This window comes from Quercus lobata, chromosome 10 (genome assembly GCF_001633185.2).
Source record: "Quercus lobata isolate SW786 chromosome 10, ValleyOak3.0 Primary Assembly, whole genome shotgun sequence".
Taxonomy (NCBI): Eukaryota; Viridiplantae; Streptophyta; class Magnoliopsida; order Fagales; family Fagaceae; genus Quercus; species Quercus lobata.
In genome coordinates this window covers 40,596,024-40,668,112 of record NC_044913.1, presented here as the reverse complement: position 1 = coordinate 40,668,112, position 72,089 = coordinate 40,596,024, and the positions used below count along the sequence as shown (strand labels likewise).

The window sequence follows — 72,089 nt, the reverse complement described above, 5'->3', positions numbered from 1 at the left end:
TCTATGAGATTCATAGTTGCATTACTTATAGCTTCCTTGTTTGTAAACAAAGCGGATTCAGAATTGTCTTTCATTCCAAGGCATAACTTGTATCCATGCACTTTAGATTCGCTTGGAGTTCGCTCCCAAAAATATAGCCATCCCTACCCCCTCACGTCAATCCCACGAGCCTCTTATCCATTCTCATTTGATTACAATAGGAGAGCAAGTCAAAATAGAAAAACTTACATTGGGTTTAGGGATAATCAGGCTCGAATTGATGACTTCCACCACATAAAGGTGACACTTTACCGCTGACTAAGCCTAAGTCAAAGAGTCGAGAAACTCAAAGCTACTATTCCACTATTCTTGAACAACTTGGCGTCAGGCCTTCCTTCTTTTCACACTATTACGGATACAAAAATAATGAGAAAAATTGGATTCAATTGTTAACTGTTCCTATTGGAAATAGGATTGACTATGGATTCGAGCCATAGCACATGGTTTCATAAAACCATATGATGTTCCTGATCTAAATAAAGCAGGTTTTACATGAAGAAGATTTGGCTCAGCATGTTCTATTCGATATGGGTAGGAGAAGAACCCAACTCGGTATTCTTAAAAAATAGAGAAATCAGAACCAAGTCAAGATGATACGGATTAACCCCTTCTTCTTGTGCCAAAGATCTTACCATTTTCGAAGGAACTGTAGTTACATCCCTTTTCAATTTCCATTCAAGAGTTCTTATGTGTTTCCATGCCCCTTCGAGACCCCAAAAAATGGACAAATTCCATTTCTTTTCTTATAGGAACATATACAAGATTCGTCACTACAAAAAGGATAATGGTAATCCCATCATTAACTACTTCATTTATGAATTTCATAGTAATAGAAATACATGTCCTATGAAGACAGAATTTGTAACTTGCTATCCTCTTGTCGAGCAGGCAAAGATTTACCTCCGCAGAAAAGATGATTCATTCAAATTGACATGAAAGTCCAACTACATTGCATTGCATTACCGAAATCCATGTTGTATATTTGAAAGAGGTTGACCTCCTTGCTTTTCACATGTTACAATCCCCTTCCTGCGGAGCCCCCTTTCTTTTCGGTCCACAAAGAAAAAATGAAGGACTGGTGCCAACAGTTCATCACAGAAGAAAGGACTCACTGAGCCAAGATCGCTAACTAATACTAAAGAACCACATATTAAAAAATATATATTATACCAAAACACAAATATCAAAACAAAATTCAATTAGTTTTCCAAGTTACTAAATTCTTCATTTTTGAAGTTTATGTAGACATTTTCCCATTAACATAAAGGAACTTAGTATTTTAACTAGATAAAGGAGAAAAGAAAAAGGAAGAAGAAGAAGAAGAGAAATGAATCGATACAAGAACCATGCATGATCAGAATCCTATTCTTAATATTATTCTATTTCAATGCAAAACAACCTGATGTACTAATGTTTAAAGGGTTTCATATAAAGGATTCTGCCTTTTCTTGATACTTCTCAAAGACTGGTGCACAGTCACCAACTTTCCCTTGCATTAGGAACTGTTAAATGGTTGAGGTGTTTGATTGAAAAATAGTCATACAATGAAGTCCATATTGACATGTGATTTTCAAAATTTAACATATTTTTGAAAAACCAAATTAAGTAGCATAGTTCAGTTCATGAATTATTACCTTGACCACAAGTGTCTAAACCCCAACATACTTGATATCCCAACTGATCAAAGTAGAACTCAATAACTTAGTCATGTTTATTGTAGTGTTATATAATACAATAGAACATTAAGGACTACTTCAAATATTGACTCTTAGTATCACAAAAGGAATTATGCAATTCAAATCTATCCAAACACAAACTTAAGTTCAAAAATACTGATGAACTACTGAAAGTAAAAGTAAATCACCCTTCTATTTGGTTCCAGTTCACAACATTTAAGCTTACTCCCATGAAAAATTAGCAAGATTTGCCAAAACACAACCAAGACATCCAACATAAACAAACTTCAAGCAATTAAACCAAATAATTGCGATAAAAAAAAAAAAAATTCAATTAGAAAACAAATGATGCATATAAATCACTGTACCAATTTAAACTATAAACATGAATAGGTCATTAACACACAAGTAAATAAATGAAAGAGAATTAGTATGCCAACTGGCATTTCCTCCTCTTCAATTGAAGCCTGTCCATTTTCAGGAGGGTTGTATACTTCTCCATCAACAAGCTCTGACAATTCAGTTGTTGTTTCAAAAACATGATTCTCCTCGACAGGAGTAGGCTCTAAAACAAATTTACCCTAAAAATTAGTTAAAGAAGAATAGAAGGCTTTACTTTGAATTGTAAAATTTGTTTCACATTACTAGGGTCAGGAGTAAGGGGCACTTCAACATCACTCACGAAACTTTGGCTCCCATCATCAACATATCTAAATGCATCATTTAAAACAAAGTAGCCTTTGTCTTGAGGTGCTAGGAAGAAACTCTGAGTAAATTTGCGCCTCAAATTGTCCTTTCCAGTCAATTATCCAGTCACAAGAATAAGGGCTCCTCCACTAAAAGAATGTTGTGCATCAACAATTAAGATTTGTGCACTGAATTCACCATAATGAAAAGAGAGTATCTTCTCGTTGATTGCCTGATCAATGAAAATCAATCAAAATATATAGAGAGATCAATCCAAGTACTTCAGTTCTATAAAAGTCCCAAGAAATTTGGAAGCATTCCAGTAAAAACATTATCATATGCCCATCTGAACAAGAAAAGATCAATCCATAAATGAATTTAAAAATAACATTATCAAACTATTTCCATGTTTCAAAACCACCGTATACTGATCTATAAAAAAGAGATAAAAGTACAAAATTTGAAGGGCTTGTACCCATACCCTTGTCAGTGTCCGTGCTTCCTATCTTACTCAACTGCTATCAATGCACCTGAAACAATATAGGTAAATAATGATACTGCACCGCTAATAAGAAGAAGTTACTTCATGTTTGACAAATATATATGTATATATATATATATATATATATATATTTATATATATAACTTACAACTGTTGTAAGGAGGTCAACATTTCAAGCTGCATAGGTAATGTTCCATTGAAATTATTTGAGCTAAAACTTCTGTAACATTATAGAAAGTTTTACAATTAATATAGGTTCTAATAAATGGATTCATAAAAGGGTTAACAAAAAGAAATCATAGGCAAAGGGAAAAGATTAAATCCACTATCTTTCAACTAAAGTATTTTATGATAAACATTTGAGCAGGGCAATCATATCATAAGAAGTCAACCAATGTAATATGAATAAATACAATATAAACCAAAAGAAACAAGTCTTTGCAGTTTCCTTGGACACTATATCTATTGAATGAATCTCAACCACAAGAGAGCCCAATTAATCACAAATCTAAAATCAAAATCAATCCTAGCTTGGCCAAGCCAATTTTATTACTTCCTTTCACATCAATCTGCTAAATTAATTGAATATAGAATTACAAAAAGACTTATATGCAAGTTCGGATCGAATCTTCCTACGCTTTGATACTTTTGGTTGGCATACTAATTGTTTTGAGTTTTAGCTCAAATTTCAAATTTTGAGCATTTTTCACTCAATTTCTAATTATTTAAGGATAATTACCATGGCTTTTAGATTCAAACATTTCAAAGAACTTGTAAAAAAAGTGATTCAAGGGTTTTAAGGCTAGACCGAAGTTTGATCGAGGCTGAATCTTAATGATATCATAATTGATTTAGTAATTAATTAAAAAATAAATAAATATTGACAAAATTGACTAAAAAAGTATGAATAAATTAAAACAAATTAAAAATGAATTTTAGTATTCTTACAATTTTTAAGGTTAATAGAAAATAATAAATCATAAAAAAGATTTATTTTTTATTTTTTATTTTATTTTATTTTTTTGCAGTCCTTCAAGTAGAAAGCATTTAAATCTAAAATAAGATACCATTTTTAAATAAATTTGTAAATACCACTTTCACCTTCAAAAGTATTGATGATGCTGAAAATCGTCTGTAAGCCACACAGCCTCATGTGCTCTAGACAACCTGCGCAACAAAGATGAAGAAAAAACCCTACAGAAGGCGCCGGTGTAGTAGTGGCCAAATACCCTTCGAAGGTTAAGTTATAAAATTTTCACAATTCTATTGTGCCAGAGCTGGGGTAAATTATGCGTACCTTGTTTCTGAGAGCTTGAGGTTTTTATAGTAGTGTAAAATCGACTCCTATTTCTTGGGCAGAAAGATATTTCCTTATAGGAAAGATCCTAATAAATGTACGTATTTTGCGGGATTCTTTCCATATAGGGACTCCATTGACTATGGGCTATTGTAGGGCGCAAGATATTTACATTTAGAATTCCTTGGAGTTTACTTAAGCCATGCGAGTGCCATGTGGCCTCGGTATCCGTTGGCCTTGGGCCCATGTACCTAGAATCCGTCCATATAGGAGGACCATCCGTCATGTGATTTCTCTGTTCAGTATCTCAATTCGTTGCCTTATTTTTGATAACCCATTAGTTTAGTACCGTCAGGTTTATTTGAACAGACCCATCAACTTTAATTTTTATCCTCTTTAAATACAATTCTTATTTACAAATAAATTTAGTAAATAAAATCTAATGATATGTTTAATGATAGAGATGAGAGATGGGTGATATAATAAAAATGAAAACATTATTGATCATTTAGAAAAAGTGATTATATATATACACACACACAGGCCTCTGAGCATGCGCGTGTTTAGAGGCTCTTATAATTTTTTTTTGGGTAAAAGTTAATAATTTGCATAAATTATAATTTGTGATTAATATATTTTCCATTCATAAAAAAAACTCTAGGGGTGTGATGAGTGTTTAAGCATTTGTGGTGAAATAATTTTATGTGATGTGAGTAGTTGCTTAGAGGCTAGTGTTTTTTTTTTTTTTTTTTTTTAAATTTTATTATTGGAACTGTTGGTAGTTTATTTATTTATTTTATAGGAGCTGTGGGTGGGTAGCCTTTCTTTCTTATTTTTGATTAGAAATGTGGGTTAGTGGTGTTGGGAAGTGGAAAGTGTGAGGATAGTGGGAAAATTTTAGTTGATTTACCATCTTAACCTTATTTCTCTTTTTAAGGAATAAGAATAGATTAATTAAATTAGGGGTATTTTTTATAATAAAAAAAGTAATAACTAACTTTTCGAATCCTCTTAATATATATAGACTAATCTCTGAGTACGCGTTCACGCGCGTGCTCAAAGACGCTTCTATTTTTTTGGGTAAAGGTTAATAATTTGCATAAATTATAATTTGAGATTAATATATTTTTCAATCACAAAAAAAAAAAAAAAAAAAAAAAAATCTAAGAGTGTGATAAGTGTTAAGCATTTGTGGTGAAATAATTTTATGTGATGTGAGTATTTTTTTTTTTTTAAATAAAAAAATTTATGGAAGTTTTTTTATTATTGGAAACGTTGGTAGTTTTTTTTTTTTATAGGAGCCGTGGGTGGGTAGCCTTTCTTTCTTAGTTTTTATTAAAAATGTGGGATAGTGGGGTTGGGAAGTGGGAAGTGTGAGGGTATTGAGAAAATTTTAGTTGGTTTACTATTTTAACCTTATTTCTCTTTTTAAAGAATAAGAATAGATTAATTAAATTATGGTTATTTCAAATAGTAAAAAAAACAATAAGTAATTTTCTAAATTCTCTTAATATATACAGATAAATAGTACAATAGAAAAATGAGTGGTTTGTTGGTTATCAAAATAAAAAGCTCCCCTTCAGTTGTTCAATGGTTCGACCTCCAGTTCAAAGTGTTTATTGAAACAGGCTTGATAGTCGGTTCACTATAACCTGATTAGACCAGGTAGTCTAGTTTGGATCTAAAAACCATAATAATTACAAATTTTAAACCACTTTTTAAAGTTGAATTTATTTCTACGACATTTAGGAGTTTCCAATGCAAAGCGTTAATCAACCTACATCGACATTTCATCAACCTCATTTATGCCATTTTATCCAAAGATAGTTTTCTCTTATAAAAACCCAGTGTGTGGACGCACAAACATAGTTCTCTATCAACTTCACCAATGCCACAATCTTTTAAGTTATGAATGTGGTTCATATTCTTTTTAAAGAATATTTAGTGTTGATGGTGTTCTATAAGTCATAGTTTTTGTGTTGGTCCTCAAAGTACACCGCTCCTTCACACCTTTATCACCTTCTCCACTTTCAGGTGTCAAAGTGAATACTGAATTCAACTCTCATTTTGAATTCGGGTGTAGAGATCTATAGCCTATTTTATTTGACACATGGCTGAGAAACCAAAATGTCCTCCAACAACTTGAATGTCATATCACACTTTTAAGAAATAAGTTATGAACACAATTTTGAACCTTTCCTATTATTCAAATGAATTCAATGTGTTGGGATTTACATCATGAGTTCTACTCAAAGTGTTCTTAGCAAATTTTCTGTTTTCTCTATGAAATTACTGAGGGAAGTGATAGAAAGATACATATTCCTATGCATTGGTGATTGACACCGTATTTAAGGAAATCTGAAGAGGGTTGCCACCAGATTCTTCAAGCAAAACTAAAAGATTTCCAGAAGCTTTAAGGAATGATCTGGGCACATGATACCTAGCAAAACATAAAAAAAGAAAAAAAAAAAAAAGGAAATTACATATGTAGATTTATATAGGTCTAATGAATGTGTGTGTGCATGTATAGTTCTCTGTTCATCTTGTTTAGTTCTATAAATATGCACTAGCTGAAAAAGAATTATCTTTGCTAAACTTGATTTATAAATTTATACTACGTACATTGAAATTATATATGACTAAAATTAACAATAGGTTTCAATTTTGTAGACGATGACTAAAATTGTATAATGTATAGGTTTGTAGTAACAATTGGAAGTTGAATCCTACAGCTTGCAATGCATTGCAACAAGTTCAATCATACGCTACCTTGTTTAAGTTTAACTAACAATAAAGTCATAATCCACATCTTTAGATGTAGAATTAAATGGTTGGTTGTGAAGGACTTGTACTAATACTTTTCTTTTTTAAAAAAATTTCTTTTAATTTCATTGTCTTTGGTTGCGATATTGAAACAAATTAAGTAGTTGTTTGAGCATGGATGACACCGTGACCTAGGACAAGTGATGACCACGATGATATTGAAAGAAGTATAAGCCAAATGACACCTAGATTTATATGTGAGGCGACAACAATTTACATAAGTTATCATACAAGACAAAAATATAACGATTTTCTTATATTTTTACTCTTTCTAAATTACCTGTGACCATAAGTCCATGGCTACGTAGCCTAAACTTTAACTAAGGCATTTGCTATTTTATGGTTTTGAAGTATTGCAATTATTTCTTACCTATTGTTTTATTATTTGTAAAATACAAAAACACCCCCATGAAATTTTAGTTCTTCCTTATAACTCTCTATGGTTTTCATTTTCGCCAAATTAAACCCTGATATTAACTTTCGTTAACTTTTTTGGATAGAAAAATCACGTGACCATATTAAGAGGACTCAACAATTGATTCGTATCACTACTCAAGTGATAGTCACATGATTTCATTTTTTTTTTTTTTTTCCATAAAAGCTAACAAAAATTAGTCATAGAGATCAATTTGGCAAATATGAAAATCTCATGGAGTTATAAGGAAGAATTGAAATCTCACGAGTGATTTTTGGATTTAGGTTTTCCCCAAATATGTTTTTAGGGAATTCTCTTCTTATATGTGTATGTACATAAGTTTTTATTTTATCTGTTTTATGTTTATTATTTGCAAATATAAAGCTAACGTGGATAGCTAATGGCTACATACATTATTTGTGATGGTTTGCCTTCGGAGTCATGGAAAGAAATCCAATAGCGACCAATGCTTTGTCCATTAACCCAAGTTTCACCTTTTCCCATTGAACTCAGGTTTAAGGCGACAGGGTCATTTCCCTTGGGTGCATTGAAAAATATCTGCAAAATTATAGATTTGTATGTTTATTCACGTAGATTAACCATACAAGCATATTAAATATTATAGAGTGAAAAACAAATATACTGATTATAATGTATTCTCACATATTCTTATAATTTAAGACATAAAAAAAAAAGACATAAAATGATTAAGATTGAAGTGAGGATGATCAGATTTGATCTACCTACTATTTAACCATATGATTTATAAGTATATTAGAAAACTTAAATCAACATTGAGGAGTGTGTATGTAGACTTAAGGTGAATGAAAACTTAAAAGGCCAGTTGACACCATTTGGTGTTTTCAACAAAAACATTCAGGTTTTAAATCTCTATAATCCCAAATATCAATGTATCAAAAAAATGTTAATTAAAACCTTACTGCTAAATAGGCACAATTTATCCTCAAACTAATTTAGACGAGTTTTTTTTTTTTTTTTTTTTTTGGTAACCATTCAAAATTTCAAATAATCATCCAGCTATACTTTATTCATATATATGATATATGTAATTGTCATATGATTTATTTAAATTACTCAATGAGTTAGTAGATAATAAATTACTAGTAAAACACACACAAATGATCATTTGATTGTTAGTAGATGAGATTTCTAAATGGACTTAGAGGAAGCATTATCAATAAATTTTATGTATGAATGAATTGAAACCTTTATAATTGCTAGTTGCAACCCTATTTTTCCTGTGTTCTCTTCTATTAGTAAAACCATTATTGGATAATTTAGCATATATATATATATATATATATATTTATATATATATATCTTACATGAGGTTTTGTCATTACATACATAAACTGTACAGTTTACCTTGTACCAAGTAAGTATTTGATTGGTAGAAATTCGATTTTTACTCCAGACTGCATCTCCCAATTTTGTTTTTTTATATATTTTCAATTCCTCTCCAAGTAGTCCAACCTGTAATGATTAATGAATTGAGTTTAAATAATACCAATAAATCATTATCTCATATCCAATCTTAGCACATTATCCCGTAGAACAAATATTACGCAGTCATGTTCAATATACTTTTTTCTTTTTTCTTTTTGTAATTAAACATGGTTCAAAAGTCTAAAAATAGTGGTAGATTAATTCAAGGTAGAAGCACTAACCTTATATCCCCATTTATAGTTTTTAAAATCATACAACACTTTTTTGTTGCATTGAATTTCCACTGTTGTTAAGCCAGTCACTCTTCTTTCAAGATAAGCTCCCGAACCCTTTACACAAAGCACAAACAATTTTTATTTTTATTTTTTAGAGCTGACATATAAATATAAATTTTAAAGAAATAAAGTTACAAAATCATTACCTTTAGCCCAACAATAACGCTGAGTATAGAAATATTATTCATTCCCTTATTTAACATAATTGGAATATCCATCGAGAAGCCCTGCCTAAATCTTCCATTTGCTGAACCTGAATACCAAACATAACAGGTGAAGGTAATTAACTAGCTTGAAACTCAAAAATTCTTGAACTTTAATCGAAGGCTTCAATTTTTTTTTTTAAACATAGTATACATAAACATATATAATATAATCCAACAATTTTAAAATCTTATATTTCTTGCCTTTCAATCATTAAAAGGAGGATTCTCTGGTTCAACATGTTAGAAGATATATATATATATATATTTATTTAGTTGAGGTGAACAAAGAAGTTTGAATTTAAGTGAACTAACTATGAATTATCAAAAAATGAAGTAACCTACCTATGTATATGTTGTTCAAAAAAGCACGCGCAACATGTGCAAGAGATTCAACATGAAGTATTGGTTTAGTGCAAGGCAAATTGTGTTGAAACCTATAATTCAAAAGAAAATCAAAATCCATTAATTCTTTATAAACGTCATTAGGTTGATGCAAAGAAGAGAATGCATGAATATGAGAGATGAATTTACCTAAGAGTATACCAAAGATAATCAGATTTGTCTTTGGTTGTACTTGTTTGCTCAAGTAATCTCTTTGATTTTAGTGATGTATCTCCAAAGTTCACAATTACATCGTTGAATTCTTTCCAGCTATTAGCCGAACCAAAAGTTTGTACTGGTGTTATGATTCTGTTATTATACTTTGTGTTCACCTATTCAATATAAGAAAAACATGGAACTTAAGCTCGCCATCAAAATAAAGGAAAAAAAAAATTCTATACTTTATATGTCAAATGACTGTAAACTCGTAAGACATCAATTAAATTCTAAACAACATAATTGAATTTAAACCTTTTATATATACGCACACACTTTTTATATGCCAACTTATTGTAAACTTGCAAGATAGTGATTAAATTCTAAACAACAAATTTCCTACAATAGATTATATATACAAATATTGGTCTTGTCAAAACAAGAATTTGAGGCATATTTGAATATAAATGTATTTTTTCAAAATTTAAAACAAAATTTTGCTAGAAATTTGTTAAAAAATTATAGTTATTGCTCTACCCAATGAGTCAACAACTTGGTATTTCTTGTCCTAACAGTTAGAATGTAGGATTACAAATATGTAGAATTGAATTACCTGTGCCGTATTGAAAGTAATTTTTTTACAGTTTGGAAGAATACTGATCGACTTTGGAAGCAATTTGAATGAAATATTTCGAAATTGGACAGTAGCATTATTATGTGTATCATTGTTTATCAGAAATGCCGCACAGCTACCTTCCCTTTCTTCGAAAACAATGGCCTAATTAATTAAAAGAAATAAACAAAATAATTGTTAATATAATATTATATTAAGTTTCATCTTTAAGTACATTCAGTGATATGAGAAAACATAATAAGAATTTTGGCACATTACCTCTTGCTTTTCACCTAAAGAAAAACTTCTTCGTACTCCATGTAGTAAAGTTGTAGAGCACAATTTAATTGCAGCATGCAATTCCTTAAGATGCCCCCACTTAGGTTGCCTTATGAGTCCTAAAATTATTAAAAGTATTAATTATTTTATCCATCTATTTAAGAAGCATAGGAACTTATGCTACTTACCATATTCATCAAGAGGAGCTTGATCATAATAGGCTGTTATGATATATGCAGAGCTTTTTCTCCCAAAATTTGTTCCACCATGGTACTAGTTATATATGGAGTGCCATATTAGATGTGATATATATGATTAGGGTTATTAAGTTTGTATAAGTGATAATAAAATAAAATATATTCAGATGGAAATATAATTGCACTAGTTAATGCACATTATAATTAAAATACCATACCATGTAATAATTTACATAGCTTCCATTTCTTGCAATAAAAAGTGCTACATGAAATGCAATGTCTTCTGCAGACCTTGTGTAAGGCTTCGTACCATATACTTGATAGCTTCAAAAGAAGGTTAATTACAGTTAGTTGACTCTTTAAATGACTAAGAATCATTGTTTTTAACTAATTCAGTTCATTTATATAGCAGAAGTTTTCTATTACGATATTATAAAAAAGGGAAGGGGCTTGGAAATCATTAACTCAGATTCATATTGGAAAGCATGATAACATATATATATATATATATATATATACTCTCTTGCTAGGTAGTACCAAGCAACCATTTCAACTGTCATTTCCTCCATAGTTCCAAACTTTTAAAAGCTAGCCATTAGTTTCTTATAGAATACTATTCTTTAAAGTGAATGGAATGTGACATTTACTTAAAACTCCTTGCCCTAAAGATAAAAAATAAAAAAGAAGAACAATGCAAGGATTTGATCATACTAAGATGTCCAATTTTCTGTCCATAGTGATGGCTTGTTTGGTGAATTGGGTCCTCGAAAAGTTTCTCCACATGTGAACCCATTGCATGTATTAATCTGCATGTTTAATTTTTTAAATGAAAATACAAAACATGGTCCAAAACGCATCAATGCAATCTTAAAATTTTAAAAAGAAATCATTTTAAAATAAGCAGGTTAGATTCCTATATATGCAAAACTAGTACTGACCACTAGATCAGGAGCATCAGTTTGCTTGCACATCACCCATGGTACGCTAGTTTTGAGCCCAACCGCCATCTTAGCTGCCCAACGAACATAAGGGGGTCCTTTTTTGTGGAATGCAGCTTCAATGTTTTGATATTCATTCTCAATCTATACCAACATTAACATATTTCATGTGAGAAATTATATGCAATAAAGAATTTATTACAAATTCACTGGTATAAGAGAAGGTATAATACCTGTGACAGAATGATGGGACCTCCTTGCGAGGCATATAAACCCTCTGACTTCATCAAGTTTACTATTTTTGTCGTAAAATTTTGCATGTAGAACTACAAAATAGAATAACCAACGAAAATGAAATCATTTTAATTGTCAAGTACCAGTATATCAAATCAATGCACTTTGTATACGAACTTTGGCATGACATCAAATGCAAGAATTTGGAAAAATTTTAGACCTTCAAGTAACCTTAGAGCCTTGCTATTTGGAAAAAAAAAGGGTAAAATTTAGATGCAATTTCTTAGGTAGAATATATTAGATTTTTCAATTAAATGTTTGTACTTTTCTTTTATAAAAACATTGTTTGTATTTTATTGATCAAGATAATGTATAAATTTAATTGAAAAACTTAACATACCACATTTAAGTATTTTTCCTTGAAAGAATTAAGTCATATTGGGTGGAGGAAATTGTCCCACATAAAAGTAGGAAAAAAATTCAGTCCTATCACTCATGTATATAATTCAAGAGAATTAATTTTTATTTTATTTTATTTTTTTATCAAGCTACTTGATTGTCCTACTAATCACCCATTGAGAGAGAGAGAGAGAGAGAGAGAGAGAGGAGTATACCTTAAATGGCTCATTGTCTGATCGATAAACAATGCCAGGGACATCATGCAACCAAAACGGAAACCCCCTACAACCCAAACACTCTTTAAATAAAAGATGAATGCAATACTCATGACTCTTGAGAGTCAAATATAACTCATTTTAAGATGATAACAACAAACAGATTTTTGAAATTTTAAATTTATAGTATCATATGGAAGGTACATATCATTTGTAAATTTCAACGAGATTAAAGAATGAAAGAAGTCCATAAATGATAAAGAGGAGACATACTTCTAACGCTTTCATATCATGATATACTGCCATATGTCCAAAAAGTTAAATTATTAGAAAAAAAAAAAATTAATCATTTAACTATAATTCTAGCAATAAAAAATATATTTTTTCTGTAAAAACCAATATTATAGCCTAAAAATAATTTTCAATACCAATAAGACTTCCTTAATATTTTCTTCTCAAATTAATTCAACCACGCATCCAAGAATAAATTTATCTTATAAGTCATTTATCCTCTTTAAATATTTTATAATTCCCAAATTAATATATCAGTTGTTAAAAAAAAAAAACACTTTTTTTAGAAACAAAAAAAGAGTAAATGTTAAAAATTAAAAGTAAAAGGTTTGAAATTTTCAATAATTGTTAAAATTTTGTAAAATAAATGTTGACCTATTGGTGCACTAAAGTTTTTCTTGAATGACTTGAATTAAATAATTTTAAATCATAGGTGTAAACAAAAATTTAAAAGAAAAGATTAGTGATATATTAAAAATAAGGACAATTACAGTGTAAAAATATTTACTATGATGTGGTTTACTTGTTTGGAGATTCATATTTAGAAGTGGGACAAAATTTAACTACAAAATTGATTGTAACTTTAGGTTATAACCTTTTTCAATATCTTTTTATTGGAGGTGAATTTTGACAAATCCATCATTGTATTACATCTTCTTATAATATCTTCCATGTTTGCAAATTTTTTAGAAAATTAAAGATCAATTACTATATCATCAATAAATTGTTTAAATTATAAGTTTTGATAGTTTAAAATTATACATAAAATATAAGCTGATAGATCACATAATAAATAATATCTGATTAAGACAAAATTTGACATGTGTATTGAGAGCGTAAAGAATATACAAATCAACAGTGAGATTTTCAAAATATGTAGTAATATTTATTTTATTGGGTAAGATTATAGCCTCAAACTACAACCATTTTTGTAGCCAAACTTTGTCCTTAGAAGTGAACTTTAATGCTCTTGTAACTGGTCCGCTTTAGTAATAGCAATTGTTATGATGATGATGATGAACTGATAATAAAAATTTAGTTAGCAAAGAAAAATAACAATAGTGTATTTTATTTTTTTAGATAGCAATAATTTGTTTAAATATTATATATTGTTGATTATAGATACGTACCCATAATTCCATTCAGCCTCAATGAAAGGTCCAATCCTAAGGCAAACATACATCCCTTGTGCCTGGATGTTCTTGATAAATCGCACCAAATCATATCTTCCTTTGAAGTCATACTATGCAACACAAAATGCCAACATAAGAGAGAGAGATATAAGAATATGAGCTTTATGACATTCTATATTTATAATATTAAAACCAAATTATGAAATGAATCAATTTCAAATGCAGAGGATTCTAATATGAGAGAAGAGAAAATGGTTTAACCTGACCAGGTTGGGGTTCGTGAAGGTTCCAAAATACATAGGTTTGAATAACATCCAATCCTCCTTTCTTGGCTTTAGCAATTAAAGATGGCCACATCTGCTCCAAAATTATATAATCTTCCTTTTTAGATAATCCTCATGTTTAATTAGTCATGATAAATTAAAAAACCGTTTGTGTGTGTGTATATATATATTTATATATATAAAAGGTGTAGCAGGGATCCAAGGGAATGACCAAAGGTAGATTCCCTACCTTGACTTGACCATAGTAGGATTAGTATGTCCAAGATTATAGTCACATATATAGTTTATAATTTTCCCATGGACTTCATAAATTAGCAGAAGAATTTGCTATTATTTTAGAGTTACATTCCCTATAGTTAGCCTTTTATTCAAAATTAATAGGACAAAATTACACTACTCCCCCCTCTACACATGACCATATAAGTTGCATTTTTCTTTTCTTTTCTCTCACCAACATCTGATTATATAAGGAACTTCAATAAACACAACAAACGTGAAACAAGGAAAAAGAATTATAAGCAAAATGTTTGAAAGTACTCTTACTGTGAAGAGCCTTAATTAGTTGATATTTTTTAGTATTTTTCAATAAAAACATCCAATGTTCAAATATTTATAAATCAAACAAGTAGAGAAAGGAAAGTGCTCGTGCAATCTGTGATGCAGTAGGAGACAAATGATCTGCTTGGGCTATATTTCATGTGGACTATTCCAAATAAAATGGTTGCAAAGCAGCATTATTATTTTTATTTGTTAAAAAGGAGAAAATTGTTAGTAAAGAGGGAATTAGTTGGTTCGGAAGAATATATTTTTCTTTGCAGCACTGGGAATCTTTAAAGGTAATTATAAAGATTAAAAGAAAAGAAAAGAAAAAGGCCACAAATAATTTATGTCATCTTCTTGATGCTGGCCGGCCACCATACATGGTCATGGTCATGCTTCTCTTGTTCAACTAATTATTTTTTTGGATAAATTGCAAATTACATCTTTAAAGTTTGCAGGTATTTGAATTTTACACTCTGAAATTTTAGAGTTTGGATTTTACCTCATGAAGTTTGAAAATATTTGAATTTTATATCCTAAATTTTAAAGCATTTGGATTTTTCCCTTAAAGTTTGGGGGTGTTTGAATTTTACACCTTGAAGTTTTTGAATTTGAGGTATAAAATCCAAACACCCCAAATTTTAAGAGATAAAATCTAAATTCCAAAACGTTAAAGTGTAAAATCCAAACACTTCTAACTTTAAGCAGTAAAATTTATATTCTGAAATTTTAAGGTATAAAATCCAAATACTCTCAAACTTTATAGGTGTAATTTGTAATTTACCTTCTTTTTTTTTTTTTTTTTTTTTTTTTTTTTTTAAGATTTCATAGTACAAACAGTGTTTTAAAGATGATTGAGATGTAATTTTTATTGATATATTTTAATATGCATTACATAGAATCTAAATTGTACCTTAATTAAAATTTAAAAATTCTATCACAGTCAAACTTCCATTAATTGAGATATAATGCACAGGTTACACTAATCCAACTAATTTTTCAATATTAAATGTTTGTTTAGGAATAACATATCTAACTTTTTGCTAAAATATTTATTATTGAAAGTACTGTAAATAAAAAGTAAAAACTAAATAAAATAAATAGGAAATTCACATAAGACCTACAAATAGTAGGGGAGAAAAAAGCAATAAACTAGCTTATAATCTAAATCCAAATGCAAACTAAGTAATACTAAGGATACTATGAATTTTAGAATATAAGTATTAAAAACTAATATGTCACTAATCACAAAATCAAAAACAAAAGAAATAAAAACAAGTCTTATATTCATTTGTTACAGTGTTAAAGTCCACAAATCATATTTATTACCAAATTTGTAGTAAAATTTATAGAAACTTTAGCATTTTCCATTCAATACTTTTTCCTCTCACATGATGATAACTATACGGATATTTACCACTGTACACCTTTAATGCGATGATTACTTTATAAGTATAAGTATTTGTACGTTATGAGAGGAGTAAGGACCAGGTTTCAAGTCTTCAAGAGAGAACTTCACACACATATATATTTAGATTAGACTAAAGTATAATTTCTATATTGTATATATATAAAAATAATAATAATAAAAACCATATGGACATTTGTTATTTAACAAATTTTTTAGAAAAAATTGATACTACTTTTATGGGGAATATAAAAAACTATAAATAAAAAAATCAGTTTTTTTATCCAATAAAAAATTTCTAATATATATAAACACAGTATACACACACACTCAAAGATAGAACTAGCTAGATAATCAGTTGGGTCCCTCTTAAACGGCTTCCTAGCTAGTCATTAGCCCGAATTAAATATTTGGCAATTCCTAAGAGAAAACCCACCATTTTCAGCCACATAATTAGCCAAAGTTAGTTAGTTTGTTATTTTTTATCACATAATTAGGCTAATTACGCAAGTTTTAACACAACGAAATGAGAAAGTTTCGTTTAGAGCAAATGCCACAATTTTTTCTTTTGTCAGTCAAAGATATATTTTTTTATGGATTATCCACCAGAAGTATAGGGAAAATAATTTTGATGAATGTCATTTACCTGAGGAGTGCTACGAGGATAGTGAATTGAACCCGAAAATAGAATTTTTCTCTTCCCATTGATGATGAGAGATCTTCCATCATATGTGACTCCTCCTACTCCTTCAGCGTGGCCGCCACCTACTTCCATCATTATGACCACCACAAGCCCCCAATACAGTCTCCACCACCACCCCATCTCAACCCCAACCTGCTTTGCTGCTCTCTCTCTCTCTCTCTCTCTCTCTCTCTAGGTTGCTATTTAAAGAAATTGGGACGTTAAGGAAAAATGAGAAGCACGATTATTTGTACTTAAAGAGTTGGTTAGTTTATGGATAAATGTGAGTGGGATATTAGGGTCAAATGTGCTATTCTAGTATTCTTTCACTGTTAGTCTATCTGTATCCATTTTTATCCATTGTTATTGAGGAAAATATGGCAAAGATGTAGCTCCAATATATCAGACATAAATGTTTGAAATAGTTTATATTGAATTATTTTGTAATGGCCCAAGCGGCTCAATTGTAGGGTACCCCTAGACCTTACCGTTCCTATATAAACCTTATTAATTAGGATCATTGTGGCTAACACTTTACTCGACCGTGTCACACTTGTATGTTCTCTTTTTATCTCTTGCTTCCACTCTTTCTCAACTGTCTACGATATTGTTTCTTTGACGCAACAACGTTTGGAATGCAAAGGATACCATAGTAATTCCACCTCCATTTTCTATCTAGAAATGTGTCATGTGTGCACTACGTACCTTTTTTTATTTATTTTTAATATATGAATACCTTTCTCTTCCCAAAGAGCCACATCCCAAATTCGTTTTGCACCTCAAGTTGGGGGCGTTTTTAACTATCAAAAATAAATAAATAAACCGCACTTGAGATTGGGCTGACACCTTTAACTCGTATATTAAAAAAAAATGAAGAGATAGAAATTACTTTTAGAAGTAGTTTAATTTTTAGAGAAAAGAAATTATCTACAATAAAATTTAGAAAATAAATTATAGATTATACATCTTAAAATAATTATATATTCTCACACATAATATGAATCTAGGACTAATGGTATTAATAATAGCATATTTGGTATGCAAAATTACATTCCATAATGGAATTACTAAATTATTTGGTTGTGCTATAAGGAATAGTGGCTCTCCCTAAAAGTTTTGCAATGAGAGTTGACTATGTATTGACTTTTGATATTCAAACAAAAGTTGAAATTTTTAACAACCTTTTCTACATTGATCACTAGCCACATATCACTCTATTTTTTTTTTTCATATCTTTCCATTTTGGAATCCATTTTCTCAATTTAAGCTCTTCAGAATTGCCTCTTTTTTTTTTTTCACTAATTATTTGAATAAGTGAGATAAAAAATAAAAGCTAATTTATTTTCAAAAAATTGAAAATTAGATTATTTGAAATAAAGTTGAGACAAAATGTAGTGTACGACTCTCAAACAGTAGACAATTCGAGTAAAAAGCTAGCTTCGGTTACCGATCGCACACTAAAGAAAGTGATAGTAAATATATGTTCCTATGCGTCGGTGATTGACACGATGTTTAAGGAAATCTGAAGAGGATTGCCAACAGCTTCTTCAAGCAAAACTAAAAGATTTCCAGAAGGTTTGAGGAACGATCGGGGCACATGATACCTGGAAAAAGATTTAAACAAAAGGAAATCAAATATGTAGATTTATATTTGGTCTAATGAACGTGTGTATGTATTTATATAGTTGTCCATCCACCTTTCTAGTCCTATATGCACTAGCTGAAAAAAAAAAACAATCTCTGCTAAATTTGATTTATAAATGAGTAATATTTTGTTCACAATATTTTTACAATAATTTATATATAAAATAATAGGTGAAGCAGAGAGAAACTCAAATTGCAATTTCAAATTAGAACTCTAATTTTGTGCCACGTGTCCAGATTGCAATTCCAAATTAGAACTCTAATTGTGTGACATGTGTCTAGATTCATGTGAGGACCACACCAATTTCAATAATTTTGTGCCATGTGTCTTAAATTATTTGTTGGTGCCAAAAATTCCAATGTCCATTCTGAATTAATCACTTGATTTGTCTTGGACTTGTGGATAAAAGCATTATGGCCTCAATAATAATATTTACCAATCTCAATACAAAATTTTCAATCTCAATATAGTATTTATGACTATATGATCTTGAAAGAAGAGAACGTTTAGGTCGATTCCCTTTATATATCATCTATAATCATCATATATATATATACACACACACACATAACCAATTCTTTCTGTCACAAACAATTTTCAATTCAACCTATTCTAAATATCATTCTTCACTAGTTAGAGTTTGAGTTCTCTTCCAAGGTTTACCTTTTCTCTGCAATCTTTTTCTCTTTTTATTTTTTTTTTATTTTTTATTTTTTTTAATGACATCTATCAGTTTGTATGTACACATCACTTTAATGTTTGCAATTAAGTGGTATTGGGTATTCCCGTTGCATAGCATGTGCGTAGGATATTCAAACCTTGGCTCGATTTAATGTTGAAGTGAAAAGTATTTTAATAATGAAGTTGGAATCATTAGTGGTATTACTGGCTTTTGATGGCTATTAACATCAATATCTTAATTTTGTACATACTCTTGGATGGGATAGTTTGATAGTTTGAACTTTGAAGTGGTTGTATTTTCAGGAAAAATTAGTGTTTGCAAATAGGAAATAAGCGTGAACTTCAAACTCAGGAGCAGCAAGAAGAGAGGTGTGAGAATGTTTCCTGTGTTGGGTCAGAGTTCTTGTCCATTAGGAATTAAAAAACTACTCTCTTTTTTCCTAGACCAAAAGATGTATATAGGTACTTCATGTATGTGCTGCTTTTAAGATTGACTTTTTTGATATAATTGGAAGGCATTGTATATGAACTTCTTAAAGCAATTTTCTCTTCTCCTAAATGATGTTGTGGACATATTTTTGCTGAGATAAAAGTCCTTATATGTTCCTTTCATACTTGGGATATCTACTGCGCTACTAATCTATTAATGTCGCAGCTAAGAATTTGACTCAATTTGCAATTCGTCAGAGTTAATGTTGCATCTCTAGAGCAATTTCCATTGTTAAAAGATGTGTTAGTTTTAGCGCACCAAAAAAAAAAAAAAAAACATTTTTATTTGAGGCTCAAGAGACAAACCCGAAAATGAGTAAAAGAAGCAAAGGAAGTACATTGTTCCTAATTTTTCTTGGAGTGAAAAAGTCTATGGAGTAAGATCCACTGGCTTTGATTTGTTGTGTGCTTCTTTTATTTTGGAATCAATAGATTAGTTGGTAGTGAATTTGGGTTTCTTTTTTTCTTTTTCTTTTTTGTATACATAGATCTGTATAGTAGTAGAAGATTGAAAATAAATGACCTTTGGATAACCACTCTACACCATGCAATCTTCATGACTAGCCTAGCAATTAGGATGCCCAAAATGCAATATAAATTAAGTATTATATTTGTAAGGACCAAATTTGAGTTTCCAGCCCACTATGTAGATGGACCAACATCAAAACTTTTATCCCTATTGAAAAATATATGGATTTAGTAGAAGGTAGGCATGGATTTTTTTTTCCCCCTATTCAATTACCATTTCTGTGATGTCCCAATTTGATTGATTGTTTGATGTGTGTGGGTGTGTAATGAGTCCCACATCGGGTATTTATTGAGTTGAACTGGGTTTTATTAACAACTACAAGGAGCCTCAATTGTAACTAACTAGTCCTTTTGAGGTACAGCGCAGATGTGGCTAGCGTTTTTCCTTGGGTCGTTAGATATGGTATCAGAGCTAGCCTGGTAATCCTGTGTGGGCTCAAAGACATTACCCCATAAAGTGGGCCCTAATGAGGACGTTAGGAATTTAAGTGGGGGATATTGTGATGCCCCAATTTGATTGATTGTTTGATGTGTGTGGGTGTGTAATGAGTCCTACATCGGGTATTTACTGGGTTGAACTGAGTTTTATTAACAACTACAAGGAGCCTTAATTGTGACTAGTCCTTTTGAGGTACAACGCAAATGTGGTTAGCGTTTTTCCTTGGGTCGTTACTTTGATTGATTTTGTGATGTGTGTGTGGGTGTGTGATGAGTTCTACATCGGGTATTTACTGGGTTAAACTGGGCTTTATTAACAACTGCAAGGAGCCTCAATTGTGACTAGTCTTTTTGAGGTATAGCACAGATGTGGCTAGCGCTTTTCCTTGGATCGTTACATATGGTATCAGAGCCGGCCCGGTAATCCCATGTGAGCTCAGAGACACTACCCCACAAAGTGGGCCCTAACGAGGACGTTAGGGATTTAAGTGGGGGAGATTGTAATGCCCCAATTTGATTGATTGTGTGATGTGTGTGGGTGTGTGATGAGTCTCACATCGGGTATTTACTGGGTTGAACTGGGCTTTATTAACAACTGCAAGAAGTCTCAATTGTGACTAGTCCTTTTGAGGTATAGCGCAGATGTGGCTAGCGCTTTTCCTTGGGTCGTTACAGTTTCAAATTGTATAAAACTATTCCCTTTTTTGATTTGGGAAATTATGATTCATTCATTCATTCTGTTCTTTCTTTGCTGAATTTATTTGTATTAAGGAACTATCATTTTGTATGTGAATGTTCTACTTTATGAAATGGGCAGTACTTTATGATTTCTTCTTTTCATTTTGCTTTGTTATAATGTGAAACTTGGAAAACATTTGTTTGATTATATGTGAATCTGATTTGGTATTTGATGTTTACTATTAATTAAAGCCAATTTTTTTTTAATTTTTTTATTTTGTTTATGAATTCATTGTGTTGAATGGGAAGCCAAGTCCAAAGAAGAAGAAATTGTCAATTCTTCCCCTTTATCGTATCTCTTATTTGGTGTTTTTGCTTTTCTATTGATTTCAATATTTGTTTTATATTGAAATATTAATTTTGTTACTGACAATAATTCCAATTTTTGTATCTTTTTGGTTTCATATGTTTGAAGAAATGTCGATGAGAAGGGTTAACAAGAAAATTGATAATCATGTCAGTTGAATAATCCCAATTTTTTTGTTGATAAATGGGTTTTTAGAACAGATAAAAATTGTTCATGTGTATTTCATTAGATTTATTGCAAAAATGAAAGTAGTGACATGTAATCTGTCTCTATTGCTGTTGGGCATGGAAAACATAAATTGACTATGCTTCAACCTCTCTCTCTTAAGGATTTTCCATTATCTATTTTTGTTTTTTTCAAATCAATTTTTTCCTTGGTTTCTTAATTCCCATCAAACTATTCGAAGAAAGGCTTGAACTGAATTTTTGGTCAATTGTTTCTTAATTCTGATTTTATTCTAAGGTGAGTGGAAGAAAAGGCAAGCAGATGTAGAAGCTATCCAGGAAGCCAGACGTAAGATAAAGCTTAAGAGATAAAGCAGCACGACAAGCATTAGGCCATTGTGACTGAACAAATATGAGGTAATGTTTAGTACTGTATAGTGCCATGTTATTGAGATATCTGCAACTGCATGAGAATTGTATTTTCTCATGTAATCTTGATGTTATGAGTCTGATGTTGCGTTTTAGATCCTCTTTATGATCATCAATGACTGATTAAACAACTCAGAAAATTTTACCTACTAAATACATGTTATAAGAGTTGGGATAGTAGCTTGATGCCAGATTAGCAAGTGAGGGAGACAGAGGAGAGTGAAGGAGAGAGAGAGAGAATAAGAAAGATAAGAAAATGCTTTTAGATTACTACACCAACACTGCCCAATATATATATTTCTAAAATCTATGTGTTTTGAGTAGTTGATAGGCTAAATCTAGAAAATTTAGAGTACGTTTTATGGAATTTCTCATAGAAGCTTTATTGTTTTCTAAAATAAATTTGTTATCTGGTGTTTATTTCCCTATTTTATGCAGAAAGCTAAATATTATAAACAATTATTCTTTTTCCTTCTATAATGGTTTTAATCAGATAAGAATGATCTTATTTTGTAGTTAATATTTTCAATTGTAGATTAGGAGCTGCATTCTAAAGAATTATGTTCTTCCATCCTTTATAAAGACAAACCATGTCATCATTTATGACATTAGTAATAAAAACAATCGATTGATATTGATATTAATTCAAATTTTTATAAATACTGCCTTACCTTATGACAATAGTAAGCTAGAAGTTTAGTTTTTATTTTATTTGTAAATTCTTACAATCATGGACCAACAAAATTAGTGATCTACTATTTGCTCCAAAGTTAACATTGATAGTATTATTGATGTGTAGGTGTAGAAAAAAGTTTTAAACACCCCAAAGTGGATATGGTAGGCAAGATTACCATCATGCAATTAATTTGCTACTGAAAAGCTGTCAAACTTAAATCCTTTTGTAAGTTTTTGCTTCTTTTTAATTTCCTTCTTCTATTTGATTTGTAAAAAAAGTTGGGATTGTCAAATGATCATCATCCCATTTTTGTTATATCTGTGGCCTTTTGTAATTTCCTGTCACTGAATTATTTTTAAAAAAAAAGTTTTGAATGTGTTTATATCTATAATTATTTATAGCTATGAATTTATTTCCTTATGCTCAACCTTTAACATTCCGATGTAGAGAGTTATTATAGTTCTTTATTTGTATGGATCATATTGTTTGAGTTTTGTATTTTGGTTTATTATCATTTACTGCTTTCGTAATTTTCTACTATGTTTTGTGCTATGAAAAACTTTTTGAATAATTTGGTGGGTTATTCCTATGAAAAGCATGATAACTAGGAATTTTGAACTACTTATTGCTTATCTAGAAAACACAATTAGATATATACAGATAAGGAAGCATTTCTTAGAAAAGAAAATTAGAGTTTAAATGAGAACCCATATCCAAAAAAATTGCTACTACCAGTAAAGTTTTTTTTTTTTTTAATGGGTTGCAGGGCTAAGAAAGCTATGAGTTATGACACAAACATGAGTTATGAAAACAAGTTTGAGTGATTGCTTACATGTGAAGAGTATTAAAATAAAACAATGCTTGAGTGGGTTACCTAAGAGATCTCAGAATTTAGTAAGAAGAAGATAATTTTGAAAAAAATTGAGCATATGAGAAAAAATGATATGGTGTTTGGCTCAATTATTGTGGCTGTGATTTACTTATTTGTTCATAGTCAGGATTGTCCAATATATTTTTGAAGAAAGAAAGTATAGAAAAGACAAAGACAGGTTGAATGTCAGAGGATTCAAGCGAGGTTTGACATGCATTGTAAAACAGCTGGTGATGATTAGCTCTTTTTTAGTAGGATTTCTAGATGTTTCTTGCATTTATAAAGCTTGCCAAAGTGGTGAAGGAAAATTTTTAATTATTAAAGTAGGAAGTAGTTTTTTTTTATAAATGGGTGTTAATTTTGAATGGAGTTTCAATGTAAAGAAGACATGTCTGTAGTTGGGTATGACGATAATGATGATGGTGGTGGCAACAATGTTCCCTCATCAAGTAGCTTTTTCATTTTGTTATCGCAAATTTTTACCGAAAGCATTGTTTTTTACCCAAAAAAAAATCTGATTGTGATTTTTTTTTTTTTTTCGCAGCTAGCCTGGATTCTTTATCTTAATACTTACTTACATATCATTCATGTTGGGCTGGCTATGTTTGGTTTCTGAAATACTGGAGTAATGAAATGTAATGTAATATTGGATTGGTTTTGATTAAGGTATTTGGGTTAGAATTCATTTTGTTTTGGGTCATTAACCAAATCCAAGTTAGTTTAGGTTGTAATGAAACTGTAAGTGGTGTGTCAGTATAGACTTTTTTAATATAAAATAATCACATCAGAACTATTAATTATTGTTATTAAAATTCTATCAAATATCTCCTCATTATCAATAATTTAACTTCCTTCGTTCATTGAACCAAATTTTTTTTTTTGAAAATTCTGCTTATTAGTTATTGATGCAATTCATAAAAATACTATAATTCAATCATTTATAAATTTGATTGTGATAGTTATCTATGTATTTAATTTGAAATTCATACTAGGTGTTATTTTTCACATGTTGCTCCTCTTTATAATTTGGTTTCCTATGTTCTTTCTATTTCATTGTTTATAAGTTCTTTGAGGGCTTCTTTTTTTAATTATTTTTCCTGGGGTTGTGATGTAAGGGTCTAAGAGTTCACAAATCACAGTGATTGAGGCATGTAATTGCGTTACAATGAATATCATAATTTAATGGTAAGTTTAGGGATTTTCCCCTTTTCTATTGATTTTTAAAAATATATATATATTCGAACATGTAATAGAATGCAAACTTGGCAAAGAAGCAGGAAATTAGGAACAATGGGCATTTTGTTCTTTGAAACTTATTTCTCTGCATCTTGCCATCCTATATCTATGGTAAGCTTTTTTGTAGCAGGCATTATTCTTTTGATGGACAATTTCTACCTGAGCATAATCTGGTTTTAATGCTCATTTGAGAAATTTGAAATTTGTAAATTCTATTAAATAGTTTACTTGCTGCAAGTATTTTGATCTCTGCTAATTTCTATGTTTTGTGTCATACTATGTGCTTTATATTTTGTTTCTAGAAGGACACCATTGTAACATATGATATATATGTTTTTAATTCTATAAAAGATAGTTGGAGTTAATTTTAATTGGAGTGATATTGTATTTTATACATAGCATTCCTGCAAGTAGGACAAATGAGGGGCTATACAACATGCCCTTGCACTAATATATATTTTACTGTGAAGGATACTTTGATGAACATTTTCTTTCTTTTTCTTTTTTTTCCTCTTTTTTATATAGGTTTGGGAAGAGTTTTAGACTTCCATTTTCTTCTCTTTTTTTCCAGCTAAAAGTACTTGCCTCTTTGTTGTAAAAAAATTTCAGCTAAGGTTTTGGACTTTCTTTCATCAAAAGCCAGTGAGTTAGGCAGCTTAGATTTGGTGCAAATGTGAGTTGGGTGTTTTGTCATTTGATGAGTTGCCTTGAATGTGTTTGATTATTGTTGTCAATCAGAATCACATTAGAGTTTTGAATGAGAAAACACCCAACTCATTTGATGAGTTGCCTTGAATGTGTTTGATCATTACACTACTTTGACTCAAAATAACAAAAACCTAAGCCCTCTCTCAAAAGTCTTTTTAAAGAATAGAGAATGCCAAGAAGAAATCTGCATTTGACCATAAATTAGGATTTAATATTGGATTATTTCAATGAATTATGTAGACTGCTTAATCTATCCTTTGGAATTGTTTTCCCAGTTTCAGGCTTCTTTTTTTTTACTTCTTTCTTAGGTAAACAATATTGAACTTCTTCTTTTCTTCGTTTGCAGCTTCATCCTAATGCCAAACTCAGGATTTAATGTCGAAATCAAAGTTTGAGAGGGAATTTGCAGCTTGAAAGTAGATGGATTTATTGCATTTTGTACGTTAATAGCAATTTCCCATTTTGATTTGCAAGGACATTCTCACAAATTTAGAGACTACTACGTCCCTCTTGGCAGATATGTTCAGAGACTTACAAGACTTACAATGAATATAAAGCATAATATTAAATTTGAATCAGCAAAAATGGTGTCCTCACACACTTTATATATAAAAGAAACTGAGGAAACATGAATTTTTTATAGTTATATTTTTTCAGTTTCTTTCATTCCTTTTGTAACAAAGAGACAAACTAAGTTAAACATGTAAAAGGTTAAATTTTATTTGAATATTCATGTTTTATCAATAATTGTGTTGTGTCTATTGCTATGAAACAAATTGCAGAGCTTGGAAAGGGTGCTCATTTCATCTTTGATTACTATGTTTTTAGTTATTTTAATTTTTTGACCAAGTCAATATAGTGTATATAATTATATTGTGGCTGTTTGGATCAATTATATATTTGCTTGAATGCATCAAAATTTTCCTTATAATGTCTATTGAATTTTGCGTAAGAATTTGTATCATGACTATAATGTAGTGATGTCAAATAGGCTATTGTTTTCTTCTCATCATCTATTGAGTAATTTTTTTTTTTTTGGGAAAAAATCTTTTGAATAGTTGAATGCATGCTCAGTTGCTTAATGGAACACTATGGAGTTTTACCCAAGAAATATGATGAGTTAAAACACTTTGTTTTCTGAAATAGTATGACATGGTTAAGATATATAGATCTAACAATCTAAATTTTCCTTTCCATTTCTTCTCCTCTCTTCCCTTTTTTCTTTTAAAGAAACATAATGATATCAAATTCTTATAACTTTATTATATATATATATATATATATATATACTTCTAAGTTTTGTTAATGAAATTTTTTGGTTAATAATATGAATTTAGACTAAACTGAACCTTTTAAATATGAATAAACTCATGATTAATAATATATTCATTCCCGTGCGGTAGCACGGGTTACATATTAGTTTCACAATAAACTCCAGATGGCAGGCTATTACTAATTCTAATCTAGGTTCACCATTGATGTCATTCTTTTATCTACTAATAACAATTTTTCATCTAAGATTTATTGTAAAAATGTTGTAAATGTAACATAACTCGTTATAAATTTATGCTACATTGAAATTATGTAAGACAAAAAAAAAAAAAAAAAAAAAGCAATAATCTTTTCAAAAACAAATTACAATAGGTTTTCAATTTTATAGAAGATGACTAAATTTGTATACGGTATAGGCATGTAGTAACAAATGGAAGTTGAATTCTACGGCCAGTCATGCACGGCAACAAGTTCAATCATGCGCTACGTGCTTGTTTAACTAACTATAAAGTTAAAAATTCACATATTTTAGATGTATAATTAAATGGGTGGTTGTGAAGAACTTATACCACCCTTTTTTTTCTTTTCTTTTTTTTGTCCATTGTCTTTGGTTGCAATTGAAACAGATTAAAAAAAAATTGTGAAAGCTTGAATGACACCATGACTTAAGACAAGAGACCACAATGATCTTGAAAGAAGAAAAAGCCAAATGACACCTAGATCTATAGGTGAGACTACAATTTACATAAATTACACAATACATGCATGAAAAATATATAACAATTTCCTTATATTTTTCCCCATTCTAAAAGCCTAAACTTTGACTAAGACCTTTGCTATTCTATGATTCTGAAGTATTGCAATTCTATTTTTTTTTATTACAAAAATATTTTTCTGGGAATTCTCTCTCTTGTGTGTGTATGTAAGATAGTTTTTGTTTCTTTTTCTGTTTGGTGTTTATTATTCTGAAATACAAAACTAATGTGGATAGCTATGATGGCTACATACATTATTTGTGATGGATTGCCTTTGTCATCATGGTAAGAACTCCAATAGCGACCAATGCTTTGTCCATTAACCCAAGCTTCACCTTTCCCCATCGAACTAAGGTTTAAGGCTACGGGGTCATTTCCCATAGGTGCATCAAAAAGTGTCTGCAAAATTATCAATTTACATTATTACACATATCGATTAACTATACAAGCATACTAAATATTATTGAGGAAAGAACAAATGTACATTGATTATGTACTCTCACAGTAAATTAACAAATCTTTTGGCTTAAAAGATAAATAGAAAGACTTAAAATGATCGATAACATATATATATATATAACAATTCAGTCAAACTAGTTCAAATGAGAGCTTTTTTTTTTTTTTTTTTTTTTTTTAGATAGAAATGAGAGTTTTTATGTAACAATTCAAATGATCATTTATATATATGTATATATATATATATATATATATATTAATCATATGATCTATGTAGTATGTATTCATAATAATAATAATATCACATGATTTGTGCAATTGTCATATGACTTGTTTAAATCATTTAATAGGTGATACCATTAAAATACACACAAATGGTCACTTGAATGTTAAGACGAGATTCCTAAATAGACTTAGTAGAAACATTATCAATAAATTTTATGCATGAATGAATTTTTTTTTTTTTGAGAAATATGCATGAATGAATTTAAACCTTGATAATTGCTACCTTTTTTTTCCTTGATGCGTTCTCTTGCATTTGCAAAACCATTTTTGGATACTTCAGCATTTTATTTTTATTTTTATTTTTTAAATCTTACATGACCTTTTGTCATTACATACATAAACCGTAGAGTTACTTACCTTGTACCAAGTAAATCTTTGATTGGGGGAAATTCCATTATTCCGCACTACATTTCCCAAATTTTCTTCTTCATATATTTTCAAGTCCTCTCCAAGTAGTCCAACCTGTAATGATTAAAGAATAGAATTTAAATAAAAATAAATAAATCAATCTATCTTATCCCTTCTTAGCACATTATCCTATAGGACAAATATTACGCAATTATGTTCAATATAAATATTTTTTTTGTAATTAAATATGGTTCAGAAGGCTCTAAATGGTAGTAGATTAGTCTTTTTATTTTTATTTTACTAAATAATGATGGTAGATTAATCCAAGATAAAAGTGCTAACCTTATATCCCCATCCTTTGTTAGTTAAATCATACACTGTTTCGGTGCATTGAATTGTCACTGTTGCTAAGCCAAACAAGTTTCTTTCAGGAAAAGCTCCTCCATCCATTAAACAAGCACAAACGATTTCATTTTTGAAGTAGCATATAAATATAAATTTTAAACAACAAAATTACAATAATCCTTACCTGTAGCCCAACCATAACGCTGAGTATAGAAATATTATTCATTCCATTATTTAACTGAATTGGAATATCCAACTTGAAGCCCTCCCTAAATCTTCCATTTGCAGAGCCTGAATACAACCAAACATAATAGTTGAGGGTAAATAACTTGAAACTCAAAATTCTTGAATGTTTAATCAAAGGCTTCAATTTATATTTTTTAAACACAGTATATATTTACATATATAATATAATCCAACAGTTTTAAAAGGAAGGAGTTTTGGTTTCAACGTGTAAGAAGAAATTGTTTTTATTTTTATTTTTTGTTAATTTGGTTAATCCCTCATTATGTAGTGGGATGCACTTGTGATTCACACTAGAAAAAATATATTATTCTATATCTATATATATCTATAATATAAAACCGAAGTATTGTTTACCTTTTATTGACCTCAGTTATGTTAATGCATTAGCATATACTATGCCATATCAGTTGTTTATTTCTCTTTAAAAAAACATATCGTTTCGCTGGATAGTCTTATCATATCTTTTTAATTGATTGTATATTCACATTCATTTCTTATAGAAATTAGAAACATTTTTTTTTTTTTTTGGCAAAGAATTGATTCTTCTTAATGTGTTATGGTTGACTATTAGTCGTAATATTTTATACATTAGCTAAAATTTATTTTATGAGTATTTTTATTTTAGAGAAATTTATTTTATGAGTTTGAATGAGATTTTTGCACCGTAAATTTGATATAAATTTAAAATTTTATATGTAATTGGGTCTAATGCATCGCACGAGTTTAGCGACTAGTATTAATAATAAAGGTAATTAATGCCATTTTTCAAAGAAGATTGAATTTAATAATTAATGTACCTACAAATATGTTGTTCAAAAATGCACGTGCAACATGTGCGCTAGATTCAACATGAAGTATTGGATTAGTGCAAGGCGAATTGGGTTGAAAGCTATAGTTCAACAGAAAAATCCATTAACTCTTTATAAATGTCAGTAGGATGATGCAAAGAAGTAAACGTATGAATATGGTTGAAGCAGGTAAAATTCAATGAGAGATATATTTACCTAAGAGTATACCAAAGATAATCAGATTTGTCTTTGGTTGTACTTGTTTGCTCAAGCAATCTATTTGATTTTAGTGATGGATCTCCGAAGTTGACGATGACATCGTTGAATTCTTTCCAGCTATTAGCTGAATCAAAAATTTGTTCTGGTGTCATGATCCTGTTATTAAACTTTATGTTCACCTATTCAAGATAAGAGAAAATGGAACTTTAGCCAAATGATCAAAATAAGGACAAAAATATATCTGCACTTTATACATGCCAAATGATTGTAAACTCACAAGATATCGATTAAATTCTAAACAACATAAACTATACAACTATTGATCTTGTCAAAACAATAATTTGAGGCATAGTTAAACATAATTTTTTTTCTAAATTTATTAAAAAAAAAAAAAAAAAAGGCTATGAATATATTTGTTAAAAAAATTTAGTTTCTACAATTTGTAATTAATGAATAAAATGTCATGAGCTCAAAACTATAGTTATTGCTCTACTTAATATGTCAACAATTTGGTATTTCTTGTAGTATTACAAATATGTATAATGGTCATCTGCAGAAAACATTGTTACATATATTATATATAACTTACCGTTGTCGTATTGAAAGCTACTATTTTACAGTCTGGTAGAATACTGATCGACTTTGGAAACAATTGGAATGAAATATTTCGAAATTGGACAATAGCATTATTATGTGTATCATTGTTTATCAAAAATGCTGCACAGCCTCCAGTATTTTCTTCGAAAACAATGGCCTAATTAGGTAAAAGAAAGAAACAAAAATAATTGTTACTATAATATTATGTTGTAAATTTCATCTTTAAGTTCATTCAGTGATATGAGAAAACATGATAAGAATTTTGGTACATTACCTCTTGTTGTGTACCTAAAGGAAATTTTGTTTGTGTTCCTTGTAGCAAAGTTGTAGAGCACAGTTTAATTGTAGCATGCAACTCCTTAAGATGCCCCCACTTTGGTTGCCTTATTAGTCCTAAAATTATTAAAAGTAGTTGATTATTAATTGTTTTGTATTAAGATTAAGAAGCTTAGGAACTTTTGCTAAGTAGTGGATTATTAATTGTTTTGTATTAAGATTAAGAAGCTTAGGAACTTTTGCTACTCACCATATTCATCAAGAGGAGCTTGATTATAATAAGCTGTTATGACATATGAAGAGCCTGTTCTCCCAAAATTTGTTCCACCATGGTACTAGATAGATATGGAGTGTGGTATTAGACATGATATGATTAGGTTTCAGATAATTTGCATAAGTGAAAATTTAAACGAAAATATTTTTATTCAAATGGAAATATAATTGCATTAGTTAATGAACATTATGATCAAAATACCATACCATGTAATAATTTACAAAACTTCCATTTCTTGCAATAAAAAATGCTACATGAAATGCAATGTCTTTGGCAGACCTTATGATTGGCCCCTTACCATATACTTGATAGCTTTAAAAGAAAAATTACAGTTAGTTGGCTCTTTTTTTTTTTTTGAAACCGAAACGATAGAAATTTTATTTCAACAACCAATATACAGTAATAACTAGATCAAGCATCTAGTCCTTGGGTGGACCATCAGCGAACAACATGTTGCGATGACCCACAAGAGATACTTTTACATTCTATCCAATAAAATAAGAACTACTGCACTACGTCCCTACTAAACCTGTTGTGCACCATTGAGACATTGATATTCCTCCAGCCATTTGTGAGCACTCTCAAAGATGACCTTCGGATGGAGCTGCACCTTCTCAAAGTAGACTTTATTGCGAGCTTGCCAAATCATCCAAGCTATAGTTGCCCACTTCTCTAACTCCACAAGACTAATCCTCGGCTGCATCTTCTGAAAAAGGAGGAGGAAATCAATAGGCTCGTTGCTGCATTTTTGGATAGTTCCCTTGAATAAAGCCCATACATTCCGCACCAACGGACATTCCCATAACACATGGTTGACCGTCTCGGTTTGGTGACCACACAGTTCACAACATTCTTCTATTCTGACTCGTTTCTTGTGCAGACTCTGCCTTGTTGGTAGACATCCTGAGCATGCCCTCCAGATAAACATACGAACTTTAGGTGGCACGTTCAGCTTCCATATTTTCTTCCAAATATTTCCTTGAGCTTGCACCGCTGAATGTTCGGCTCAATTTGGCTGCTGTAGGCGAAGAGCAACCTGGTACGCTGAACTAACTGTGAAGGTGTGAGCTTTATTCTCCATCCATACCAATCTGTCTTGTGTGGCTTGGTGGTTTAGAGGCATATTGAGTATGGTCTCGCAGGTGTGTCTATCAAATGTAGCAAAAAGCTTCCCCCTATCCCATTGCTTAGATTCTTCATTCATCAAGTCATGAATTGTCATATTCACTGGTGGTGCATTGATGAATACAGCGGAGTGAGGTAGCCAATTATGGGTGGCCACACGTATTTTCCTACCGTCCCCAATTTCCCATCGAGAGCCAGCATATATGATATCTCTTGCAGCCAGTAAAGAGCACCATACAAAGGATGGGTTATTTCCCAACCCAGCATCCAAAAAGGAGGTGCTTGGAAAATACCTTGCCTTGTAAACTCTATAAAATAGGGACCCGTTGTTGTGAATTAGACGCCATGCTTGTTTGGCTAGCATAGCAAGATTGAAGGCATGGATGTCTTTAAATCCCATTCCTCCTTTTTTTTTTTTGATATACATAACTTATTCCAACTATGCCAATGGATTTTTCTTTCCGCCCCGGTTTGGCCCCACCAATATCTAGCCAAAAGGGAATTTATGTTGTCACATATGGATTTAGGGAGCTTGAATAAGCTCATGGAATAGGTTGGGATAGCTTGAGCCACCGTTTTGATGAGGATTTCACAGCCTGCTTTTGAGATAAACTTTTCCTTCCATCCCAATACCCTCTTTGTGATCCTTTCTTGTAACTCCTTGAACGTTCCCACCTTTGACTTTCCATTGGGCATTAGGAGGCCCAAATACTTTTCACATTCCGTCATGACTCGTGCACCCAAAAGTTGCTGAATTTCATTTCTCACTTCCCTCCTCGTATTTTTGCTAAAGAAAACGGATGTCTTCTATCTGTTGATTGCTTGTCCAGATGCACCTTCATATTTGCCCAATAAATCCAGCAGTCTATGACATTCATCAACTATTGCTTGGCAAAACAGTAGACTATCGTCGGTAAACAAAAGGTGTGAAATACATACCCCATGTTTGCTAGAAAACACTCCCTTGAGAGATTGGTTTTCTTAAGCTTTTCTCAGTAAGGCAGATAGCCCTTCTGCACATAGTAGGAACAAATATGGCGAAAGTGGGTCCCCTTGTTTTATTCCCCTTGAAGGAGAGATAAAGCCCTTAGGCTCCCCATTGATAATAACTGAATAAGATGCTATGGTGATCGTTTCCATTGCCATATTTATCCATCTGCGATCCAAGCCCAATTTTATCATTCTGTTCCGCAAGAAACCCCATTCAACTCGATCATAGGCTTTGCTAATGTCAAGCTTCACCGCCATTTGGCCCACCTTGCCCTTAAAATTACTAAGAATCATATTGTTCTCATTCATAACAACATTGTTAATAACTAATTCAATTAATTTAGTAGAAGTTTTCAATTACAATATAATAAAAAGGGGGAGTGGAAATTATTAACTTAGATTCATCTTACAACCATAAGCATGATCCAGTACTCATCTCCACGGTACCAAACTTTTTTGAAGCCAGTCATTAATTAGTTTTATTTTTAATGCAATAGTTACAAATTAAGATTCTTATGGAATACTATTCTTTAAAGACTTGTAAAACCTTCACACCTTAATTGTCTTATGTATCAAACATGATTTGTTGATTCTTATAAGTGAAAATTGAACCCAAGAACTATGTTTCTACTCGCTGAAATCTTGTTGCATTAATCTACTTATGTGTGTATGTGTGTATTATGAATTTATGTTCCTGTTTCTTTTACACTCCTCTAGGGAATTGAATGGAATGTAATATTTGCTTAAGGGCAAGACTTAGATACAGTATTTAGGTGTTGTTCCTTAGATTTTTTTTTAAAAAATTCTGTCATGTGGATTTTTTCTCATGGAATGAAAGTGTATTTTTTTATTTAAATAGTCAAATGGCTAAATCTTAAAAGGGAAATATAAGTTACAGCACCTAAGTTTTGTCCTTGACTTAAATTTCCTGCCCTGAAAAATAATAATAATAATATTAAAAAAAAAAAGAAGAAGAAGAAGAACAACAACAACAACAATGCAATGATTTGATCGTACTTAGATGTCCAATTTTCTGTCCATAATGATGGCTTGTTTGGTGAATTGGGTCCTGCAAAAGTTTCTCCACTTCTCAACCCGTTGCATGCATCAATTTGCATGTTTAATTTGTCAAATGAAAATACAAACCAAAAGAAAAAAAAGATACATAATGAATCAGTGCAATCATAGAAATTCAAATATAACAAAGAAAGCGTTTTCAAATAAGCATGTTAGATTAGATTCCTACGTAAAACTAGTACTAAAACTGGTAGTATTAGTTGATAAGTACTGACCACTGGATCAGGAGCATCTTGTTGCTTGCACATGATCCATGGCACACCTGTTTGGAGCCCAACCGCCATGTTAGCTGCCCAAAGAACATAAGGGGGTCCTTTTTCGTGGAATGCTAGTTCAACGTTTTGATATTCATTCTCATTCTATACCAACATTAATTAGCATATTTTATGTGAGAAAATATATGCAGTAAATAATTTATTACAAATTCACTAGTAGGACATGGTATAGTATACCTGTGACAGAATGATGGGACCTCCTTGCGAGACATATAAACCCTCTGACTTCATCAAGTTCACTATTTGTGTGGTAAAATTTTGCATGTAGAACTACAAAATAGAATCACCAACAAAAATGAAATCATTTTAATTGTCAATTACCTATATATCGAATTAGTGCAGTTTATATACAAACTTTAGCATGACATCAAATGCAAGAATGTGGAAAATTTTTAGACCTCAAAGTAGCCTTAGAGCCTTGCAATTTGAAAGACGGATAAAACTTAGACGCAATTTGCAGTAAATTCTAATTAAATTTTAACACAGCTGCATTGAATTTAGTTATTTTTAGAAAAGAAAACTTTCTTTTGTATTTTATTAGTCAATATAATGTGTTTCAATTTTCAAAAATAGGATATTTTGCATTTAAGTAAGTGTACTTATATATATTTCTCTTAAAAGGAAAAAAAAAAAAAAAAAAAAAAAAGTAACATCTTATCAATCTGTACAAATGGTGTCATATTATCAAAACTAGACATGTGCCTAGGCAGAGGTCATATTGAGTGGAGGAAATTGTCCCCACTGAAATTTGGAAATTAAAATTAAAAAAAAAAAAAAATAGTCCCATGTATAAAATTCAAGAGATTTGAAATATTTTTTTTTTCCATACTTGCGTCCACTAAAAATATTGTAAAATCAATTACCAAACATAAAGTGGGACTTATGATTTTATCAAGTAGCTACTAGATTGAAATTAATCGCCCCTTGTGAATATGGTGGAGAGAGAGAGAGAGAGAGAGGGAATTGTACCTTATATGGCTCATTGTTTGATCGATAAACAAGGCCAGGGACATCATGCAACCAAAACGGAAACCCGCTGCAACCCAAACACTCTTAAGTAAGAAATTAATGCAATATTTGTGAGAGTAAATTATAATCCATTTAAAGATAATAATTATAACAAAAAATATTTTTGAGAAATTATATTGAAACTATCATAGAATTTTATTGGGTATACAAAGGAAATTTAGGATTAAAAAAAAATAGTATATATCATTTGTAAATTTCAAACAAGATGGTCATATAAGAATGAAGGAAGTCCATATATGATAATGTGGAGACATGCTTTAAATGTTTTCATATAATGACAAACTACCATATTTTCAAAAAACTTAAATGGTTAGGAAACGGTAAATTTATTATTTCGCCATAATTATATTAATATAAAATATGTTCTCTATAAAAACAATTAGTATAGCCTAAATTAAAACATTTTTCAATACCAATAAGACCTACTTTATATTTTCTTGTCAAATTAATTTAAGCATATAACAACACAAATTTTATAAAAAGGTTTGTAACTTTTGCATTCTCCATGTGAAAAATAAGGACAATTATGATGTAAAACTATTTATTATGAGCTCGTTTACTTGTTTGTAAATTAATATTCACAAGTGGACCTTTATATTCTTGTAATTAATTGGTCAACTCTAATAATAGCAACGATTATGATGATAAATTAATAATAAAAATTTACTTAGCAAAGAAAAATAACCTTGTTTTTTTGGATAACAATAATTTTTTAACCTAATAATGCTTGTAATGCAAGTAGGGATAGTTCATGGAGGTCATGGAATGAGAATTAATCTACATACATACCCATAATTCCATTCACTCTCAATGTACCAATCCTAAGGGAAACATACAACCCTTGCTTCTGGATTTCCTTGATGAATTGCACCAGATCATAATTTCCACTAAAAACATACTGTGCAACACAAAATCTCCACATGAGAGAGAGAGAGAGAGAGAGAGAGGGTTTAACTAACCTAACCAGGATTGGGTTCGTGAAGATTCCAAAACACATAGGTTTGAATAACATCCAATCCTCCTTCCTTGGCTTTAGCTATCAAAGATGGCCACATCTGCTCCAAAATGATATAATTTCCCTTCTTAGATATTCCTCATGTTTAGTCATGATGAATTAAAAAATCATTTGTGGTTGAATTTGTTTTCTTTGTTTTTATTTTTATTTTTATAATTTGATAGTTACAACAGGAGAGAAAAATTTTTAACCCTGGATGTTCACATTGGAAATATAAAGAGGTATCAATAAGTTGAATTACAAGACTTTTGTCTAATATTGTAATCACACACACACATATATATATATAGTATTTAATTTCCCCATGGACCTCGTTAATTAGCCTAAGAATTTATTATTATTTTAGAGTTCACACTTTGCAATCCCTATAATTATCCTTTTTATATGAGTTAAAATTCAGTCAGGATGTGGAAGAAACGCTTTAGTTTATGCCCTCCAATAGTTGTATGCCATATCAGCATTTTACTAAACAACCCATACAACTTATCACATACAATGACAACTACTTTATAACATATTTCAGAAATCAAAATCAAAATCTCCTCCTTAGAAAAGTTTGCACCAATCCAACAACCCACCACAAACGTTGCCAGCCACCCTACCACAAATGTCGTCATACACCACCAGAGACTCTACCATCACCAATGTTCGATCTATTTTCCCACCCTCCACATCAACATCAAATTAGATGGTGCCAAACACACTGCCTAAGAGAGCTAAGCTTTTAAAGAAAAGATGGACATCGGAGAGTTTGGACTGGAAGTAAGAAAGGAAGTTCAAGAGCAAACTCTTATGGGTCAGAAAGTACTTGTGTTGTTGGCTTTAATTGTCGTTTAGATTGCACACTTTGTAAATCTTATACCCGGTCTTGTGGCTTGGAAAGTAAATTAAAAATAAAATAAAATAAAAACCATTTTTTTGATACCCTACAGCTATATGCTGAAGTTTCGGGCCAATGCATCAATCTTGTGAAGTCTTCTGCTTATTTTAGTAGTAATGTGTCTGTGGAGCAGAAAGCTTGGATAATTGACAAATTAAAGGTTAAGGAAATGGAGAGGTTTGATACTTATTTGGGGCTGCCTACTTTGATAGGACAAAGAAAATATGAGACTTTTGCTTCCCTAAAGGAAAGGGTTTGGAGAAAGCTGCAGGGTTGGAAGGGGAAGTTGCTTTCTAAGGCTGGCAAGGAGGTTCTTATAAAAGTAGTGGCTCAATCCATCCCCACCTATTCAATGGGGGTTTTTCAATTGCCGGGGAAATTATGTGATGAGTTGGATGCTATGTGTGCTAGATTTTGGTGGGGCCAAGTTGGGGAGGAAAGGAAAATACACTAAAAAAATTGGGATTTTTTAACGCTGCCTAAGAAAGAGGTTGGAACGGGTTTCAGAGATTTAAGATCATTTAATTTAGCCATGTTAGTAAAACAGGGTTGGAGGTTGTTACAAGATAAAAGCTCTCTATTATACAACTGTTTTAAAGCCAAATATTTCCCATGGTGTGATTTTCTTAACACAACTGATTGCCAAAATAGTTCCTACATGTGGAAAAGTTTGATAGCGGCTCAACCAATTTTGAAGAAAGGGTGCTTTTGGAGAGTAGGTAATGGGGTTTCAATTCGTGTGCTTAAGGACTATTGGCTGCCAAACCACCCAACAAAAAAAATACTTTTTCAGCCGAAGGAGGAAATTTGGGAATGGCGAGTCTCTGATTTAGTTGACTGGCAAAATCATCAGTAGGATAAAGAAAGAATTATGGTCATGGGGTTTCAATTCGTGTGCTTAAGGATTGCTGGCTACCAAACCACCCAACAAAAAAAATACTTTTTTAGCCGAAGGAGGAAATTTGGGAATGGCGAGTCTCTGATTTAGTTGACTGGCAAAATCATCAGTGGGATAAAGAAAGAATTATGGTCATGTTTCACCAGTTTGATGCGGATGCTATACTTCAAGTCCCTTTGAGTAGGCAAGTTGTACAAGATGTGCTAGTATGGTCTTTTGCAAAGAAGGGCAGCTATACAATTCGATCTGGGTATTTTGTGGCAAAGCAATTAAGTAAGGATGAGTTAAATGATGGGGAGTCTTTGGAGCATAGAGTATTTGGGTCTCTTTGGTCACGACTATGGAAAGCTGCCGTTCCAAACAAGATCAAGATTTTTTCATGGAGGGCTTGTCTTAATATTTTGCCCACACAGGATAATCTCATTCGAAGAAGAGTGATGGAGAGTGCTCGTCTTTGTTTCTGTCAGCAAGAGACTGAATCGGTTTTGCATGTTCTTTGGAGTTGTGGGGTGGCACAAGATGTCTGGGCTGGGAGTTTAGGTAGACTTCAAAAATCTTGTACTCCACAAAATGATTTTTTGCAGCTGGTCACAGGTCTTATGGCAAAGCTTTCATCAAAGGAATGGAATCTGTTCTAGATTATTTGTTGGCAGATATGGCATCAGAGGAACACGGTCATTCATGGGGGTGTATTCCAGCATCCTTCAAGATCAGCCCAGCATGCAATGGATTATTTGAGGGAATATATGGATGCACAAGATTATCTGAGTGTGCCCGATCCAATTCATGTCCCAACACAGCAAACATGGCAGCCTCCACCGGGATCGTTATTCAAGCTAAACTTCGACGGTGCTTGTTTTGATGATGGTGCTGCATCGGGTTATGGGGTAGTGATTAGGAATGACAAGGATGAAGTCATGGCTGCTATAGCTGTGAAGGGAGGTGTTGTGCATGACAATGAGGAGGTGGAAGTGATGGCTTGCCGAAAAGCGCTTGAGTTTGCCATTGATGCGGGCTTCACAGAGATAATCCTGGAGGGTGATAATGCTATGGTGATGAAGATAATTTCTCAGGCCCAACCAAACCTATCACGACTTGGTTTAATTTACGAAGACATCTAGTGCTTGGCTGCGGGTTTCAGGTCCATTTCTTCTAATTGTGTTAGGCGCAGTGCAAATAGTGTTGCTCATGCTTTGGCTAGATTTGCTAGATTAATTGATAATGAAATTATTTGGATGGAGGAGGATCCTCTGCCAGCGGTGGATGCATTGTATTTGGATTCTAGATTTCTAAATTAATGAAATTGTTTGGTTCTGGCTTCCAAAAAAAAAAAACCATTTTTTTTTAACTAAAAATTCAATGAAATTGTGTTGCTGGGTTTGCCGTTTATTGTGGTTCAGATTAATAAAATGAATTTTTTTAGCATAAATTTTAGTCCATTAAAAAAAATGAATTTGGTCTTCACAGTGGCTATGAATTTGGTCTTCACAGTGGCTATGAGTTCCAATGCACTGTGAGCATCTCCGGCATTTTTGATGTTATTGTGCCTAGGAGAGTAAATCGGGCAATGGTGATGGTAGCATCTCCGGCGTTTGTGGCGGCATCTGTGGTGGGTTGCTGAATCGGTGTTACCTATTCTAATAAGGAGGAGGTTTTAATTTTTAATTTTGAAATAAGTTATAATTTAGTTGTTATTGTGTGTGGTAAGTTGTATTGTTTTTTAGAAAGATGATAACATGGCATTTATTTATTGGTGTGTTAGGTGGCGAAAATCATGGCTTTTACGCCATAACCGGACCCAATTTACACTCTACCTGAGGAGTGCTACGAGGATAGTGAATTGAACCCGAAAGTAGAATTTGTCACTGCCCATTAATGATGAGAGATCTTCCATTGTATGTGACTGATCTCCTCCATCAGCATGGCCACCTTCCAGCATTATGACCAGCAAAAGACCCCAACACAGCCTCAACCACCACCCCATCTCAAGGCCAATCTGGTTTGGTTTCTAAGCTCGTTCACTACCCTCTCTAGGTCTCTCACTACAAATATAAAATTTTGTGTATCTCAAAGAATCTCGATTGTTTGAGAAGCTCTTAGCTAGGTGTTTTAACAAGTTGGGATGAGAAAGAAACATGAGAAGACTGATTATTTATACTGAGAGCAAGGTGATCAGCAGATAGATTAGATCAATATAGATGAGTAGGATATTTGGGGTGCGCTACATTAGGAATAATGTGCTAAATTCTTTCCTGTCTATCTCTTAATGGTGTTACCAAGAGAAACATGGCGAGGTAATAACTCAGCTCCAATAGGATTTTCCAAAATAACGTTTGGAGTTGAACGAATACCATGGTAATTCCACTTTTCCATTTTCCGTTTGGAAATATATTAAGTGAACTGCATATGTTTCTCTTCCCTAATTAGAGGGAGAGCACCATATATTGGGCCTACTCTTCTCTTTTGGGTGCTATACAGGAAGTAGCAAATATTTTTGTTGAATTAACGCTACTAATTTTTTTTTTTTTTAAATAACTCTATCTCATACCAAACTATATAAAAGAAATCAAAAGATAATTTTTCAACTCATTTTAATATTGTTACCAAACATAGGAAAATAAGATAACTTTTTATAAAATGCATTTTGAAAAATGAATTATTGTTTAGAAAATATTAATATTGAAACAAACAAAATAGAAAGAACTCATTTTGGGGCTGCGCTAAGTTCTAATGCTACCTATTAGGGTATATTTAGTATTAAAAAAAACAAGCCCATGCTTTTAGTTTAATCTATTTAAGAAACAATAATTGAGTTAACATGGACATCACTCATTTCAATCCAAAAATGACCTAATGATTAACATATTTTTAATTATTTTTAAGTATGTAAATTATAATAACTAGTCGATGTCCCACATGATGCTCATTATATAATGTTTAAGAAATTAATTTCAATTATATTACCCATCATGGTAAAGAAAGGGAATGTAAAATGTTATTGTCATTATGATTCAAATAATTACTGTTGCACATATAATTAATAAGTGAAAATAAACACATTTATCCCATTAAACTCTTCTTAATAACATAACACAAATATATGTGTGTGTGTAAAATCTAAATAATACCAAAATTTAGAAGTATAGTTTGCAATTTATCCCTATTATTATTTGGATAATAAGTATTCTAAATAAAAAATAGTTTCTTATATTAAATTTATAAAAATAACCATATAAATTCTTTTAATATATAAACAATTATTACACACCTATGGATAATTAATATATGCATTTACCCCATTAGCACATTGAGTGAATTAATAATTTGATATAAATGCAATTAAATTTTACTTAGAAAAATTTATAAAAATAACTATATTAAATCTTTTTATTATACATATAATTATTGTAGACTTATAGATAATTAATATATGCATTTACTCCATTAGCACATTGAGTGAACTAATAATTTGATATAAATGCAAACTTTACTTAGGAAAATTTATAAAAATAACCATATTAATTATTTTTATTATATATATATATAATTATTGCACACCTATTGATAATTAATATATGCATTTACCTCATTAGCACATTGAATTAACTAATAATTTAACATAAATGAAAATTTTACTTCGGTGGAAGCCTAAATGAAGAGAATCTTAAAGAATGTGTCACATGGTAAAGCTTAGGCTATTTAATGATAATTAGTATAACAAGATAATTAATGCACAATTCTCAAAAAAAAAAGGATAATTAATACACAATAATAATAAATTCATTTATCCTATTAAAACATGATAATTAACTAGTAAAAATTTGACACAAATGGAAAGTTTAGTGAAATGGAATGTTAGATGAAGAGAATTCTAAAAAGAAATGCAGAACCTCATACTCTTTGAAATAAGGTTAGTACTGTTGTGTGCGTGTGTGTGTATATTGACTAGTTGTAAACCTGTGCTTTGCATAAATTTCTTCTATCTGAAAATATATAAATACCGTAAACATTGACATTTTTAAAAAGTATCAAGAGTAATACAAAAATTCTTTCTAATGATTCCTCCAACAAATGAACAAACTCAGATTTGATTACATATAACCATGAATTAGTAACCAATTAGTAATTTAAATTAAAATAATAATAAAAATTTATTCATCATGAGATTTATAATTTGATTTATGTTCAATACATATTGTTGATATGACAATATTATGATCTTGCAAAAAATTAATTAACCACAACAAATATGAACTAAAGTGGCTTCATAGGCATCACCTAAAAAAATTAATATGGAGAAAATGAAATGATTTAGTAGTAGATGAATAGTTATTCTCTTTGTTATCCTTAATTTTAAGAAGAGACATCACATGTCATCGTAGTTTGCTTTGAGAAATGTATACGTGTCTTTTTTTTGTGCATCCATTTTTGGAATCCAACTTTTAATATATATATATATATATATATGAGTTGGGTTCAAATTACACCTGATGTAATTTTAAGTAATGTTACACCACTCAATATTTTTTAATTAGATGCGAATTTTGACAAATTTACCATTAGATTATATTATCTTCATATATTCTCCATACTTGCAAAATTTCAAGATAATAAAAAATTAATAGTCATGTCATCAATTAATTATTTAAATTCAAGTTTTGTACTTTACAATAATGCATAAAAGATAAGTTATGAATTAAATGGTAAATAACATCCAATTGACATGAATGTTAAGAACATATAGAATATGTAATCCAATGGTGGGATTTTTAAAAAATTTGAATTCTATAACAAGTTATTAAGTGATGTAACATTACTTAGAGTCACACCGGGTGTAACTTAAACCCAACCTTATATATATATATATATATATATGAGATGGATTCAAGTTACACCTGATATAACTCTAAAGAGTTACATCTTTTCTAAACCATTGGATTTAAGTAGATCCAACGGTTAAAAAAGACACTCATTAATGATAATATTCTAATTAGAATCTCATTAATTATCCCTTATTTATTACCTTCCATATCTATCTCTAAACCAAAAAAAAGGGTCTATGTTTCTCTCTCTCTCTCTCTCTCTCTCTCTCTCCTCCATAATTCACGTTTTTCTCTGCTCTCTCTTTCTCCTCCATCACTCAAATCCCTCAAAGATGCAGTTGAAATTTTGGAAAGTTGAGTTGAAGAAGGAAAAGTGACACATGCAAATTAAAATCTGTAAAATCTTTCCAACTCTCAAATGGGAAAAAGGTTACATCAGATCTTATTGGGGATCACATTTTAAACACTAGCGTCCAAAACCAGAAATCAATCTTACTTCATTGTGGTGAAAAATTGAAAAGAAGGTTAAAAAAAAAAAGGATTTGACACTGTACACGAAATCAATAAAATTAGTGTACAGTTTCTTTTTAGATTACAAGGGTTTTATACATAGACACTCTTTTCTCTGCCTCAGATCATTAACAATTTCCACCAATGTCAACGTAAATCCAATTGAGAGAGCAAAGGTATGCAAAATTGCACAATATTCTTAGCCATTTCGTGCTCATTTAATAGTTCCTGCCTGCACAAGTTTGTCATATGTGCAGGCTTATTCCGGAGAAGCAAGCCGTTAAATAATCCATCATCACATCTTATTCTATGTTGATTCGTTGTAGGGTATCTCTTGTCACATTGGTGTTATTACATAATAAAAAATTCTCAGCCGTCTTCAACCACTGTGTAGTCCATTCCACAGATTGTGAATCTGGGTTGAAGAAGTCCACCCATCTCTTGCTCTCAACCCAGCCCATGAGGAGGAGCTAAGTGCCTAGCAGAGAGCCAAAAGAGAAGGGAGCAATTGCACCAAGGTTAGCCCAAATTCACTATATAAGATTATGACCAGCTTAAAAGAAGAAGAAAAAAAATTAGTACGAACTCAACCAAAAAATAAAGTATTACAAATATATTTGTAAAGTCATTGGCAAAAAAAAGGAAATATATGTAAAAGGTTTTAAATAATAAATAAGGAGAGAGAAACAAAATTGCTATTAATTAAGTGAATAAGGTGGGACAAAATGGGCTTCTGCCCTTTTCAGCCAAATTAATTAGCTTTTTACCCTTCTTCCCAAACTAAATAGGGAAATACCCCTCTTTTGAAACTCGACTTTTTGAAAATCGAGTTAAGCCCTATAGTGACGTTTTCAAGGACTTATTTTTATTGCCTATAACTCGATTTCCTGGATATCAAGTTACAAAACGCCACTATAGGTCCTTGAAAACGTCACTATAGGGCTTAACTCGATTTTGAAAAAGTCGAGTTTCAAAAGAGGGGTATTTCCTTATTTAGTTTGGGAAGAAGGGTAAAAAGTTAATTAATTTGGCTGAAAAGGGCAGAAGCCCATTTTGTCCGAATAAGGTGTAAGTCAATTAGCATTTAATGCTATTTTTTAAACCATTAGATCAATTACAAATCTACAGTCTACAAATGGTGTAACTTGAACTTATTTATATATATATATATATATATATATATATATATAACAAATAAGTTTTACACAAATCAATTTCATAACCTCAATTATTTTTTTTAGAAGATCATAACTTCAATTAAAGAACTAATAGCACACAATCTAAAAGTTCTGATAGCAATATATAAAGTTTCATCTAAATTAGAAATACACAATCTATAAGAAAAATAAAAGAAAACAAATTTCTTTCTTTGTTTTGGGTAAAATTTTTGAAGAAATTAGACTTTCAATGATGAATTTATCTATATAACAATGAAAATTCCTTAGAAAGAAAAAATTATATATTTTAAATCATAAAAATGACATTAATTTATATGAATCAAGCAAGTTTGGCTTGATTGAGTGTTAAGCAAGCCAACCCAAAACTAGTCACTTATTAATCATGTTAAAATAATGACTCAACCCGCTTTGACATGAACCAATTTAAATTGAACACTAATAAGCAAAAAAAAAAAAAAAAAAAAGGACAAACGAGTTGTGTTCATAGGTTCTATTAAATGTCGTCACCCATATATAGGGAGAAAGGAAATAAAAGGAGAAGGAAAGGAAATGTGACAAAAATGTACTAAATTCAGTATATTTTGGCTCTCTCTCTCTCTCTCTCTCTCTCATCACAATGTTGTGTCCGTCAATTCCTTTTGGTTCTTGTAACGCTTTCCTATACTAATAGCTCCTGTAACTGCTCCTCTATTGATACCTTAAAGGCATCTAATGGCCATAGTAAGCATCCTCTACCACCAGTGTAGCCATCCTTTGATCATGTTAGTTGTCCTCTGACCTCCTTAATTTTGTCGTCAATTGCTATTGCTAGCAGCTATCTCATGCATTCCATTTTATATCAAGCCCAGTCCTATGCACGTCTAATTTATTCAAGCCTAATTGTATTTTCTTTTATTGTCTTGCATTCTAAACTCAAGTTATCTTCAAGATTAAAACGATAAAATAAATATTGTAATAGAATAAAATCCTTTTATTGTCTTGCATTCTAAACTCAATGTTATTGTCATTATTTTTCCTTTTTTACATTTAAAAAAAGATTAAAATCTTTAATTAGGTTGGTGTATAGCAGCAAAAGGCAATATTATTACAATTTTTTTTTTTTTCTATTTCTTGTTGCCAAAATAGAAGGAATACTAATCTTATAGTTTCTCAAAATGCTCATTAATATAGTAGGTCAAAGTTCAAAAACTTGAGCTCCATATTTAAAACGTGGAGTAACATTTGATTACAAATCATTTTTTTAGAGAAATAGTTAACCAATAATGACAGTACTATACTAGTTACAATTAGTCCAACGTGGGGTGCTTCCCTTGGAAAAGTATATCTCAATATACTTTTCATAGATGCTTTAAGCAAATTTCAATTTGGTAAAAAATATTTACACAAAGGTGGCAGCTAGGAGTTTTATCCACTGAATATCGTCAAATTCAAGTCTACTCAACTGACTTCTCTCAAAAAAAGCCAAAAAAAGGTCTACCGACTGATGTACACCCTTGGAAAAGCAAAGCAACAACTTGTTGCTGACTGCTTTATGGATGCCAATTTCAGAGTATCTAATTATATCAGGTTGGAACTTCTTTCTCAAAAAAAAAAAAAAAAAAAAAAGGTTGGAACTTTGAATTTTCAAAAAAAGAAAAAGAGGGGTTGAAACTTTAAAATAATTAAAAGTTGTTCAATTGCTTTTCTTTTGATAATTCGATAATTGATTAGGGAAAATTTGAATCCTGAACATCTTATTTAAAAACACTAAGAAATGTTAATCAATTGAGCTTAAGGCTCTTAGCTATTTAAAATTTATGTAGAATTTACTGTGGAATATAATTATTTATGATAGTATAAAGTTTAAATTCAATAAGAATTTGGTGTAAAATCATGTCTATACACCCATCAATAATGTCCTACCATATCATTTTTTTTTTTTTTTTTAATTTGATACTTACAAGAACGGGGAAGGGGAGATTTGAAATACATAATTATTTTTAATTTTATGCAATAGACACATTCACACAATTCCATTCTACAAGGAAAGTATCAATCGACAAGCATGTAGCTATAATTCATCATGCATGAAGATGCGGATTGGAGCATGTTATTTATAGCACTGAAATTTGAAAGTAAAATCCTACTCCAAAAATGCATGACAATACCCATTTTGTAAAAAATCATGTAACACGACATCACTTTTATACAAATATTTTATTCAAACAGCAAAATGATTGTGAGAACCAGGAAAATAAAAGAGAAAGAAAGAGAATTACCCATCAAAAAAAAAAGAAAAAAAAAAAAAAAAAAGAGAATTATACCCTTAAAGTTTGGAAATGAATGGAAATGAGTTTCTCTAAAAGTCTAAAACAAGTCTGGGTATTTTGGACTTTGGAGGGTTCTATAGGCTATTCTATGGTTGTTCGGCTCTAAAAATCAAGTAGGAGGACTATTGCTTGAGTAAAATTGGGCAGAACATGTTCTGTCAAGTTCATAGTTCAAACTAACTCTGGGCACGCAGTGCCAGGCAAAAGGTTAGTCTGCGCCTGGCCTTGTGCCCCAAATTTAAAACTTTTCCATCTCTTTTCGTGCCTAGTTTTCCTTGCTTTTCTAATTTGAGTTACTTTGTAAATTTCAAACAAGATTGTCATATAAGAATGAAAGAAGTCCATATATGATAATGTGGAGAGATGCTTTAAATGTTTTCATATAATGATAAACTACCATATTTTCCAAAAACTTAAATTGTTAGGAAAATGTAAATTTGATCATTTTGCCATAATTTTATTAATATAAAATATGTTCTCTATAAAAACGATTAGTATAGCCTAAATTAAAACATTAATAAGACCTACTTTATATTTTCCTGTCAAATTAATTTAAGCATATAACCACAACACAAATTTTATAAAAAAGTTTGTAATTTTTGCATTCTCCATGGGAAAAATAAGGGCAATTATGATGTAAAACTATTTATTATGAGCTCGTTTACTTGTTTGTAAATTAATATTCACCAGTGGACCATTATATTCTTGTAATTGGTCAACTCAAATAATAGCAACGATTATGATGATAAATTGATAATAAAAATGTACTTAGCAAAGAAAAATAACTTTGTTTTTTTGGATAACAATAATTTTTTAACCTAATAATGCTTGTAATGCAAGTAGGGATAGTTCATGGATGTCATGGAATGAGAATTAATCTACATACATACCCATAATTCCATTCACTCTCAATGAAAGGCCCAATCCTAAGAGAAACATACAACCCTTGCTTTTGGATTTCCTTTATGAATTGCACCAGATCATAATTTCCACTGAAAACATACTGTGCAACACAAAATCTCCACATGTGAGAGAGAGAGGGTTTAACTAACCTGGCCAGGATTGGGTTCGTGAAGGTTCCAAAACACATAGGTTTGAATAACATCCAATCCTCCTTCCTTGGCTTTAGCTATCAAAGATGGCCACATCAGCTCCAAAATGATATAATTTCCCTTCTTAGATATTCCTCGTGTTTAGTCAAGATGAATTAAAAAATCATTTGTGATTGAATTTGTTTTCTTTGTTTTTATTTTTATTTTTATTTTTATAATTCGATAATTTCAACAGGGGAGAAAAATTTTAACCTTGAATGTTTACATCGGAAACATGAAGAAATATCAATAAGTTGAACTATAAGACTTTTGGCTAATATTGTAATCTCACACACACACACACATATATATATATAGTATTTAATTTCCGCATGGACCTCGTTAATTAGCCTAAGAATTTATTATTATTATGTTAGAGTTCACACTTCGCAGTCCCTATAGTTATCCTTTTTATACTACTTCTTTCTCTCTCCCAACATATGAGTATATGAAGAACTTCAATAAACCCGACAAACATGCAGCAGGTAAAAACAAATATCAGCTAAATGTTTGAAAATACTGCTGCTATCCGTGATGTAATGGGAGACAAATGATATGCACTAGAAATTTTGAAGCTTTTTTCGCTTTACACAGAAAATGGTTGCCAAGCAGCATTATTTGTTAAAACTTAAAAAGGAAAAAATTGTTATTATGTTCATTTATTTTGTTATTAAAGTCTATTAAACATATATTCAAAACAACATTTGTAGTAATTTACTATTTTAGCAATACTTTTTTCTCTCACATAATAGTGATTCAACTATAGGTCCTAATAATTCCTTTATATATATATATATATATATATATATATAGATAAATATATTTATTGGAGGATCAAATTTATAATGGAATTCACTATTTATAAAAGATGTACTATTATATCATTGTATTCCAGAAATATATAATAATTAGCCAAATCATCCAATTCATCTCATATGTATATAGCCTAATCATCAAATGGAATCATCAAATGTGTAAATAGCTTGACTTGTTGGAATTAGAAGTTGATTACTGGATCTTTGTGATTTGGGGCAAATGGGTCATTATAGCTATCTATTTTGGTCATTTATTCAATCTGAAAAGTTTGAGGAAATAAAAGGAATTAGTGGAATACCAGGATGTTACTTTGTATTAATTCAAGAACTAGAATTCCAGCTATTGGACTTGGATCATAGTAGAGCAATGGAGAACTCTGTGGAGAAGCTGTAAAAAGACATAGTCAGTTGGGCATTGTCACATAGATTGTGCACATCTTTAGGAGAATGTGATTGAAGTTGGGGAACCTCTCATAGAAGACCATAATGTTTTTGTGTAGAGCCTAATCAAAGGGAAGTTGGATTTGATGTAAGTACACTTTAAGGTTGGATTTTGTTATTTGGGTTTATGGTAAATGCCTTTGTGTTGACACTCTCACAAAACTAGATGCTTAATCTTGAGATCATGCTTTTGTGTTGGCATGACTTGCAGTATGGAGGTATTTTAGACTTGGACAGATTTCTAATATGATACTGACCTTAGAAAATTAGTGAGTCTTGGTTCAAATATCATAGCATAACACATTTCCAAGACACTAGCTATAGATCCATGTTAAAGGCCATTTAACATAGTTAATGTCCATGTACCTTATATTGACCATAAAGTTTTAGTAATTTTCTATGATGACACCTTGACTACCTATCCATTACATAATGCTTTGCCTCATTTTGGTATCCATTTCAGACATAAACATATATGTGTATCCTGTTAAATTGGTGTTCCATTCACCATTTGTTTGGGTGCCCATAACTCATTATCAGATATAATGATTGTGACAAATGATATCCATGTATTTGGAATCTATCACTTTGCTAATGGTCATTGTATGAGGGGCCATGGCATGAAAGTTTTAGGCAGGAATATGGTATGTATACATTCCGAAAGATAGAAAAAAGATGCGGTTAATAAGATGCTGGCACCCTTAAGCATGTTTTACCCCCACTAACTAATACAGTCCTTTGAGCAATTTAGGTATTTATTGACAATATCCCATTGATTCATTATTTTCATGTTCCTTACTATCAAGTGTTGTTCCGAATCACACTGTCACATTTCTTTATGTGATAAAATTGCAGGCTGCGAGAAAAATTGCAGAGATGGCTGCAAATAAAGCTGCCACTACTACTAGAGTTGCTTTTGTCAAAATTGTTTATTAGATACAGATGGAAGAGAAATTTTGCAATACAAATAGCTAAGAAATTGGCTTTGTTTGATATTGTTAATTTTACTAATTTTAGTATTTTAATGATGTCAACCCAGTGAGAAAATGCTCGTTGGAGATTGAGAGAGGGAGAAAGAGATTATGTTTAAGGTTTTGTCAAAGACATTGTAACTTGTATATACATCATTTACATCAAGGGAAGATGAATTTTGAAAGATTAAAATCTTTCTACCTTTTTTATTTTCCCAACATTTTCAGTCATCCCTAAACTTAGATTTCTTGTGGGGTACATGATGCATGTAGCTCCATTATTATGCATTCACACTAAAATAATGAATTGTAGGTATGATGCCAACTTGTCTAGCATACGATTAAGGACAACAACACTAGAGCCTTATCTAAAATTTTGGGGCCTTAATTAGCCTCTTTGGATTGATTCAAAAAATTTAATGTTGTATCTTTGGATGGAGGAAAAGTGGAAAACTATCACTACTATCAATGCTTCTCTATTTTTCAGTATCCATTCCAATAAGAGCTTGTGTGTGTGTGTGTCTATATATATATATATATAAATGAGGGGATAGAGATTGAAGCAACTAAAAGAAAACAAGGCCATAAATTAAATAACTAAGTTTCAACTCCTAGTAAATAGGTCTTGCTTGCACTAAGGAATTAAGGTGGGTATCTAAATTCTCAAGCTTAAAAGAAATTATATTTTTTATAAGTTGACAATTTTAACCCTTTTACCTTATCATTTAAGTAATGGAGATAAAATATAAAACAAATTATCAATATCTTATAGACCTAAACGCTATCAATTCTAAGGGTATTTTAGTCATTTTTTAGGTTTCAAGGGCATTTCAATCATTTTTGAGGTACTAGGGGTAAGGGTGTTCGCAGGTCAGATTGGGCAAGTAAAGGCCAATATTTCTATCTAATTGGCCACTAACGGGTTGGGAAAATTTCAATCTGCTATCGACTGACGAATTCCAAATCTAGCAGATTAGTTACAAATTTTGGCTTTTTCAACTCGACGGGTTAGGTGGGTTGGGTGGGTTGACATTATTCTTTTGATAAACTACACAACATATATAATTACATATAAGGATAACCAACATTAGTGCCTAAACTAACCGTATTACAAATTGTAAGAAGTTAAGAACCACTAAGAGTATTACACGTGCACGACAATAAAACTAACTCTATTATTAGAAACTAAATGGCCTTTAGCTTTTAAATCTAATGTTATATGTCATTTTGTATTTGTTTGCATCTTCAGTGGATTGATTTGAGTTTGTAGATATAGTTGGCTTTACATGTAATAACATAACATTTTTTATAATATATATAATGGATCAAAAGACAAGATATTTTGTAGATTTACAAGAATATATGGAGCCCAAATAAAAAATACAAACAACATACTCAAAAAAATACAAATACAAACATTACACAATACAAGAGAGAGAGAAAGAAAAAAAAAAAAACATTTGTGGTTGTCTAGGAGAGTACGCAGTTGATGAAAGGTGAAGAATTGAAGGGATATATATATATAAGGCTTCAATGTTGGCTAAAGGTGAAGGCTAAATACAAAGTGTATATGTTACAAGGTCATTTCAGTTATTTTTTGGTTTCATAGTCATTTAGGTCATTTTTTTAGTATCTAAGGGTATTTCAATTATTTTTTAGGTTTACAGGGTATTTTAGTCATTTTTTAGGTTTTAGGGTCATTTCGGTCATTTTTTAGGTTTTAAGAATATCCTAGTCATTTTTGAGAGTTTCGAGGTTATTTTGGTCATTTTTAAGTGTTAGGATACATTTTGGTAATTTTAGTATATTTAAGGGTATTTCAGCAATTTTAGAGGTTTTAGGAATGTTCTTGTTATATAAATTCGTCGATTATTAGGTAATTCGATGGGGTTGGGTTGGGTTGCCTATGCCCATATGTAATGTTGGTTATGTTTAATGTAACGATGAAATTGTCAAATACGAGTAAACAATAAGAAAACCATTAAATGAGACAAAAGTAAAGTCACATGTGATGTTGGTACTGCCTAATGTGACGATGGAACTGTCAAATGTGAGAAAAAAAAAAGGTACAACCAAATGTGGCAAAAATACAATTATATGTGATGTTGATACTACTTAATGTAACAATTGAATCATCAAATGTGAAAAAAAAAATAAGGAAACTACCGAATGTGACAAAAGTACAGTCACATGTGATGTTGATATTGCTTAATGTGACAATGGAATTGTCAAATGTGATAAAAAAAAAAAATTAAAGTACTACTGAATGTGAGAAAAGTACGGTCAAATGTGATGTTAATACTACTTAATGTGACAATGAAACCATCAAATGTGAGAAAAATTAAGGAAACCACCAAATATGACAAAAGTATAATCACATGTGATGTTGATGTTATACAATGTGAGGATAATACTGTCAAATGTGATATTAGTACTGTCTAATATGACAATGGAATCATCAAATGTGAGAATAAAAATAAGAAAACCACCAAATGTGACAAAAGTACAGTTACATATGATATTGGTACTACACAATGTGAGTATGGAACTGTCAAATGTGAGGAAAAAAAATAAGGAAACCACTAAATGTGATAAAAGTACTATCAAATGTAATGTTGGTACTGCACAATATGAGGATGAAACCATCAAATGTGAAGGGAAAAAAAACCACCAAATGTGATAAAAGAATTGTCAAATGTGATGTTGGAATTACACAGTATGAGGATGAAACCGTCAAACGTGAGAAAAAAATAAGGGAACCACCGAATGTAACAAAAGAACTGTCACATATGATATTGGAACTGCACAATGTGAGGATGAAACTGTCAAATATGAGAAAAAAAAATAAGGAAACCACTAAATATGATGAAAGTACTATCAAATGTGATGTTGGTACTATACAATATGAGGATGAAACTATCAAATGTGAGGGGGAAAAAAACCACCAAATGTGACAAAAAAATTGTCAAATGTGATGTTGGAACTGCACAGTATGAGGATGAAACCGTCAAACGTGAGAAAAAATAAGGGAACCACCAAATATAACAAAAGAACTGTCACATGTGATATTGGAACTGCACAATGTGAGGATGAAACTGTTAAATATAAGAAAAAATAAGAGAACCACCAAATGTGACAAAAGAACTGTCACATATGATGTTGAAACTACACAATGTGATAATGGAATTGTACAATATGATAATGGAACTATCAAATGTGATGTTTTGATAACCCAGTGTAGCAGGTTGCCTACTAGTGGGTACCGTACCCCCTCAAAAAAGGAAGGTACGATAGAATCACCCGTATACATATATACTATATGTGTATACATATTCTTCCAATGAATTATCTATCGGAAGAAGATGATAATGATTTCAATGATACATGAGGAGTGCTACGAGGATAGTGAATTGAACCCAAAAGTAGAATTTGTCTCTGCCCATTAATGATGAGAGATCTTCCATCGTATGTGACTTCTCCATCAGCATGGCCACCTTCCAGCATTATGACCACCAAAAGACCTCAACACAGCCTCAACCACCACCCCATCTCAAGGCCAATCTGGTTTCGTTTCTAAGCTTTTTCACTACCTAGGTCTCTCACTAAAAATATAAAATTTTGTGTATCTCAAAGAATCTCGATTGTTTGAGAAGCTCTTAGCTAGGTGTTTTAACAAGTTGGGATGATAAAGAAACATGAGAAGACTGATTATTTATACTGAGAGCAAGGTGAGCAGATAGATTAGATCAATATAGATGAGTAGGATATTTGGGGTGCGCTACATTAGGAATAATGTGCTAAATTCTTTCCTGCCTATCTCTTAATGGTGTTACCAAGAAAAACATGGCGAGGTAATAACTCAGCTCCAATAGGATTTTCCAAAATAACATTTAGGGTTGAACGAATACCATGGTAATTTCACTTTTCCATTTTCCGTTTGGAAATATATTATGTCATGAACTGCATATGTTTCTCTTCCCAAATTGGAGGGAGAGCACCATATATTGTGCCTACTCTTCTCTTTTGGGTGCTATACAGGAAGTAGCAAATATTTTTGTTGAATTAACGCTACTAATTTTTTTTTTTTTAAATAACTCTATCTCATACCAAACTATATAAAAGAAATCAAAAGATAATTTTTCAACTCATTTTAAGATTGTTACCAAACATAGGAAAATAAGATAACTTTTTATAAAATGATTTTTGAAAAATGAATTATTTTTCAAAAAATATTAATATTGAAACAAACAAATTAGAAAGAACTCATTTTGGGGCTGAGCTGAGTTCTAATGCTACCTATTAGGGTATATTTAGTATTCAAAAAAACAAGCCCATACTTTTAGTTTAATCTATTTAAGAAACAATAATTGAGTTAACATGGACATCACTCATTTCAATCCAAAAATGACCTAATGATTAACATATTTTTTAATTATTTTTAAGCATATAAATTATAATAACTAGTTGATATCCCACTTGATGCTCATTATGTGTTATAATGTTTAAGAAATTAATTTCAATTATATTACCCATCATGGTAAAGAAAGGGAATGTAAAATGTTATTGTCATTATGATTAAAATAATTACTGTTGCACATATAATTAATAAGTGAAAATAAATACATTTACCCATTAAACTCTTCTTAATGACATAACACAAATATATATGTGTGTGTGTGTAAAATCTAAATAATACCAAAATTTTGAAGTATAGTTTGCAATTTATCCCTATTATTATTTGGATAATAAGTATTCTAAATAAAAAATAGTTTCTTGTATTAAATTTATAAAAATAACCATATAAATTATTTTAATATATAAACAATTATTACACACCTATGGATAATTAATATATGCATTTACCCCATTAGCACTTTGAGTGAATTAATAATTTGATATAAATGCAATTAAATTTTACTTAGAAAAATTTATAAAAATAACCATATTAAATCTTTTTATTATACATATAATTGTTGTAGACTTATAGATTGTTAGGTTCTAAAGTTTAGGATTTTATGTATTTAGAACTCTAATATGTATTGTTGGCAAACCATGTTCAAAACAATATGTTTAGAAGTAGAAGTGTTTAAAGCTAGGTCAAAGTTATGTGTCAATGTAAAGTTGGAATCGAGTTTAAAGCAGGAAGCACTGTGGCTTTCGGCCTGGCTCGATCGATCGAAGCTTAGGCTCGACTGATCGAAGCTCGGGCAGATTGCTTTTCTACATATTCGTCCAACTCAGCCCTATTTTTTTTAAAACGTTTTTAGGGTTTCTTATTTGTCCTAAGTATAAAAGGCAAACCCTAACCACGTTTTAGTGGTGCTCATATTTGCGGTTTGTGTAAATCTCTTGTGAGATTTAGAGGAGCTTTCCTTTACACAAGTTTAGGGTTTTCAAGGAGAAGATTTATCTACACCTTGATGATCAATTCAATTGCTGCCATTAAAGCTTAAAGAATACACAAGCGGGTGTGCTTGTAGCTGGTGGGAATCCAAGAAAGAGGGAGTCTGTGGATTCGGAGCTTGCACGTAGTCGTATCAGTAAGTTTTACTGGTTTGTAGCAATAAGAAGTCGAGCGTGGGGGCTTGTAAGTCTTATTGTATGAACTTCGATTATTTCAAGATAGTATATTCAAGTTTACCTTGAGAATAGCTAGGTCAAATCCTCCCTAGGTTTTTACCGGTTTGGTTTCCTAGGTGATTATATCTTGTGTTATTTATTTTCCACTGCTTTGCATGATTTGATCTTTTATTTTGTGTTAACCTAGACTTGTTTAATTGGACTAAGTAATAACTTGGCTAATTACCTAGATTTAATCAATTGGTTAAGGGGTCTAAAAACTAACATAGATAATTAATATATGCATTTACTCCATTAGCACATTGAGTGAACTAATAATTTGTTATAAATGCAAACTTTACTTAGGAAAATTTATAAAAATAACCATATTACAGTAATTCTTTTTATTATATATATAATTATATATATATATATAATTATTGCACACCTATTGATAATTAATATATGCATTTACCTCATTAGCACATTGAATTAACTAATAATTTAACATAAATGAAAATTTTACTTTGGTGGAAGCCTAAATGAAGAGAATCTTAAAGAATGTGTCACATGGTAAAGCTTAGGCTATTTCATGATAATTAGTATAACAAGATAATTAATACACAATAATAATAAATTCGTTTATCCTATTAAAACATGATAATTAACTAGCAAAAATTTGACACAAATGGAAAGTTTAGTGAAATGGAATGTTAGATGAAGAGAATTCTAAAAAGAAATGCAGAACCTCATACTCTTTGAAATAAGGTTAGTACTTTTGTGTGCGTGTGTGTATATTGACTAGTTGTAAACCTATGCTTTGCATAAGTTTCTTCTATCTGAAAATATATCAATACCGTGAACATTGACATTTTTAAAAAGTATCAAGAGTAATACAAAAATTCTTTCTAATGATTCCTCCAACAAATGAACAAACTCAGATTTGATTACATATAACCATGAATTAGTAACCAATTAGTAATTTATATTAAAATAATAAAAAATTTATTCATCATGAGATTCAAAATTTGATTTAATTATGTTCAATACATATTGTTGATATGACAATATTATGATCTTGCAAAAAATTAATTAACCACAACAAATATGAACTAAAGTGGCTTCATAGGCATCACCTAAAAAAATTAATATGGAGAAAATGAAATGATTTAGTAGTAGATGAATAGTTATTCTCTTTGTAATCCTTAATTTTAAGAAGAGACATCACATGTCATCGTAGTTTGCTTTGAGAAATGTATATGTTTCTTTTTTTTGTGCATCCATTTTTGGGATCCAACTTTTAATATATATATATATATATATATATGAGTTGGGTTCAAGTTACATCTTGTGTAATTTTAAGTAATATTACACCACTCAATATTTTTTAATTAAATGCGAATTTTGACAAATTTATCGTTAGATTACATTATCTTCATATATTCTCCATACTTGCAAAATTTCAAGGTGATCAAAAATTAATAGTCATGTCATCAATTAATTGTTTAAATTCAATTTTTGTACTTTACAATAATGCATAAAAGATAAGTTATGGATTAAATGGTAAATAATATCCAATTAACATGAATGTTAAGAACATATAGAATATGTAATCCAATGATGGGATTTTCAAAATTTGAATTCTATAACAAGTTATTAGGTGGTGTAACATTACTTAGAGTTACACCAAGTGTAACTTAAACCCAACCTTATATACAAATATATATACATATAACAAATAAGTTTTACACAAATCAATTTCATAACCTCGATTGTTTTTTTTAGAAGATCATAACTTCAATTAAAGTATTAATAGCACACAATCTAAAAGTTCTGATAGCAATACATAAAGTTTCATCTAAATTAGAAATACACAATCTATAAGAAAAATAAAAGAAAACAAATTTTTTTCTTTGTTTTGGGTAAAATTTTTGGAGAAATTAGACTTTCAATGATGAATTTATCTATATAACAATGAAAATTCCTTAGAAAGAAAAAAATTATATATTTTAAATCATAAAAATGAAATTAATTTATATGAATCAAGAAATTTTGGCATGATTGAGTGTTAAGCAAGTCAACCCAAAACTAGTCACTTATTAATCATGTTAAAATGACTCAACCCGCTTTGACATGAACCAATTTAAATTGAACAAAAAAAAAAAAAAAAGACAAGCGAGTTGTGTTCATAGGTTCTATTAAATGTCGTCACCCATATATAGGGAGAAAGGAAATAAAAGGAGGAGGAAAGGAAATGTGACAAAAATGTACTAAATTTAGTATATTTTGGCATAGTTTTCAGAAAAGGACCAGATCAAGAGGTCAAACCGTGAAAACCAAGAATTAAGATGAAAACCAGTTTTTTAAGCCTATAGAACCGGATTTTAGTTAATTTCATGAACCCCCTAAAACCAAGATTGGAACTCACGAACCGGTGGCCAGAACCGTGCGGTTCAACCCCTTAGCAATTTTTTTTTTTAATAAAAACAACTTAATACAATTTTATTCTACTTAATTAAATTATCCATCTCTTACAAGAAATAAAAAAAAAAAAAATCATAATTAAAATCCTTCAAAAATATTCAACTTTACTTCAAAAATTAATCATAAATTTTAATGTTTTCATGGTTATTGTTTTATTAACTTTATTATTTAATTATTAAATATATGCTTGAAAATCATTAAATTTCTCTCACATATATAGATATATTTGTCAATTTTGCTAGTTTTATAAATTTAATATCTATATTTAGGCTTTAATTAATTATTAAATTAATTATAACATCATCACGGTTCGACCCCGGTTCGACCTCAAAAATCTTGAATCTCTTCCTTTTATGATTCAATGAACGGTCCGGGTTTGAAAACCTTGTATTTTGGCTCTCTCTCAATGTTGTGTCTGTCAATTCCTTTTGGTTCCTATACTAATAGCTCCTGTTACTGCTCCTTTATTGATACCTTAAAGGCATCTAGTGGCCATAGTAAGCATCCTCTACCACCAGTGTAGCCATCCCTTGACCATGTTAGTTGTCCTCTGACCTCCTTAATTTTGTCGTCAATTGCTATTGCTAGCAGCTATCTCATGCATTCCATTTTATATCAAGCCCAGTCCTATATACGTCTAATTTATTCAAGCCTAATTGTATTTCCTTTTATTGTCTTGCATTCTAAACTCAAGTTATCTTCAAGATTAAAACGATAAAATAAATATTGTAATAGAATAAAATCCTTTTATTGTCTTGCATTCTAAACTCAATGTTTTTGTCATTATTTTTCCTTTTTTACATTTAAAAAAAAAGATTAAAATCTTTAATTAGGTTGGTGTATAGCAGCAAAAGGCAATATTATTACAATTTTTTTTTTCTAATTTTTGTTACCAAAATAGAAGGAATACTAATCTTATAGTTTCTCAAAATGCTCATTAATATAATAGGTCTAAGTTCAAAAACTTGAGCTCCATATTTAAAACGTGGAGTAACATTTGAGTATAAATCATTTTTTTAGAGAAATAGTTAACCAATAATGACAGTACTATACTAGTTACAATTAGTCCAACGTGGGGTGCTTCCCTTGGAAAAGTATATCTTAAATTCTTAATATACTTTTCATAGATGCTTTAAGCAAATTTCAATTTGGAAAAAAATTGGGGCAGCTAGGAGTTTTATCCACTGAATATTGTCAAATTCAAGTCTACTCAACTGACTCTCAAAAAAAGCCAAAAAAAGGTCTACTGACTGATGTACACCCTTGGAAAAGTAAAGCAACAACTTGTTGCTAACTGCTTTATGTAGCCTTCGTAAAGGAATGGGTGCCAATTTCAGAGTATCTAATTATATCAGGTTGGAACTTTGAATTGTCAAAAAAAGAAAAAGAAAAAGAGGGGTTGAAACTTTAAAATAATTAAAAGTTGTTCAATTGTTTTTTTTTTTTTTTTTTTTTGATAATTCAATAATTGAATAGGGAAAATTTGAATCCTGAACATCTTATTTAAAAACACTAAAAAATGTCAATCAATTGAGCTTAAGGCTCTTGGCTATTCAAAATTTATGTAGAACTTACAGTAGAATATAATTATTTATGATAGAATAAAGTTTAAATTCAATAAGAATTTGGTGTAAAATCATGTCTATACACCCATCAATAATGTCCTACCATATCTTTTTTTTTTTTTTTTTTTAATTTGATACTTACAAGAACGGGGAAGGGGAGATTTGAAATACATAATTATTTTTTAATTTTATGCAATAGACACATTCACACAATTCCATTCTACAAGCAAAAAGTATCAATCGACAAGCATGTAGCCATAATTCACCATGCATGAAGATGCGGATTGGAGCATGTTATTTATAGCACTGAAATTTGAAAGTAAAATCCTACTCCAAAAATGCATGACAATACCCATTTTGTAATAAATCATGTAACACGGCATCACTTTTATACAAATATTTTATTCAAGCAGCAAAATGATTGTGAGAACCAGGAAAATAAAAGAGAAAGAAAGAGAATTATACCCTTAAAGTTTGGAAATGAATAGAAATGAGTTTCTCTAAAAGTCTAAAACAAGTCTGGGTATTTTGGAGGGTTCTATAGGCTATTCTATGGTTATTCGGCTCTAAAAATCAAGTAGGAGGACTATTGCTTGAGTAAATTGGGCAGAACATGTACTGTCAAGTTCATTGTTCAAACTAACTCTCGGCACGCAGTGCCAGGCAAAAGGTTAGTCTGGGCCTGGCCTTGTGCCCCAAATTTAACACTTTTCCATCACTTTTCGTGCCTAGTTTTCCTAGCTTTTCTAATTTTGAGTTACTTTGTGCACTTGATTGGAGACTTAATTTTCTAAAGGCCTGTTTAGTTTGTAATTTGTCATCACTCAATCTTCATCACTCATCACTTAAAATACCTCAATTTTCTAAACCCCCTGTTTGGCACCTTCACTCAGACCCAGTTTTCAACTTTAAAAGTTGCGGCTAGGTTTTACCCAAAAAAAAAAAAAAAAAATCAGAGAATTTGTCAAACATTGCAGCTGGGTTTCACCAAAAACAAAAACAAATAAAATAAAAAAAATCTGTTTGTCAAACATTGCAGCTGAGTATGTGGGTTTAATTACGAAAATGACATTGAAAACTGAGTTTTGGAAACTAAAAACACTTGAAATGTGTTTTCAGTTTTCATAACTCATCACTCAAAAATCAAAGAATTGAGTGATGGAAACAATGATCCAAAACTCATCCAAACAAATGCTCATCCATGAGACTCACACGATTTGGATGATGGAAACAGAAAATTGAGTGATATCACTCAAATTAGTCATTTTAAAAGGAATTCAATTTTCTTCAATATAAGCTTGAATTTTTCTCAATGGGTTAACTGTAGTCAAACTTGAGGTTGAAGATAGTATTTAGAAATATGGATTTTGGTATAAAATGATGAAAATTGGTGCTTAAGTGAATTTTTTAGTTTGTTTGACCTTCAGCCAACTCTATCAAAGTACGTTCAACGAAGGACATTTTGGTAATTTAATTGGCTTTAGTCTCATAAAAGTAATTAATCCCAAATTCAATTGGGGAAAATTAGTTTTAATTTCCTATGATCCCATTGTAATATATATTAGTTTAATTTAGAATATTTTCATGTAAAACAAGGGCAAATAAAATAAAATATAAATAACCCCCCCCCCCCACACCAAAAACCCCTAACTTAATTTTAATGGTTGAAAGCCCTTCGAAGCCTCCAAAATAACCCCCCCCCCCAAAAAAAAAGTATTTAATTTAGCAATTTGGTCATTTTGGAAGTTTTAGGGGTATTTTGGTCATTATGGTAGTTCCAGTGGTATTGTGGTATTTTTACGGATTTTCATGAGTATTTTAGCCATTCTAAGTGTTTTAGGAACATTGGACATTTTTTAGGTTTTGGGCATATTTATGTTATTTTGGAAGTTTTGAAGTATTTTGGTCATTTTTGAAAATTTTGAGATATTTGACACATTTTGAGGGTATTTTGGTTATATAAGTGCTTTTGGGGGTATTTTGATCATTTTAGAAGGTCGACGTATTTTGGTGGTTTGAGGGCAATGTTGGTAATTTTAGAGGGTTCATGGTCAACATGAAGGTTACAAGAGTATATATTTTTTAAAAATATTTTTTGGTGGTATTAGGGGCATTTTTGTTTATTTTAGTGGTTTCTTGAGTATTTTGATATTTTTAGAAGTCTCAGAGATATTTTGTTCATTCTAAGGTTTTTGAGGTATTGTGGCCAATTTAATAGTTTCGAGAATGTTTTGGTCATTTAAGAAGTTACGGAAGGAAGGTAATTTTTTTTTTTAGGGGTCATCCCTGTGGATAAGTAATATAATATAATATTATTACCATCATCTTATAAGGTAATCAAATTACAATTACAATAATTTATGGCAATATGAATATTCTGATATTATTTGACACGTTACAATAGTCCCTTACGAATACGATAATTTAAGTACTTTCAAAATCTCATTTTGACTACCTATCCAAAAGGTTTTTAGAGAATTGCCCAATGTTTTTTTACGGGTTGTTTCTTTACCTTAAAATGTACATATAAGGGCATGGTCTTAGGCCCAGATTTAACCAAATTAATGTTTCAGCGTGTACTTTTCTGGTAGTTTAAAGTGAATTTCTGACGGACCTCAGGTTCTAGTGTGGACCTTGACCCAGCCTCAGCCCAAAAAAGTCTCATAACTGCACAGTGAAATGCGTGATGCTTGGAGCCGAAGTAATGGTCAATGTTGACAGCTTGCATGAACTACGAAGAAGCTTCGCAGAAAGTGTTTAAAAGGACAGTGACCATGTGTTCATTTCACTTGGACCTTTACTATTTAGCTAGTTGATAAGGTAATGATGCTGATATTTTCCAGCAACATTCATCCATAATTTCATTCGTTATCTTATTTATTCATAAAACGGCGGCGATTAATGGGACAGAAGTTAGAGCACAAAGGAATATTATAATAGAATATTGGGACAGAACTTTCAAAGGCAAGGTGAACAAGAGAAAGTCTTTTACCAAAAAAAAAAAAAAAAAAAAAAAAAACAAGAGAAAAGACTTTTACATTTATTATTGGTTCACCCGCCCAATATTTTATTGTTTAATTTAACCATTAGCTTTTTGCCCCCAAATGACTTTATTTTATAGGATAAAAAACACACTATTACACACCCTTTTTTTTTTTATTCGAACTGTGAGTTGAAGACAAGATTAATAATGTCCGTTTTTAATAATTGTTTTTTATTATCAGATTAAAATATTAATTAATTTTTTATGTAGATGGAGATCAAATAAGAGATTTTATCAATTAAGATAACTAAAAATTACACTATTTTAAATAGTGTCTTCAACTCACTATTTCAATTTTAAAAAACAATGTGTGTAACAAATACTACCATTTATATTTGTTTATTTAATATAAGATAAGATTGAAATGGTGAAATTCAAATCATACCTCTTTTTTTATGATTCTTTTTTATTATCAGACCAATACACTAACTAGTTTTTGATGTAAGTGGGAGATCAAACCCAAAATCTCTTATTTGACAATAAAAAATTTTACCAATTGAACTAACTAAAAACCACTATTTTAAATAATGTCTTCAACTTACTATTTCAATTAAAAAAAACAGTATGTGTGATAAATACTACAATTTATATTTCTTTATTTAATATAAGATAAGATTAAAATTGTGAAATTTAAATCATAGCTCTTTCCTGATGATTCTTTTTTATTATCAGACCAATGCATTAACTGATTTTTTATGTAGGTGGGAGATCAAACCCAAAATCTCTTATTTAACTGTAAGAAATTTTACCAATTGAGATAACTAAAAACTACTATTTCAAACAATGTCTTCAATTCACTATTTCAATTTAAAAAAATAATGTGTGCAACAAATACTAGTCTTTATATTTATATTTCTTTATTTAATATGAGATAAGATAAGATTGAAATGGTGAAATTTAAGTCATAGCTATTTCAAAAAGGAACACAATCCAAGTTGGCCAAATTGTAAAAGTGGGTTTGAGAAAATTAAAAAGGGTCACTATAAGATGGGGTCCTTGAAAGGTCATTGTCCAGATAAATCCTTCACAAGGAAAATTAATTGGTTGAAATGAATTTTGAGCTAAAAAGCTTTATGAGCAGTCTTGGTAGCCAGATCGGCAATCTCCAAGTAGCTTCCATTATTAATTATATTCAACATCCTTATCTGCAAGTATCTACGTGTATATGTCATGCACCACGTCACACGCAAAACACTAAAAGGTTCGGGACGAGGTTTCCACTTTGTTTTGTTTTTGTTTTTATCCTTTTAATAAGACTGGAATGTTCTGCCACGTCCCTTTCTTTTCATACTGCTGGTCAAACTGAGTTTAATTTATTAATCTTACTTAACCAATAAGGGAGTGATGAGGAAAACTATATAAAAATTAGTCCACATCTCGTTTTTATAATAATCAATTTAATCATACTAATACTTCTAATGACTTAAGGAATGATGTTTCATAAAAAAAAAAAAATGACTTAAGGAATGATGTAGATCTGTGTTCAAGGCGTGTGGTTTTTTTTTTTTTTAAGAGTAAGTTTTAACCTATGACCTTTTAATATCTATTTGGATAACGTCAGCATTTTGGTGATTTGGTGTTTCCTTCTTCTTCTTTTTTGATGCACGCGTTTAGAAGATATTATGCACTATTCAATGGGTCCTGTGCACTGTTCATGGGACCTATAAGTACTTTATTAAAAAAAAATTTAAAAATGAGTCTCACAGCACTATTCACATATTTAAAAATTATTTTTCTACAGTATTTTCAATTTTCAACAAAATAAGCGATATCCAAATGAACCCTTAATGAAAGTTTTTTATCATCAAATTAAGATACCAATCAGTTTTTAGTGTAGGTAGGGGATTAAGAACCCAAATTTCTTATTCAATCATTAGAGATTTTACCAGTTAAGCTAATTGAAACCCACCAAAACGACTGGTTGTAACAACTAGAAAAGAATTATTATTGTCCATGTCACAATAACTTTTAGCTTTTACTTTATTTTAATTCATTTCCTAAATATCACTAATTATATATGATGATGAAGGTCATGACAACATTAATAATTTGGGTTAAGTTTATATGGAATGCATGCATTTTACGTTTTATCAAATAAAAAAGCCAAAAGTTTTATAATTTAATTAGTATTTTTTGGCGTTTTTAACGAAAATATTTAGAGTTTAAATCAAATTATTCAAAAATATATATAAAACAACTAAAAAGAAATCGTGACAAAATTTAGGAGGGTGAGTGAGAAAAATGAAATTTCGTCCCCAAGATAAAATTCAAATATTTATTGTTAAATTACCAATTGTCCCAAAAACTTAAGTTGTTAAGAAATTGTGAATTTAATCACTTAACTATAAATCTAACACTTCCTCTCACTTGTGGGCCTAAAATTTCCCTTAATAAGTGGGGTCCCAACAAGTAGGAATTTAACATTTTAAATGGGATGTAGAATAAAGTTAGGGATCGAATTCAGGATCTCCTACTCTGATATCATGTTAAATTACCGATTGTCCCAAAAGGTTAAGCTGTTAAGAAATTGTGAATTTAACCACTTAATCATAAATCTATCAATTATTAATTTATTAATTTAATTAGAAGAATGCTCTAAGAGAGGAATGTTCTGCCATGTCCTGTATTACAAACAAATGGTTAAAATGAGCTTAATCAAGCTAACTAATCAATAGAAAATAGAAGGCATGACTAGAGCACAAAGCAATTGTTTTTTTTTTTTTAATAATTTCTTTTTTAATATAGAATAGTGTTCGTACGTAACAACTAGAAAAGAATTGTTATCTGTATCGCATTTTAATAGATTGTCTAGCTTTTGTTTTATTGACTCAAACGATAGACTATGATATTAATAAAAACTTTTTACCAAAAAAAAAGATATTAATAAAAACTATTGTTACTGGGTATGATATATACGTGATGCATGTGGTGCAAATATGTGTTCTATCTTGTAAGTTGTAACAACTCAAGAGAATTATGACGAAATTTAGAAGAGTTGGTGAGAATTTCAAGTAAAGAGATTTTGTTCCCAAGAAAAAAAAAAATATTTATTCATTTACAAACTACTCTTTGACTGCTTATCACAAATCATAATGTCAATGTGAACACATCTTACGCGGAATCATTAGGAATGAAAAAGTTAGAAAGTCCACCCCCAGCACTTTAGATGTATACAAATTGTATAATATTATATGCTGAAATTTACAACAAAATAAGAAAAGTGTTACGTTTATCATTATTTCACAAAAAATTTTAAGTGGGAATAAGATCAAATACTGAAAAAAATTTCTCCAATGAGACTTGTGAGGCTTAATGACCAATATCAAATGTAAAAGAGTTAGTTTTTCGACGTGATTTACATATAAAAAAGAAATGGTAACTGATAATTTTTTTTAATATTTTAATTCAATAACTATAATGGAAATGAAAATTTAAGCTTTGAATATTTTTGTTGGAAACATCAAACCATGACAGCGAGACTATAAGGCTCTTAGTGTAACTGATAAAAGATCAAATATGTGCAATAATAAAATATGGGTCTAGTTAACTAGTACCCTTAGAGCCCTTATTAATGGACCATTTTATGAAATTTTTACTACCATTTTCTTTTTTCTTTTTTTTTTTTTGAGATATAAATCTTACTCTAACTTAACTTAAACGTATATATGTATAAAGTTTCCTACTAGAAATGAATACTTGAACTTCAACCTTTGCTCTTTACCCCTATAAGAATTTGTTTATATAGAGTAACCATTACGCCAATGGTGCACAATAATAATATCACTTTTATAAGAAAATATAAAAAATTGTAAAAAATATTCTTCTAATAAAAAATTTCTAAACATAATTGTTAAACCAATGAACTTTTCCTATAAAGATAAGGATTAATAACAATTAATACTCAATAGTTACTTATCTCAATGTGAACACAACTCACAGAGCAGAATCATTCCAAATGAAGTGGTAAAAGAAGTTCGCCCCCAGTTCTTTACTATGAATATTAATTCTTTACTAAACATTTTTATTTATTATTATTATATGCTGAAATAAACAATAAGATAATACTGGTACCAGACATAAGTGAGGGTTACCTTATTAGGTTGCCTTACCCAATCGATCAAGATAACAATAATTTATAAATCATTTAAATAACTAAAGGACCCAAGGTCTAGAAATATTCAAATTATTTTAATTTTATGTTAACATAGGCCATTAATTATTTTTAAAATTATCATATAATTAAATAGAAATAGAAGCAGGGGACATTGAGGGGACATGAAAAAGGCAGGAGACTTGAATTTTCAAAGCAAACATGGCCCACACAAACAGACCAATCTCTCATTTCATACTATTTTTTGCGACCACCAATGTTTTTTTTTTTTTTTTAGGAATTATTTGAATTAGTCTTTATTAGACCAATCGAAATTTCAATTTTCTTGCCCGAACAAGAAAAATGTGATTAATAATTAATTGGACTTTCAAATTTAGAAAGAATTTGGTTGGCAGATATAGATAGTAACAGATCCAGCAGAGAGATATTCAGCAAAAAAAAAAAGATCAAGCAGAGAGATGACGTCTGTGTGGTGACGTGTGGTTCAAATCCACCGTATACTATTCTCCAATCCTCTACAAACACCCTCTTTTATTTACACTACTATCACCAATAGAGTCCACATTTCGTGATAGGAAAATACGAAATAACCCCTTAGTGACTCCATAGCATGTCATATCCCAAATTGTACAATAGCAATACAGATGGCAATATCCATGAAATTTTCAGATATGTGAGATGCAAAAATAGAAAAAAATATATATATATACGTTAAAGAAAAATAATCACACACAAGACAGAATTTACGTGATTCAGTAATTTGCCTATGTCTATAGAATTGCAGGAATTTCAATATTCTAAGAGAAAAATACAGAGTACGGCAATATAGTTTTCTCTCTCAAAACAATATAAAACCCTCCACTTCATGGACTAAGCCTAAAAAAATCTCCCATTAAAAACCGTAACAATATTATTTCGGATCGGGTCATAATCTGGATCAAATACAACTAGGCTCCACAAAACCCAACATCTACTGACACAATTATTGAGTTGTTCGATTATGAGTGTCAGCGAAAAACCAATGGATTCAAGAACATTAGTTATGTTTGTCAGTAATTGAAGACCAACTCAACAATTTTGTAGTAATGTTACCATTGTTATAAAATTGTATGGAATTAATTAGATTAAATTTTTTGAGCATATGTTTTGATGATATACGGGTGTATGTCAATGTTTGATACTACTCAAGAATATGACATAGGTTTTTTCGGATTTGGGTTGGGCCTTAGCAAGTTCGAGTCATAAACAGGTCGACCTAAAAGTGACACATTAAGAAAAGTGTCATAAACAGGTTAACCCACATGACCTATAATTGACACGTTTGACACGTCAATTTATTCGTGTTAATTTGAAATGATTCTTTTAACACAACCCGTTTAACTTGTATAACAAATAAATATTTAATTTATTTTAGATTTGTCAAATATCTTTTATATCTAACCTATATTTTAAATTTAAAAAGAAAAGTAAATAATTACAAAAACTTATAAGTGATATAATTGTTAGTTGAAACTTTACAAATCCTAAATCTCAAAACTTCATATAAATACTTTAAAAAGATGTTATATATATTTTTTAACTATGCTATTTTGATTTTGGGTTGAAGTATATGCACTTCTTTTGGAATGTAAAGAACTTATTTCTCAATGGATGGTACTACATTATGGACTTAATATTTATTAAGTACTTTTATTTTATTGTGAACTTTTGGACAATATGTTTTAAGTATTTGATGTTATGAGTTTGTATTAAATTTATAACAATATTAATCGATCTGTTGCTTTTTTTAAGCGAGTTAAATGGTTTGAATTTGTGTCAATCCAACTTGCTTAATATTAAGTAGGTTGAAATAAGTCATGTCACATTCGTGTCAACCCGCTTCATTAATAGGTCAAGTTAAGGTTGAAGGGTCATTACACGATTATTAAATAGGTTAGGTTTGAGTTGAATATCTCTAACTTGACGTGACACGCTAACCCTAAGTGACACCCCTAATATATATTTAGTAGATAAATTTTGAGCTTATAAGATTACAAATAACCCCAATTGCAATTTAATTGTGTGATAATAAAAAGTGAATTTGATTGGATTGCCATAAATGCATTAATTATAATGTTGTGCATATAACATTACTACAAATTGCAAGGATTTGATTTGATTAGATTGTTTTTGAGTGTATGTCTACTAGGTAAATCTTGATTTATAAGTGATTATGAAAAATCTCGATTGCAACTAAATCTTAAGTTTATAAGATTACAAATAACCTCAATTGTAATTTAATTAGTCATTTTGCATGTAAGCAGCAACGCCATAGACACAATCTTTTTTATAACAAATTTCACACGTTACTAAGTTGATTGATTGTTAATGATAATGAAAAGTGAATTTGATTGGATTACTATCAATATAATTATATTGTTAGGTATGTAACATTACTACAAAATAATTGTATGGGTTTAATTTGATTGAATTGTTTGAGTGTATATCTGCATTAAATGTTTATTAGATAAATCTTGATTTATAAGTGATTATGAGTAGTCTCAATTGCAACTTAACTACCCCTTAATTAGTCTCCTTTCGTGTTAAGCACAGAGTGATTAGTGTGAACTTCTGGAGCCATCATTAGATTTACATGGGATCACAAACTATTGGTACCTTGGAGGGCAAGAGTCCAGTGCTGACCCGACCGTCAACGATCTCCAAAGGCCATTGAGCTGAGCCGCCGACTTTAACTATAACAAAAGTACAAAATAGGTGACGGAAGCAGTGACAGAAGTTTAAAAGACAAAGCAGGTACATGCACACGTGTCGAGAACCCATTAGACCGTCGACGCGTGTAGTTGTAATTACTAATTACTCCCTCTCTCCCTGGCTGCGGTCAGCACGTTTTTCAGTTCTAGATACGACCTTGCAACACACCCCCACGTGCTTATTCCTCTTGGCGTCCCTTTTTTTTTTTGTGCTCTTCTATATATAAGTCATTGTGTACCTTGTGTATGCTTCGTGTTTCATTCAAGCAGTGTCTGTTTTCAACCAAGAAGAACAAGAAGAAGAACAAGAACAGAGAGAGAGAGAGAGAGAGAGAGAGAGAGGCCTAGTTTGATTCAAGCTTGAAGAGAAGAGAAAAAAAAAAGTTAAGTGGATATGTCGAGTGAGTTAGAGTTACCACCTGGGTTCAGATTTCACCCAACAGATGAGGAGTTGGTGAATCATTATTTGTGTAGGAAATGTGCTTCTCTGCCTTCTGTTCCTATTATTAGGGAGATTGATCTTTACAAGTATGATCCATGGCAGCTTCCAGGTAACCTTAATTTCCAGATTCTTCTTTCTTTTACCAATCAAATATTAGATTTTGAGTTTTTTTTTTTTTTTTTTTTTGGTCAAGTTTTGGGACATAGGTCTGCTTAATCTCACTTCAATTTTCTTAAAATTGTTAACTTCTGAAATTGGAAAACAGATCAACTTTTTTTTATGGATGGGGGGTGGGTGTTGAATTTTCTAACCAATAACTAAAATTTTTGGATTTTATTTTCAGTTTTGGGAAATGGGTTTGCTGAATTTGGAAAAAATTTACTTGAATTTCTTCATTTTCTTCTTAATTTTCCCACTTGATATATTGTTAGAAATCAGAAAAAAGCTGCAAAATTTTCACTTTTTAATTCGTTTTTGTTGTGGATATTATACTTTATTTTTAAAAAATCTACATCTGGGCCTAGAATCTAGATAGAACTTCTTGAAATATAATTTGGGTGGTTCTGATTTTTTTTGGTTCTTGTTGATCTTTTGCAGAAATGGCTCTTTATGGAGAAAAGGAGTGGTACTTCTTTTCCCCAAGGGATAGAAAATATCCAAACGGTTCAAGGCCAAACCGGGCGGCAGGAGCCGGATATTGGAAGGCAACCGGAGCTGACAAGCCCATTGGAAAGCCCAAACCGTTGGGTATTAAGAAAGCACTTGTTTTCTATGCTGGCAAAGCCCCTAGAGGAATCAAA

The 72,089-nt window shown here is 30.6% G+C and overlaps 3 protein-coding genes across 4 annotated transcripts in view; 1 reads left to right on the top strand and 2 right to left on the bottom strand.

The window, feature by feature from the left end:
* Positions 1–6,401: 6,401 nt before the first annotated feature.
* On the bottom strand, positions 6,402–17,517 carry LOC115963780 (beta-galactosidase 6-like). 2 transcript variants are annotated; one of them, XM_031082945.1, is made up of 18 exons: positions 17,102–17,517; positions 14,485–14,580; positions 14,221–14,333; positions 12,800–12,866; positions 12,185–12,277; positions 11,952–12,095; positions 11,725–11,819; positions 11,232–11,337; positions 11,005–11,089; positions 10,817–10,935; positions 10,538–10,702; positions 9,919–10,100; positions 9,730–9,821; positions 9,328–9,434; positions 9,128–9,235; positions 8,826–8,933; positions 7,852–7,997; positions 6,402–6,641 (listed from the first exon to the last, which is right to left on the bottom strand). In XM_031082945.1, exons 1-18 carry the CDS (start codon positions 17,276–17,278, stop codon positions 6,524–6,526), a joined length of 2,121 nt encoding a protein of 706 aa, XP_030938805.1. In that variant the 5' UTR covers positions 17,279–17,517; the 3' UTR covers positions 6,402–6,523. The 2 variants fall into 2 exon arrangements, with proteins under 2 accessions (XP_030938805.1, XP_030938806.1); XM_031082946.1 differs by lacking the exon at positions 14,485–14,580.
* Positions 17,518–18,623: 1,106 nt separating this feature from the next.
* LOC115964748 (beta-galactosidase 6-like) lies at positions 18,624–54,848 on the bottom strand. The gene is made up of 18 exons (XM_031084004.1): positions 54,720–54,848; positions 49,070–49,168; positions 48,908–49,020; positions 36,345–36,411; positions 35,553–35,645; positions 35,312–35,459; positions 35,041–35,131; positions 32,115–32,220; positions 31,885–31,969; positions 31,633–31,751; positions 31,351–31,515; positions 30,759–30,940; positions 30,552–30,643; positions 29,694–29,799; positions 29,506–29,611; positions 29,173–29,277; positions 28,328–28,473; positions 18,624–18,741 (listed from the first exon to the last, which is right to left on the bottom strand). Exons 1-18 carry the CDS (start codon positions 54,837–54,839, stop codon positions 18,624–18,626), a joined length of 2,061 nt encoding a protein of 686 aa, XP_030939864.1. The 5' UTR covers positions 54,840–54,848.
* A 16,239-nt stretch (positions 54,849–71,087) lies between these two features.
* The window catches only part of LOC115965911 (NAC domain-containing protein 2-like), a 2,459-nt gene continuing 1,457 nt past the window's right edge, over positions 71,088–72,089 (top strand). Inside the window, exons 1-2 of the mRNA XM_031085220.1 lie at positions 71,088–71,398; positions 71,887–72,089. The exon at positions 71,887–72,089 is cut by the window's right edge and continues 72 nt beyond it. Coding sequence (XP_030941080.1) covers positions 71,242–71,398; positions 71,887–72,089 — 360 coding nt within the window. The 5' untranslated portion in view covers positions 71,088–71,241. The remainder of the gene's footprint in view (positions 71,399–71,886) is intronic.

Bases quoted from the DNA above. Each gene is read 5' to 3' on its own strand.
- LOC115963780 (XM_031082945.1), bottom strand. From the start codon at position 17,278: ATGGGGTGGTGGTGGAGACTGTATTGGGGGCTTGTGGTGGTCATAATG. The intron at 14,334-14,484 runs GTTAAACCATTT...TGTGTTGCATAG, and splicing joins ACGAACCCCAACCTGGTCAG to TATGACTTCAAAGGAAGATA. The intron at 9,822-9,918 runs GTAAATTCATCT...TTTGAATTATAG, and splicing joins TATCTTTGGTATACTCTTAG to GTTTCAACACAATTTGCCTT.
- LOC115964748 (XM_031084004.1), bottom strand. From the start codon at position 54,839: ATGCTGGAAGGTGGCCATGCTGATGGAGAAGTCACATACGATGGAAGA. The intron at 35,646-36,344 runs GTACAATTCCCT...TCTATTTTGTAG, and splicing joins CAAACAATGAGCCATATAAG to TTCTACATGCAAAATTTTAC. The intron at 35,132-35,311 runs GTACTTATCAAC...ACATGCAAATTG, and splicing joins TGCTCCTGATCCAGTGGTCA to ATGCATGCAACGGGTTGAGA.